We start from the raw sequence: 72,089 nt of genomic DNA, 5'->3' as shown, positions 1-72,089 counted from the left end.
TACAGGCAATATGTTTTAAACACAGTCAGAATGACACAATCACTTTGTTTTTATCTTCATTCTCTCTCTCAGGATTCCTTTTAGGTTATAAATTTCAGAAGTGAAGACCTGGAGTTGAAGCACACTGTTGAAGGGCCTGCCTTGCATGTGTGAATCCCTGGATTCTACAGCCAGCTCCAAAAAGTTATTACTACTATAGTACTGTCCTCCCATTGTTCATCAATTTGCTCGAGTGGGCACCAGTAATGTCTCTATTGTGAGACTTCTTGTTACTGTTTTTAGCATATTGAATATGGCAAGGGTAGCTTGCCAGGCTCTGCCGTGCAGGCGCGAGATTCTCAGTAGCTTGCCGGGCTCTCTGAGAGGGGCGGAGGAATCGAACTGGGGTCGGCATGGGTTTGGCCACATTTAAGGCAAATGCCCTACCCACTGTGCTATCGCTTCAGCCCTACTATGTCACTGTCCCCCCGTTGATCATCGATTTGCTAGAGCGGGCCCAGTAAATCTCCATTTTGGGATTTGTTGTTACTGAGTTTGGCATATCGAATAAGTCAAGGGTAGCTTGCCAGGCTTTGCCGTACAGGTGAGATACTTTCGGTAGCTTGCTGGACTCTCCAAGAGGGGCAGAGGAATTGAACTCAGGTTGGCCATGTCAGCCACGTGCAAGGCAAACACCCTACCTGCTGTGCTATCGCTCCAGCCCAGTCCTACTATACTAAAATAAAATTTACATGTGAATCTATGCATGTAGCATCTTTTTATATCATAAACTCTCTCTTAAAATCAGCTTCCATGTTATATTCAAATTAAATTTGGTTGTTTTTAGTTTGAATAATGGTTGCTATTTAAGAACCTTATTGAAATATTATTGTTGATACTTATTTTAAGCATTATTATGCAAACAGATGACCAACCTTAAGGAAATACTGAAGTGCTAATATCAGGTACTGCTTTAGAACTAGGAATATTCTCACTTAAAACTAAAATCTGCAAATCAACATGATCTACAAGGTTCAAGCCAACAGGCAGAGGGGATGTAAAACTTTAACTTTTTGTTGAAAACATATAATACTGAGGTTGTTTGGATATTCTTCCTGCTTCCACACCGATTCATTCTCTGCACAGCCTCAGGAGTCAGACCTGCTTATGTAAATTGCAAAGAGAGGTACAAAGCGATAAAACAGACCCCTCACTCCAAAGCAGGAAAATACGGGTGCTTTAATATATTAAGCAATGAAAATGTTCCTTTGAATAAAATGACATAATTTATAAAACTTAATAGAGGCAATAGGGGCAGATGAAAGACAATGTAAGCTTAGACATCCCCTCTGTCCTTGGCTGTGTTTTTCCAGCTCACTGTCTTCTTACTTGAAACCCCTGGCAGTCTTCTCTCTGCTCCTGGGCCTTAAGCAACCTACCTTCCAAATTGTTCTCTAAAAGTCATTATGTCAGATAACTCAAGTGTTTCTTTTTTTAATTTCACATTGGCATCTTCATTTTTAATCCAGAAACAGGGGTTTGTAATGATTAGATTTGTACCCACTGGATTATAATCTTTATACAGACTATGTGCTCCGTTATTGTTCTTCACTCTCCTCATTGTTTCATGTCTGTACATAATAAATAGTACTAAATTATAGCTTCATAAATGGCCCTGATAGACTGATGAAGACAATTGCTCTTTATTAGGAGACTACTGATTAAGAAATCAATAGCTCTACAATAATTAGTTCTACATTTGAATGCCCCCATTCCCTATATCTGTTCAGACCAAGTGTTTAACACCAGAGAAAATGAAAAAAAGATTCTGGGACTCAAAGTTTGCTTTTTTTTGATTGTATGAAGAAATAGAGCTAAAATTAAAGCCGGAAAGATTCAGGTATGCATAGGCACCTGGTAATATTTTGCTTAAAAGTATTTAGTTACCTCTAACAACTCTAACTTAAAAAAAAATAATCACTGGTATTATAAGGTTAGCAAGCACTGAGAATAGAGTCAAGAAGTGTTAGTGGTAGCATTTACTATAAAAGGAAAGAAGTACCATCGAAGAATTTGCTAATCACTTAGAGTGGGAATTTTCAGTTGACTTCATTAATAAAGTCTGAGATCCTATGCTACAGATAAAACTGAGGAAATCACATGACTAGGATACATGAAAGATATAAAATTAAATTTTATAGTCTATATTAAATTTTAGAGTTCATTTATTTAGAGGCATAGCGGGAAGGGCATTTGCCTTGCACGCAGCCAACCTGGGTTCGATTCCTCTGCCCCTCTCCAAGAGGCCAGCAAGCTACCGAGAGTATTCTACCCCCACTGCAGAGCCTGGCAAGATATCCGTTACATATTCGATATGCCAAAAACAATAACAACTAGTCTCACAACGAAGACATTACTGGTGCCCACTCGAGCATATGGATGAACAACAGGGGACAGTGCTACCAGTGCTACTTATTTAGAGGATAGGAGAGATAGTACATAGGTCACGTAGTGACCTAGCATGTGAATCCTGGTTTGAATCCTGGCTCTCCAAGGTGTAATTCTTAAGCACAGAGCCAGGATTGGCTCCAGAATACCTTGAGATGTTGTCCTCAATGAAATAAATAAATAAAAATAGAATTTAATTAGTGTTATCAGTATTTTGTATATCCACTACAGAGTGAATATACACTGTCAAGAATGCTTACAAAAAGTCGCATATATTTGAGATCCTCATAATTATTTCATATGAAATTGATTTAACTCAATTATTAAGTTTTTGATGCCATAATCACATTTATCACTAAATTTTTAGGAAAAAAAATCTCAAAAATGTTGAAGATTTTCAAATGATTTCAAGTTATATAATCTAAAAATAAAACTAGTGAACTTTTGTTGTTTGATACATAGGTATATAAAACTAGAAAACAAAGACCTTGATTTTTATCCATACAAAAGAAAGTTTTTTTTAACACGCATCACTTCTTTTTGATTTGTTTCCATTTCTGACTCTACTCTGACCTTAGGTAATTTAAAGTAACTTCAATAAGGGTAAGCATTCTTGTTGGATGTTTTCTTAAAAGTAGCACAGCTCTGGGACTAGACTAAAAGAAACTCAGGCTGTATTTTCTTGCCAAGTGATGAGAAAAATAAGCAGAAATTACTTCCTGAGGTCAATTAATCAAGAAGAAACAGGGATAGCCTATAGCTTTCACTCTAGCTGACAGCACAAAGAAATTTACCCTGAATAATTAGAATCTTCTGATTCTTTGTATTTATCTATTTTCTTATTTCCTCAATTGCATTCATGTACAAATTATACATGTCTCTTATTTACACAGGTTTTATTTGCTACATATATGTAAAAGGATTACCTACCATAATACTGTTTTTATCATTTAATTTGCATTGAAATGTCATGAAATAGCACTCGGAGATAGTTCCTATTTTAATATTTCAACAGAGATATTTTTAATTCAGTCATTTTCTAACATCAAATTTTCAGTCTAATGTAATGTAATCTAATAGCAAAAAGAGATTCAACACTGATCATTAGATTTGACCATTTGATTTAATTTTGTTTGGTTGTTTTGGGGGCCTCATTCAGCAATGCTCAGGGCTTACTATTGGCTTTGTACCTAGAGATTACTCCTGAAGGGTTGGGGGGAGGGCATATATGGTGCCCAGGATCAAATTTGGGTCAGCCACATGCAAGGCAAGCTCTCAATCCACTGTACTATCTCTTTGGTCCCTTTTTGGACTTAAGTTTGGCTACCTGGGTAATGACTTGTGTTCTCTCTAGAGGAGAAAAAATTGTATCTAATATAGGTATAACCTAAAATTTTCTGACTGAGTGCTTATATATTGCCATGTCTAATCTCTATGTAATAAGATTAAAAGGAATTTAAGTTTAGGTAACCATCTGTCATGTTTTGTGTGAAGTAGTCCAGATTTAGAAGTTTTCTTCCATCATAATACCTATAAATCATTTACTCTCTTTCACTCTTTCAAATTTTGATGATAGATTATTTGGTCATTGCACTTGATTTCATTTTTCCCTCCTTATATTGAAAAATCTCTTCTATACGATAAATTAACTTTTGAAGGAAGCTTGAAAAAATTGCTAGAAAAAATTGCTGATTTCTTATTTTTTGCTTATATTAACTAGCCTGGCTTATATATAGATATACATTACCTGTTATCTCATACTGAGTTTCATCAAGATAATGTCTGAATTTTTGTTTTTAAAACAGGTAATTATTTTAGAGAGTGAATGGGTGTTTCTGATTGTGCGGTTATGGAGCTGGAAGTTAAAGTAGGAAGTTAAACGTTTCAACAGATTGCAACAATTCTACTTAGTCTCATGTGGGAAATGAGGCCAGGAAGGAAACCTCTGTCCCCAAGACAGCTGTGAGGACAGAGTCACAGTTTATCAGAGCAAAGACTTGAGACTAAAAATGACCTTGGGAACCAGGGCTTGGATTGTAAAACCTGAATGAGACTATACTGAAACTAATGACTGCTAATGACTCAATACAGACAACAGTGAGAATTAAAAACTCCAAGGAATTTAGTTGTAGAGTTCTACAATATTGTGGAAAAAAAAAACACCATTTGATTTGCAGAATTTAAAAAAATAAATAAATAAAATGTTTACTTGTTGCAGGGAGCAGGGGATGGCACTATTTTCAAAAGCTAATTAGAATATAAGATATTAGGGTCTTATCAGAGCCTAAGTGTTTCGGAAAGAGAATTATCAACTCTAGCCTATGCTACTCATACTTCTACTGAAGAAAGAGGAAAATACAAAGAAGCATTTGTGAAGCTCCAGAAAAACTAGACTTAGCACTTAAATGTAATTATAGAATATTGAATGAGCACTTTTCCAACAACACTACATCGCCAACGTATTAATAAAGGCTTATTTGTAACAATTTTTTTTTACCTAGAATAGCATAACCATATATTAAGGAAAAACTCCAAAATATACCAACATGATATGGTAAGGGGTACGGTACCAGCACACTAACAGAAATAAAGAAAACCTTTTAAACCTTTATCGGCTGGAGCGATAGCACAGTGGTAGGGCATTTAGCTTGCAAGCTCCTGGCCCGGCCGAGCCGGGTTCAATTCCTCCACCCCTCTCGAAGAGCCTGGCAAGCTACCGAGAGTATTTCACCTACACGGCAAAGCCTGGCAAGCAAAGACTGGCAAGCTACCCGTGACATATTCGATATGCCAAACACAGTAACAAGTCTAAGAATGGAGACGTTACTGGGCCCACTCGAGCAAATCGATGAACAACAGAACAGTGCTATTAGTTAAAGGATTATTAGAAATCTGATTTGTGGGTGCTTTGGCCATAAAGTAAATATATAAAGGAGGGACTGTAAGTTTAGAATCTGTAAACCAGAGGACAAATAGAATTAAGGCATAAAAAATTCAAAACAGAATAAACTATCTATAATCTATGAGTCAATACATAAAATCTAACATCTACAATGGGAATACTCAGAAAGGAACAAATATGTGGTTATATTATAGAAGTTGTTAATTTAATTTTTTTTAAACTTTATCCTTGTCAGGGAAAAAAAAATTAAGCCACCAGTACTTTAAGTTCCTGTCAAATAGAAATGCTAGTAGAAGATACTTCAAAGCATATTTGGGATAGTAAGTGGTTCAATATTTTTCTATCCCGGATTCAATAATCAAAGCTGGCATATAAACTATAGGGAACTTATTATCAAGGAGCTTCCACAAACGTGATGAATCAGACTCTGCATTTCTTCAAAATTTCCTTTTAATTTGAATACACATTCAACTCTGAAAAGTATTAACTTGAGTAAAACCTGATGGCATTTACATACATCATTAATTACTATTCTACTTAAATATAGGTAAGGTTTGAACAATAAAAATAAATTTGGTCAAAATTATTCCTGTATCTATTACTTATTTATGTTTAAAATTATCTAGCTTAGGATTTTGTGGAATGGAGAGAAAATGGGAAAGAGATGAGAAAAAGGAAAGAGAAGTAGAACAAAGAAATTATACTTTAAGATTTTATGGAGCGATAGCACAGTGGTAGGACCTTGCACGCAGCCAACATGGCCGACCCGAGTTCAATTCCTCCGCCCCTCTCGGAGAGCCCAGCAAGCTACCAAGAGTACCTCGCCAGCACGGCAGAGCCTGGCAAGCTCCCCGTGACGTATTCGATATGCCAGACACAGTAACAACAAAGTCTCCAATGGAGACGTTACTGGGCCAGCTCGAGCAAATTCTAAACATTCTCTTTAGAAAAGAAATTTGTGTATGAAAGTCTTTTAAAATACTGCTGAAGACTTCATCCATGGTGCTTTAAAAACAACCATCTTATCTTTTCTCTATGTGATCAGAGATATGCGAACCAAAGATTTCTCTGAATGACTGATATGAATGAATTAATTAAAGCAAATTTGTATGGAGTAAGAATTACAAAAAACGTAATTTTATTCTGAAAGTCTTTAACATTGAAAATAGTCTCAGAGTTGTGTAGAACTTAATGGAAAACAGGTTGATTCCCTTCACTATAAAGATGTGTTTATATTCTTTTTATTAAAACTACATTATCTTTATATATGAATTAAAAACACATTTTAATAAATCATTTACTATGCTCATGTACTATCTACCATGGACTATGAAAAGAAGAAAAGCATTAATTTCATTTTTTTAAAAATTTTATTGAATCACCGTGAGATACAAGCTTTCATGTTTGGGTTACAATCACACAATGCTCAAATACCCATCCCTCCACCAGTGCACATTCCCCACCACTAATATCCCTGGTATAGCCCCCTTTCCCACCCTTCCCCTGCCTCCATGGCAGACATGATTCCCCATAATCTCTCTCTACTTTTGGTCATTTTGGTTTGCAATACAGACCCTGAGAGGTTATCGTGTTTGTTCCTTTATCTACTTTCTGCACACATCTCCCATCCCGACAGGTTCCTCAAGCCATCATTTTCTTAGTGATCCCTTCTCTATTCCAGCTGCCTTCTCCCCTTTGCTCATGAGGCAGGCTTCCAGCTATGGAGCAATCTTCCCATCCCGTGTATCTACTTGGGTGTGAGCCTCATGTTATGTTGTTTTATACTCCACATAAACGAGTGCAGTCCTTCTATATCTGTCCCTGGAAAACATAAATTTTTATAACAAATATTTTCAGACATAATGCTCACATAGGTTTCAACATGGGTTCACAGCCTTTTCAAACTTCTTGATTTGAAAAAAGTAAGGATAATAAATATTCATCTTCTACTTTTTCACTAATACCAAGATGTAAATATAGCTAATCATGCCCTCCTAAATACAATTATTAATCAGTTTTGCAGCAGCAAGCTATTTGTGCCCAGATGTATGCAAATGTTCAGGTTTTTCTTCCACCAGATGGTGTTCATTAAGTTAAAGTAATCATATAAGCCCAGGCAAGTACTCTGCCATGTTACTCCCTCCGTTCACAGGAAAGGAAAACCAAAACAATCTCAGCACCCAACAGCTCTGAACTGTTTGATGCTCTTGGTACACTAGAAAGTTGGAGAGAACATCAAAAACTGGAGAACTGTCTGCAAGTTCTAATAGGTTGTAAAATGATACAATCATATTATAATAGTACTTATTCAATAAAATTCCATTCTTCTAAATTACCAGATTGAAAACCATACGAGCAATGATAAGCAGTCATACTTACGTATCTGGGGTACAACATTGCATATTTTTTCATATTTTAGTTTGTTTTATTTTCTTTGGATTCAAGTATTCAAAGATAATTTCATTACCATTCATTTTTGGGAAAGGAAAAAATTAGTCTTGTCACGTATTTTAGATGAAATGTAAAACAAATATGTGGAGGCCCTGCATTCATAAAGCACTCAGATTTTTATAATAAAAGAAAATTAGCTACAGTATACAGGAAATTTTCTCATGGAGATAATTATGTTTTGTTTTACTCTTTTAAATAATCTCTTTTCCTCCTCTTCAAAAGTAACTGAAGCCAAAACTATTTAAAATTTTTGTAAAGGGCAAAGAGAAAATAGCATATTTTGAAGTGGTGTGTGTGGGTGTGTGTGTGTGTATACATATATATTTTCACTGTGTCTTTTATAAATCTAATAGAGAAAATTAATCTCAAAATCCAATTAAAACATTTTCCATTCTATTTAAATTGTGTAGACTTTTAAGTATTTAATTTATGAGAGAAAGAACCATACCACTTCTATAATTTAGGGGCTAGGTGTTATAGTCTCTCAAACACTTGGGGGCCTGCAGTCTATGCTGGGGAATATTTTGTGAATTAGAGAACATCATTTAACAGTAGTGCCCAGAGATACAATGGTGTTCCAGTCCACCAGGGATGAACCTTGTAGTGCTTAGGGCCACACAATGCCAGCAATTGAACTCAAGAACTTAAGTTTGACGTTAATCCTAATCACTGATATATCTTACCATCTCTAAAATGATTTTGCTATTTAATTTTTGTTTAGGGGCCATGTTCAGTGGAGCTTAGGGGTTCTCCTACTCAGTGTTCTGTTATCACCTCCAAAGGATCAGGCTGTACCTGGGGACTCCTGCATGCAAAGCCTGTGCTCGGTTTATAGAATCATCTCCTGGTCCCATTAAACTGTAATTATTTCTGCATTCTATACCCTTAACCTTTTAATAACAATGGGGAAAGTAAATAATAGTAATGTTATTTTAAATCAACTTTTCAACTAGCTACCATAAATAATAACTGTTACTTCCCTTTCCATTTTTATTGTTATAAAACTTATACTTTATATAATTTAAATACTTGAAGTAAATTAAAACTTAACAAAAGACTGAGACTTTAAATGTTAATATAATTTAGGTTTTTTGTAGGTTTCCTTTATGTATCTATTCTAAAAATCCTGTCATTTTGATGTTGCAGTAATATTTGGTGATGCACTATAATATCAGTGAATGCTAAAATAGGGATAGTTTTTCTTACACTGGAAAATCACTGAATAAGCTACATTAATATTTAGTGTCTAACTTTTCTCACTCATTCATTGCCTTTAAAAGTGTGCTCAGAAAATTCTATCTACTGATAATGGAAAGAAAATATGGCTAATAAAAATGTCATTAAAAGAAAGCACAGATTTGTAAGTGGGGGTGGGTGGGGCAGGACTCCCAAGAAGTACTCAGAGGTCTAGAGTCCTCTTGGGTAATTCTCCTCTAACCTGGTTGGGGGGTTTTGCAGAGGTTTAAAGGTATTTATGGTGCTGGTTCTGTAGTACAGAGCTTAAGAGAGTCATGCACTGCAGAGGCCTCTAGGACCACACCAGGATGGGTTAGGTACCACCAGGACTGTACCAGGCCATCATCGGGGTCCCTTTGTGCTGGTAATTGAACAAGTTCTGATGCATGCTAGGTAAGTACCCTAATTGCTATACTATCTCCTGGCCCTCAGGTATCATGGGATTGTAAAACAAATACCCCCAAGACTTTGATCTATTTGTCAATATTTCATGCATTCTCTTTAGTCTGCAGGAATATAACCTTTTTTTCTAGAAGGTATAACTAGATTGGTATAAAATTTTGCTTGAGCAATGATTAGCTTAAAATTTTGCTGTTTGTTATCCATGTATGAAAATAAAAATAGTCACATACCATCTAACAGTAGTATGCCCTAATCTGTATGAATCTTTGTAAATTGTCTTTCTCAATAGAGGTTGAATACCGATTTTGACTTTTGTTTAAATAAATTATTTAAATCAAAAACTGTAAGGTTTAACAATAAGATATTACCATACAAACATCTTTGTTTGCTATTAAGCTTATCAATGGACAAGGCAACTCATTTGTATAATTTTTGGTTTCTAGTAACTAAGGGATCTTAAAAAATAATATTTTTGGCTTACAATTTTAAAAGCCCTCTTGAAGAGAAAAACCAAATTAGCTCTATTCTTTAAGTCACTATTTTCTATCTTTCCTGATCTATTTATTAATCTCCACTATTAGTGACTTGCATTTTAATCTCTACACCACTCAGTAACATTTTGAGGACAGTAACTCTTAGAAATCTGTATACTTAAGTACTTATTAAGGTAATAGTTACGTCCATAATTCTGTGGCACTGTAGCACTGTCCTCCTGTTGTGCAGTCATTTGCTTGAGCGGGCCCAGTAATGCCTCCATTGTGATGCTTGTTACTGTGTTTGGCATATTGAATACGTCATGGGAGCTTGCCAGGCTTTGCAGTATGGGTGAGATACTTTTGGTAGTTAGTGGGGCTCTCTGAGAGGGGCGGAGGAATCAAACCCAAACCCGGGTCGTCCAGGTCAACTGGTTGCAAGCAAACACCCTACCCTGTGGCTATTGCTCCAGCCCGTACATAATTCTAATATTAAAAAACACATGCAGTAAATAATAAATGGTGACTAGCTCACATATACAGCTCATATATATATAAAATAAAATATAAATATAACCAACTAAAGATGAATTAAATACATAATTTCATGACTACATTATATAGGGCTGGAGTGATAGCCCAATGGGTAGGGTATTTGCCTTGCATGAAGCCGACCCAGCCTACCCAAGTTCGATTCCTCTGCCCCTCTCAGAGAGCCCACAAGCTACTGAGAGTATCTTGCCGGCATGTCAAAGCCTGGCAAGCTACCTGTGATGTATTTTATATGCTAAGTCAAATAAATTGAAAAGCACAGTAACAACAAGTTTCACAATGGAGACGTTACTACAAATCCATGAACAAATAGATGAACAATGGGAGGACAGTGCTACAGTGCTACAATATGTCATCATATATGCCACAAACAAGTTCATAACTCTTTCCTTGCTATTAAATTTTATTGAAGATTAGACTCTGTATTTTTTGTTTTTTCCTTGCTGTGCTCAGGGCTCACTCTTGGCTCTGCCTTTGGGGATCACTACTGGCAGCCTCAGGGGACCCTATGGGATGCTAGGATGAAACCCAAGTCATTCATGAGCAAGGCAAAAACTGCACCTGTAGTACTATCTCTCCAGCTCCAAGATTAGTTTATCCTCCCTTGCTTTCCTGTTTTAGGTTGCTTTAATGTATTCAGAGTTCCTTTATATATTTTTCAAAGTCCAGATATTAAATTACAATATTTTTCTGCCCTTGCTATAAATGGCTATTTTAATTATTTCCTCTTAGTTATTGACAATCTTTATTTATCAAATAATTTATAATGCATTAGGCTCCTCTTTGTGGCTCGGCTAAACCTTTGTCCTCAAATTTGAATTTTCTTTGTTAGCTTTCTTAAAAATGGCAGCACCAGGAAAGCTACCCATGATGTATTCGATATGCCAAAACAGTAACAATAACGGGTCTCTTTCCCCTGACCCTGAAAGAGCCTCCAAAAGAGCAATGTTGGGAAAGATGAGTAAGAAGAGGCTGCTAAAATTTCAGGGCGGGTATGAATGGAGATGTTACTGGCGCTTTCTTGAGTAAATTGATGAACAATGGGATGACAGTGATACAGTGATAGCTTTTATTAAATAATTAAGACTCAAATGATGCAGCTAAGAGATGGTGACTGAAATGCTCAAATTTTTGAGTGGTTTTAATAAAACCATTTAGTAGTACCATGTAGCTCCCTTTCTAGGATCAAAACAGAGATGACAATGCATCACACTGTCCTGATGTCTTCTATTCTGGACTCTTCTCTGAGTTCTACTATTTGTCTTTTCTAACCCCTATCTCACCACAACATATTTTCCCCATGTGTGCAATACCTGTGATTTGCAATTGCAGCCAATTAGACTATTATGAGAATGGGGACAGTGTTTGGGCCACCCTGATGATCCACAGACTACTGGCTCTGATTGTATATCATTCCACTGGTGCTCAGAGGATCACTTGGCACTGGATATTGAGTGTAGGCCTTTCATATACAAAGCATTTACTTATCCCTTTGAACAGTATCTCCAGACTAAAATTATTATCTTTATATGCTCTGTTTATTCTGAGCATAAAAAGATAATAATCTGACCAATTTTATTCAACATAAATTGGTCCACCCACAAATATGTTAGATCCCTAACTTTCAGACCTTGGAAGAGTAATCATTGCTAAAGAAGGAGAGGGGCAGATGGAGAATGATTGCACTCATTTTTGGAGATGTACAAATACATAGTGTGAGACCAATACCCAAGGACAGTAGAAACAAGGGCCAGGAGGACTTCTCCTCAGTTGGAAGCCTTTGTGAAGTGCTGGGGGGAAAGGCAGTTGGGACCTTTCACAATGATAGTTGGAAATGATCACTCTGGATAAAACTGTGCATAAAGTACGTAAAGGATCAGACATGATAAGTTCTCAGTACCTGTATTGCAAAGTATAATGCACAAATGGAAAGAGAGAGACAGAGGGACAGAGATTTACAGAGACAGAGACAGAAGGGGGAGAGAGACAGAGACAGAGACAGAGGGGAGGAGAAAGAGAGAGAGAGAGAGAGAGAGAGAGAGAGAGAGAGAGAGAGAGAGAGAGAGAGAGAGAGAGAAATTGCCAGCCATAGAGACCTGCTAGAGGGGAATGGCAGGAGGGATACTGGGAACATTGGTGGTGGGAAATATACACTGGTGGAGGGATGGGTGATAGTATATGGTATTTCTGAAGCTGGATCATGAAGAGATGTGTAACTGCATCTCACGGTGATTCAATTTTTATTTTATTTTATTTTATTTTATAAAGGTAAAGGCCCTCCCGTTGATCGTCGATTTGCTCGAGCGGGCCCAGTAACGTCTCCATTGGAGACTCTGTTGTTACTGTGTCTGGCATATCGAATACTCTCGGTAGCTTGCTGGGCTCTCCAAGAGGGGTGGAGGAATCGAACTCGGGTCGGCCATGTTGGCTGCTTGTAAGGCGAATGCCCTACCCGCTGTGCTATCGCTACACAGAGGTTACTCCTGGCTCTGCACTATATTAGTACTCTATTACTCTATTGTTAGCATTATATAATATAGCTCTGCATTTTAAAATATTTCTGTATTTTATTTTTGCACAAAATATTAAAGTACAATTAATTAAATGTGAAATCCGAAGTTTGAAATTTTTGACATTATTTTAGAAAATCTGTTCAGTTCAGTTTATTCAATCCTTTCATATAACTGGTTCTATAGCAACTTTTACCTTTTTTTAAAAAATTTAGAATGAAATATATTACAAAGTGAGGTCTCACACTTCAAACATGTTGTATTGTTGGGTAAATTTTTATGGCTTTCATTTTCCTTTTTCTATTTTTCCAGACTTTACCCTAGATGGGTGTTTATTCAGTGTTGGTTGATCTGGAAAGTTTGATGTAAATGTTGGTTTATTAAGGAAGAAATGAGTACTTGGCATTCTAAATTACTCTCAAAATATTTTCTCATACATATTAATACGTAAAACTTTATCTCCACTGCTAATATGTCATGGCTAAGTAGTCTATAATATTAGATATCTAAGGAAATGAAAATAGCTCATCTGAAAGAAATATGTTATAATGAAGTTACTTGAAATCTAATTTAGGAATATCATTTGCTAAATTGTTATAGTTTTTACTTAAGATATGACTACTGTGGTCTGTGATAAGTACAAGAAATTCTTATTTTATCATTCTCTGAAACTGGAAAGTAGAAACAGATTATAAATATATCATTTTCCCTGTTTCCATTCCACAATCCTAAAGTTCAAAACATTTATTGTTAAAAACTGGAATGTAGATATTTTTCAACTGTTTTCCAAAGATTCTCTGAGTTTCATAATTCAAAAAATGGAAAATTTAGATTTTTTCAGTTATAATACCCAAGCATATTTAACAGGGCAGTTCAGTTTTGTGTATTATTTTCATTTTTATTTTATTATCAGATTTCAACTGACTTTATATTTGTGGAGGTCTAGAAATTAACATAAGCAATAGAATTAATAACAATTCATACATTGCCTATTAATGAAGGAAATAAAAACTTAAGAATTTAGCTTTTTACAAATTTCAGGGACCTGCCTATTATCCCCCTATGCAGGTACAGATCCGGTGGGGGTGCTGCCTGAGCCATGTGACTGACCAGGCTTGGGAAGAGCCAGTTTTTAAGTTCAGATCTGCGGGCGATGGGAACCAAGACAGACAGTGCCAATAGCATCCAACTTTCAGGTACCTGCCTATTCTCCCCCTATCCAGATACAGGCCCAGTGGGGGCGCTTTCTGGAGCCACGAAAGGCAGATGAAAAATGCACATCTCAAATCATCATGGAGATGCAAATCAAAACAACAATGAAATATCATCTCACACCACAGAGACTGGCACACATTCAAAAGAACAAAAGCAACCAGTGCTGTCGTGGATGTGGGGAAAAAGGGATGCTCCATCACTGTTGGTGGGAATGCCCACTAGTCCAGCCTCTCTGGAAAACAATATTGTCATTCCTTCAAAAACTAGAAGTTGAGCATCCATATGACCCTGCAATACCACTTCTGGGGATATATCCAGAAGTTTCAAAGAAGCACAGTAGAAATGACATCTGTATCTATATGTTCATTGCAGCACTGTTCACAATTGACAGAATCTGGAAACAACACAAGAACAGAACCCAAGAACAGAAGACTGGTTAAAGAAACTTTGGTACATCTATACAATTGAATACTACGCAGCTGTTAGGAGAGATGAAGTCATGAAATTTGTTTATAAGTGGATGGACATGGAGAGTATCATGCTAAATAAAATGATTCATAAAGAGAGGGACAGATATAGAAGAATTGCACTCATTTGTGGAATATAAAGTACCATAGTATGATATTGATACCCAGGGACAGTAGACACAAAGATCAAAGACACAAAGCCTGTCTCATGAGCTGGAGGAGAAGGCAGCTGAAACAGAGAAAGATTACTAAGACAACGATATTTGGAGGAATCATTGGGAATGGGATATGTGTGCAGAAAGTAGTTAAGGGACCAAACACGATAACCTCTCAGTATCAGTACTGCAAACCATAATGCCTGAAAGTAGAGAGACAGTATGGGGGAAATTGTTTGTCCTGGAGGCAGGGCGGAGGGGGATAGAAACGGAGGGTATACTGGGGACATTGGTGGTGGAGAACGTGCACTGGTGGAGAAATAGATGATTCATCATTGTATGATTGAAACTAAAACATGAAAACTTGTAACTGTGAAAAAAAGAGAAGAATTTAGATTTTTAGATCATGGTCCCAGAGTTAACTAAAGAAAAACAGAATGAACAGAATGAATGAATGAAAAACAGAATGAATCTCCAATTTTTTCCTATTACATCCTTTTTTGAATATATGCTTTCTATGTGCTTTCTGCAACAGGAATCATATGATCTTACGTAGTCAATTGGTTATTGGTAAGTATCAAATTTATTACTTCCTATACTTACTTTAAAAAATTCATCATTATTTATTTTATTTAGGTATTATTATTATCAGTATTATTATTACTGCTATTATTACTACTATTTTAGTTTGAGGGACATATCTGCCAATGCTCGCAGCTTATTCCTAGTTCTGTGCTTAGGGATCACTTCTGGTGGTACTCAAGGGACCATATGTGGTGCTGGGAATTGAACTTGAGTTAACAACTAACAAGACAAGTTCCTTAACCCCTTTACGATCTCTTAAGCCTGAAAGAAAAAATATTTTTGTTTGTTTGTGGGTCATACCTGGTGTTACTCAGGACTTACTTCTGGTTAAGCGTTAAGGCATCACTTCTTGCAGTGCTAGGGGGCTGTATATGGTATCAGAGCTTGAACCTGGATTGGCTTCATGAACAAAGGGAAAGGGTTGGAATGAGAAGTTATATAACAAGCATAGTATGTTAAGAGAAAAACAATAGGGAACTTAGAAAATGTATTGTGTACATAACTAATGATAAAAGAAACTCTGGGGGACTTCATTATTTGTTTAATATTTAAATAATATAGTTCAAATATAACAATAGTCTGTAGAATACACTTTAATTTTTAAAAAGTTTTTTCCCTGAATATCTGTTAGTTTTTGCCATATGGCATTTTACTTGGAATCATAGTTTTTCTTGAAGAATAGAAAATTTAACATGTTAAATTATGGTTAAGATAGGGTAAAATCTAATAACATATGTGCACATGAAAATTTATATTTAGTTGCTTTAATTCTTGGAATTCTAATGGTAATTTCTAAATCCTACCAGTTTTTTTTGGTTAAAATAACATTTGTTTTTCTAAGGAAAACACAATTTTCTCATTCATATTCTCTAATGCAAATAAAGTGCATGCAGTTGACTAAAGATTAATTTTGAAAAGTTTCTTCTAATTTTGCAAGTTCTTTTCATCTTAAATTTGAGAATAGATAGTATTAATAGCTTTGTGTACTCATTATATAACATTGAGTATTTTCACATGGCCATAGCATAAAAAACTGTGACATTCTCTCTACCCCTAAAATTACATGTTTAAAATTTAGATTTACTATCTAGTAATTACTAATCAGCATTACTTTTAAACACATTTATATGACAAAACACAAAGCACATACCTTGACATATACTTACAAAATGAAAACCCATTGTTAAGAAATGCAACTTTTGGGGTTGGAGCAATAGTAAAATAGGTAGGGCTCTGGCCTTGCATGTCACTGATGTAGGTTCACTTTCCAGTGTCCCATATGGCTCCCCAGTCCTCCCAGGAGTGATTGCTGAGTGTAGAGCCAGGAGTGAGCCCTACGCTCTGTTCTCTTTCTGGACTTTAACACTGTACAATCTTATTCATGGGTTAGAGTTCTGTATAAATAAAACTATAAATTAGGTATCATCTTTAATGTGTGTCTGGCCTTGTTGATCTCACGCATCCTTTATATTCCTTAGAGCAAGCCAAGAGTGATTTCTGAACACAGAGCCAGTGCTAAGTCCTGAGCACTGCTGATTGTGGCCCCCAAATAAAAACAAACAGAAAAGAAGTGAGAGTGAGAGAGAGTGATGAAGTACAATGTTAATATGGAGTCATTCTTACACTGCTATATTCAACTATATGAACATCTTATAGTAAAGATGAAATACATAGCAATCTCCCCTCTGTAGTCATAGTCTGAGTTAGAGGTACAGCATGATTTCATGAATTGATGAGAGAACCTACCAGATGTAGGGCTAAAATTGTTAAACTCATCACCAGATAATATTAACAGTCTACATTAGAATCAGTTGAGAAATTTTGAGAAAAAGTTTCCTGATGTATATTTCTCCTCTTTATTTTATGCTCTGAAACGTTCAACAGCTCCAAGTGAATATTCCTTTGTCATAAAAGCTGGCATTGCACATCTTTTTATTTTTTATTTTTTTGCTTTACTCTTTACAATATTACTATAATTTCTTCCCAAGGAAATCTCATTTACTTGATAGAAATCTCTTTAATGGTATGATATCATGATATCTATCCTGTCTTTATTTTCTAATTAAAAATTCCTCCAGTATTGAATAATATGAAGGAAAAAATCCTAACCTGCCTTGACAAATGATTAGGGAATACGTGAATGCTACCCATTCTGCTATTAAACCAGTCTGAAAAGAATTAAAATTTGGACTCAAAATTAAATAAATCCCTCTGGCAAACTTCTCAGGGTTTAGGCTGATAAGAATGTAAAGAATGTTCCCCTTATCTTGACCTTTTCCCAAAAGCCTATAGATTTACAGGTAGATTGGAGTTTGCCTTAGGTCTCAGCCCACAGGGTATTCATTGATCACTCTGGCATTCACCAGTCCACAACCTGCCCTATCTGAAAAGTAGACTTTTTAAATTTTCTACAAAAACCCTTGTGACTGCAGGCAATATTGTTCTTTAGATGTTAGTGTCCTATCTATCAATCTTTGGTTATGCTGCTTAGTAAAACTCTGCTTTGTCTCTAAATTTCTCATCTTATCTCTCAATTGATTGAGGTTTTAAGTATTAATGAAACCAGACATTCATGGTGATACTACTGATAAGCCAGAAATAAAAGAGAAATTTACAATCATGTTCATTTTGCAATGTCAGGCTATGGTAATATTGAATACTACTTCCTGAATTTCTTTATAGTCTTATTTCTTTATACAATTCCATATATAAAAATAATTGTGCCTTCTTATATTCTTTGTTTCTCTGCTCTATACATTGCTAATACACCATTGTATATCAAAAATCTATAAAAGTTCCTAGCTATCACCATCTGAAGTGAATAAACTCTGTACTCAGAAATGCTTCACAAATATTTGTCTTTACTAAAGACCTCTTCATTGAACTCCTGATTAAAATCAAATTGCCTAACTTGCACAGATAATGAGATGCCCCTTGGGTAATTCAAAAATCAACATGCACACATTGAACTAATTTTTAAATATGCCCTTTAATATATCTTTGAATTGATCCTACTTCAGAAGTCCAAAATTTTTTAACAAGAAATTCAGGGTGTTCTTCAACTATTTTAAAAGGCACTGTAAAAGCACAGATTTTTTTTATTCCTTTAAATTTTTTTGATGTTTGTTTATCATTTATCCTGCGCCAAATTCTGTTCAAAGCAAAGCATCTACCAATTAATTCAGTTCTAGTAACAATCAAGTGTTCTTATCCCTTATCACCTCCATGTTATAATAAGAGGGAATAAAAGATATTACCCAAGTCACACTGGACTATAACATAGACAAAATAAGATTAGACATCTTGGTTTTAAAATAAATAATAATGGTGTACTAATATCCCTTTAATGCACACTATTTCACTCCTGAAATACTCCTTTGCTTTTTTTCACCAGACTTTTTCTTATTTCTTTCACTTGCTCATCTCTCCCTTTATCTACCTGAAAATAGACTCTTCCTTTATTGCAACTCAAATACTACACATTAACTGAACTATTAGCAAATAGTTGAAAAATCAAATTTAACTAGTAGCAAATCTTAGTTGTTTTCTTTTTATGCCCTTCAGTATGATACCTCCCATACTTTCACAACACCTTTAATATAAGAAACATTTTTCATACAATAAAAGATTTCCTAGATTTCATCCTGTTTCTATTACTATATAATTTGCCATTAATTTTTGTTGCTAATAAATCCCTTAATGATTCATACCTATTCCAATTTTTCATGTCAAGTAACAGTTTCTTTATACTATTATCTGCAGGGGCTCTGCTCAGGGCAGGGAGGGAAACTCGACCCGCTCCCCTCCTAGGGGCCCCTGTGAGGACAGCCAGGCACAAGGACAGAAGACTCTGAGCTGTTCCCTTCTGGGAGCTTGGTTTTATAGTCTCTGAGTCTTGGCCATTGATAGGATAACCTGGCCCCTGAGACAGTTGGTGGGTGTAATGCCTACCTACTGGAAAATGGGGGATTTGGGTGGAGGAGGCTCAATCCCAATATGAGCAGGTTTGGAGATCTCAGCCCCGGGTCCTGCATGCCTGGGCTCCTCTGCCAGTTCCTTCATGCTTGAGGCTCATCTGGACATGTGGAGAGTAGTATTAAGCAAGGCTGTGTCTCATTCCAGAGGTCTTTGGCTGCCAGAGCTCTGCTTGGGGCGGGGAAGAAAACTCAACCCGCTTCCCCTCCAAGGGGCCCTTGTGAGGACAGCCATTCGTGGGGGCAGGAGACTCTGCCCCAGCAGCCGAAGATCTCCAGAACCAGCCACAGCCATACTTAAGACCACTCTCCACACATTCGGACGAGCCTCAAGCAGGAAGGAACCGGCAGAGGAGTCCAGGCATGTAGGACCCGGGGCTGAGATCTCCAAGCCTGCTTGGGACTGAGCCTCCTCCACCCAGATACTCCATCTTCCAGTAGCTAGGCATTACACCCACCAACTGCCCCCAGCGCCGTGTTATCCTATCAAGAGTCAAGAAACTAAAACCCAACTTCGGGAAGCGTGTGTGGCCACATTTGCGGCTGCACAACCTCTTTTTATCTAGTTCTTACTCTTGGAGAACCCGGCAGGCTACCAAGAGTATCCTTCCTACACGGCAGAGTCTGGAAAACTCCCTGTGGCACATTCAATATGCCAGAACCCAGTAACAATGATGGATCTCATTTCCCTGACCCTGAAAGAGCCTCAAATATGGCACTTTCTAAAATCTCAGGGCTAGGACGAAGGAGACATTACTGGTACCTGCTCGAGGAAATCAATGAACAATGGGATGACAGTGATGCTATTATCTCTAGATCTGTATTCCAGTAGGATCTCCGTTGGGGAGGATCTCCTGAGAGGCACTGGAATGACCAGAGTGGCAGAATCTGAGTCAGGCAGTGCAATTGTTGGCATGCTGTTCAATTGTTTGCTCAAAGAAAGCAGATTTCAAGGGTGAGCTGAATGGTTTATTTCTTCTGAAAAGTGACAGTGACAGTAGCCAAGTAAGTTCCAAAAACTTCCATAACTGATATATTGAGAGCTTTTCACAGTCCATTTAAATGAAATATAAGATACTGGAGCACAAGGAAGATACCTTACTCATTATTCTATAGCCAGTATGTAAAACATGTCTAAGTAAATGGATATTGCTCAATGGGTACTTGTTAAGTGGGTAGCACTATAGCACTGTCCTCCTATTGTTCATGAATTTGCTTGACTGGGCACCAGTAACTCACAACAAATTGTGAGACTTGTTGTTATTGTTTTTTGCATATCGAATACATCACAATAGCTTGCTAGACTTTGCTGTGCGGGTGGAATACTCTCAGTAGCTTGCCGGGCTCTCTGACAGGGGTGGAGGAATCGAACCCGGGTTGGCCGCATGCAAGGCAAACGCCCTACCCGCTGTGCTATCACTCCAGCCCGTTAAATGTGTAAGTAGTCAGAAATCAACTGAGAGTATAGGACACCTCACTTCTTAGTATCAAGATTGAAATATGTAGCTTCCCCAAGTGAGAGTTACCTCCTGCAAAGCCACTTTATCTATTTCTCTTTTATTTGTTAGCAGTTTTTATTTAGTTACCATGATTTACTATACTGTAAATGATAGATTTTTGTACATACAATGTTCTCCACGACAGAGATCACCAGAGTGTCTACATTACTCCAGCATTGTCCAAAGATACTCCCTTTCCATCCATCCTCTGATTTTCACCCTTGATAAGCTCAGTGCTATAGGTCAACTCTCAGGTTCTGCTGCCTTTAGCCATTTGTTATTCCCTTGATATGTTTCTTAATATTCCACATAAGATCTTTCAACTGACTTTACTAAGCATGATAAGCTTTAGTATAATCCACATAACAGAAAATTACATAATATATACATATATGCAAATATACATACATACATACATATATATATCCTAATATAGTCATCTACCCTTGGGCACTTGTGTTTTCAGATCTAGAGTATTGTGAAGAGTTCTGCAATGGACGTAGGAGCACTAAAGTCTAAAAGCAAGGTCTTGGGGTTTTTGAGTTTAATGGCAAAAAAATTGGGATTTCTGGGTTATACTGAAGTTCAATTCTTAGCCTTTTGAGAAGTTCCCATACTATTTTCTAAAAGATTGAAACAGTGGACAACCTCATCAGCAATTAATTAGGTTTTCTTTATCTTCTCGTTCACACAGTTCTGAAAGATTTTGTTCTTATTTTAATGTGTGCAAGACTCATAGGTGTGAGGTAATATCTTAGACTTGTTTTAATTTGCATTTCCCTGATGAATCATAAAGGGATTTTTCTTCATATATATATTATCAGTGGGCTGGAGCAATAGCACAGAGGGTAGTGTGTTTACTTTGCATGCAGCCAACCCAGGTTCGATTCCTCCACCCCTTGCCCGCACAGCAGAGCCTGGCAAGCTCCCTGTGGCATATTCGATATGCCAAAAATAGTAATAACAAGTCTCACAATTTGTTGTGTGACATTACTGGTGCCTGCTTGAGCAAATCAATGAACAACAGGAGAACAGTGCTACAGTGCTAAGTGCTACCTATATCTGTATATCCTCTTTAGAAGTATCTGTTATTTTTCTCTCTAATTTTTGATAGGGGGAATTTTTGATGTCAAATTTTACAGGGAATTCAATTATCTTTGTTCAAATATTTAAGTTGTTTAATTTTTAGTAATTTGTTTAACTCTAGGTAATTTGTTAAATTTTGTGTAATTTTAATGAAATTGCCCATTCATTAAAAGCACAATACTTTCTATTCTTTTAAATATTCTAAAAACCACTTAACATTGTTTTGATTCACACAGTAAATAACTGCTACATGTTATTTTCCTATCAAAATAAACATTTCAAATTATCCCTACTCTTCTTTCGTTTCTTTTCCTTACTTCTCTTAACTCAGACACAGTGAAAGAGACAAAGTATCTGGGATCCATTGTACTGAATCTGCTATCACATATCACAGGAACACATGTCCTCAGACCTTGACTACCTATCTGTTATCTGGATGGTCTATATATTGATCTCTGGTTCTTTTCCTCTTCCCTCATATTCTCTTTACCCTACAATTTTGATTTTTATCCTTATTTATGGACTCTTGTCTTCTTTGTATGTATTCCCTTTAACTTACAAACATTCTCTAAAAGTTCTTCTCTTGACCACTAATTTTTTCAAAACCTTCACTTCCATAGTAAAACTACTTGACATAACTAACAGAAATGACCATTTTCACTTCTTCACTTCACATTCTCTATTTAATTGCTATTATTTCATTTTTTAACCATTATTCGGATATGTTCTTGTAATGGACACCATTACTATTTATCTTACATTATTTCTATACCTGATTAATATCTTTGTTTTATCTTAAATTACCAAATCCACAGCAGTTTGATGACCAAAATCCCATATTTTTTAAAAAATGCATACGTGATCATATTATTCAATACAGTATTTTTCAGAATTTTCTAAATTTATGCACAATATTCTAAAAACCTATAATTATGAAACAGTACAATTCAAAAAATGTTTAAACACTCATTTATGTCTTGACCAAAATGAAGAAATAAGAGTGCCACTGGTTGAGGATAGTTGGATACGATTGCTAGTTTGGTTTTCTGCCAAAGTGAAACTCTAGAATGAGTTACTTGCTTATATAGTTTGGTCAAACTTCTTAGACTATTTTCAATACAGTACAATAGGCAGAGCTATATACTGGCTAACCTGTTTGAGTGGGACAGCTAGATGGATCCCTAAACCAGCATAGCTTATTGTTCATAAAAGCCATCAGTGCAAGACTACCCAAATTTCCTGGACAGATGGACTACTTGTTGAGCTTCATAGAATGAGAAAGCCACTAGCTATGTTCACCATTCAACTGTTACTATAAACAATGCTATTGGATATGATATTCAGTTTCCTATGTGCTCTGATTAGATTTTATAACTGGGAGTTTTGAAAGTTGTACTCATCAATGTTATGGTTATGCTTTCGTTTTCCCATATAGGTTGAGATACCATGTGAATCCCAAGACTGGTAATGTTCGGTTTTAGAAATCACATTAGGAAAAATTAAGCTTCAAGTTCCCTGACCTTCTAGGCCACTGTCCTGATTTGTATAGAGCCAGGAAAGCTGAGTAGGCTCTCTACTGTGATTTCAGAAAGAACAATACAGCTTTCCATAGCTACAGTAGAATTTCCTGGTTGTCCTCAGCTTTTGGTAAGAATAAAAATTAGCTTCCCTATGCAAATGGGGCAAAAGGACTTAGGCCGGCCAAATTATGTTTGGTGATTAACTCTGGTAGAACTGTACTTCTCGCCAAATGAGTAACTACCCTAGCTCTGCAATTGGAAAAATCGGTTGCCAAAGTTTCAGCTTGAATGTCCGTTGGCTTAACTAATTCCCCAGGAGCTCCAGCTAAGATTCCTTGTCATGTGTGTCTTGGAACTACATTCTGAAGTGAACAGAGTTATAAAGTAACACCCCTGTCCGTCCTCCTTTCTATTCCCCCAGCCCCGACACACACATGCACACCTTTTTACCTTTTTGCCTTTTTGGAGAGACAAACTTCAAACTTGGAGATCACCAAAACCTGACCCAAAAGAAATGCCCTAGAGGAATGCGACCAAGAGGTCTGAAGATGAGCAATTCTGCTGGTTGGTCTCATTTCTTCTGGCTGAGTTTAGCAAATTGCCTGATGATTATAGCCAGGCATGGTAGGAGATAAACTCAACAGTGAGCATAAGCTATTTATTAAACAGTAACTATCATCTGATAGTTTGGCTCTTTTAGTCCATTATTTTAAGATTAATTCATACAGTATCTATAACAGTTTATCTACATTATGTGTGATATTCTATTATATAAAATATACAATCATTTACTAATTCACTGTTAATAAAAATGTTTCATGTTGGTAGCAAATATACTGAACAATTTTATCATTTATATAATATACACACATTTAAATATACAAATAGGAACAAGATTTCTGAGTCAGATTATGCTATGCATATCTTTTGAATTAGTGGAGGAATTAAATAGATTTTCAAATTGTATAAATAGCTTTTTCAGCAGAGTATGAATTACAGTTTCTCCAGACATTGTGAAAAACTTCATTTAAAAAGTATTTAGCATTTTTATGATTTTATTATGGAGATTTAATGTTTCATTTACTTTTTTTAGTTTTCTTTCGTATATTTTCCCTCTGTATCTTATATCCCATTACTTCTCCTGGGTTAATGAATTTTATAATATTTTTTGTTTTTGTTTTATTTATTCATTTAGTTTTGTCATCACAGGTGTAAAATTTGAACACCTGAAGAACTTGCCATCAGTACTCATCAATACACTGTCTCGGCTCCTCACACACTACCTGTCTGAATGCAAGGTTCCATCCCAATGGAAAACCAGCAAGACTGTAATACTATACAAGAAGGGAGACATCCATGACATTGGCAACTATCTCCCAATCTGCCTATTGTCTGTCATCTACAAACTGTTAACTTGAGTCATCCTGATTAGGAATGGCAGAGTACTAGATGAAGGACAACCATGTGAACAATCCAGGTTCCAAAAAGGATTCAGTACCATATCCCCACGATAACTAAGCTTATTGAGGTTTCTCAGGAGTACAAGATGCCGCTCTGTCTAACGTTCATTGATTTAAAGAAGGCCTTTGATTCTCTTGAGACAGAAGTGGTTATAGAAGCCCTAGCCAATCAGGGCATATAAACTCAATACATCAGGATCCTCTGTGAGCACTATTACGGATTCACTACCAGGATCTCACCATTCTACAAGGAAGTAATCATCCATGTCAAGAGAAGGGTTCAGCAGGGTGATACCATTTCACCAAAACTCTTCAGTGCCATCCTCGAGAATATCATGCGACAACTGGAATGGGAAGGAATGGGAGTGAAGATAGATGGTCGACAACTACACCACCTCCACTTTGCTGATGACATCGTTCTAATAACACCAAACATCAGCCAAGAGGCACAAATGCTGGCCGACTTCGACCGTGAGTGTGGCAAGGTCGGATTACAACTGAATCTCAAAAAGATAATGTTCATGAGAAACAGTCTTGTTCCTGATGCTCCATTCACTCTCAACGGAACCACCATCTCTTCAAATGCAACAGTTATATATACCTAGGTTGAGAAATCAACATCATGAATGACCTGGAACCTGAGTTACACAGGAGGAAGAGAGCAGCTTGGAATGCCTTCAAGAGCGTTGAAGAAATACATAAGAGGACAAAGAACCTCCAGCTTTGAGCACATCTCTTCGATTCCACTGTTCTTCCTGCATTAACATATGCCTCAGAGACCTGGGCCCTATGAAAACAAGAGGAGAATTCTATTCGGTCTCTCAAAGAGGAATCGAAAGAGCTATGCTTGGAGTATCACACTTCACTCAAATGAGAGATAGAATCCGGAGTTCTGATCTCCGTCAACGATAAAGAATCAGGGATGCTATCTCATTTGCCAAGGCATCAAAAATCAGATGGGCTGGACACGTAATGAGGTTTACAGATGACCGCTGGACTAGAGCCATTACTGACTGGATTACATGGAACGGCAAATGATAGTGTGCATGTCCACCTACAAGATGGTCAAACTTCTTAGTCAAGACACTGAATAATCGGTTTGAGGCTCTTCATGTTCCTAGAATTAGCAGATGCCACTGGGCTACGCTAGCATGCAACAGGGATGAATGGAGACATTACTGGCACCTGCTCGAGTAAATCGATGAATAACAGGGTATCAAGTGATCAAGTGATCAACTAGAAGTCCTTGTGAACCGTTTTTGTTTTTAAAATTGTAATAAAAATGCCCTTTTAAAAATTTAAATATCATTCTCAAATGGAATTCTTTCTTTTTTAAAAAACAATACTTAAAACTAAAGACATTCTTCATTTATTTAAAAAAGTCAAATATATTTTGTACGAATGGAATGAATTTCTATATATTGAATACTCTATGCTCGAGCGGGCCCAGTAACGTCTCCATTGGAGACTTTGTTGTTACTGTGTCTGGCATATCAAATACTCTTGGTAGCTTACTGGGCTCTCCGAGAGGGGTGGAGGAATCGAACTCGGGTTGGCCATGTTGGCCGGTTGTAAGGTGAACGCCGTACCACTGTGCTATCGCTCCGGAGGGCCTTTCAGGGCTAGAGCAATAGCACAGCGGTAGGGTGTTTGCCTTGCACGCAGCCAACATGGCTGACCCGGGATACTCTACATTATTTAAAAATTATTTTATTTTTTATTTATTTTTATTTATTTTTTATTCATTTATTGAATCACTGTGGGAAAAGTTACAATGCTTTCAGGTTTAAGTCTCAGTCATGCAAATATCAAACACATTTTCCTTTACCAATACTTATTTTTCACCACGGAGAACCCCAATAAACCCCCCTCCAACCCTCCCAATGCCTGTGAGGCAGATGAATTCTAGTTAACACTATCTACTTTGACTCGATTCATTGTTTCGAGAAAAGATGCGCCCTTATTATTTAGAGTTTACACCCCCATATCTGACATGCTGAAAAGGCGTTGTGAAATAATTTGTTTTCTACAACTGGTCACAAGAATTAAATGATATCTCGCAGCCGTATTGCAGCCCCGTGATTTTGGATTTCTGGTATTTTACTTATTAACTCTGTAAGTATTTCTGCTGAGAGTAAGATAATTATGAGATTTATTTTTGTGCTCTGGAGCCATGGCCGTGCCAGAGAGCCGCTCGTGGGGGGCAACTCGTGACCTCGGTAGGGCGTGAAGGACAAGCCGGGAACGCCCCCCTTCCCATGAGATTTTAGTCGCTCCATCACGACCAGCTCATAACTGGCTTTCCACAAAGCTCCCAAACAGCTGCCATCTTTCTTTCCAGAGGGAAAAAGGCAGAAGGGACCAACACCTTCCCCCCCCCCCCCCCCCGGACAGGCATGTTGGTGTAGCGTAGATTAACGCATAGTCCATTCACTTTTCTGCTGCAAGCTGCCGGGCTCTGCATTAAGTCCTTGTGCTTCTGGAGCCATGGCCGTGCTGAAGAGCTACTCGTGAGGGGCAACTCGTGACCTTGGTAGGGTGTGAAGGACAAGCCGGGAACACCCCCCTTCCCATGAGGTTTTAGTCGCCCCATCACGACCAGCTCATACCTGGCTTTCCACAAAGCAATTTTAGTATCATGAGATATTTTTTCCCCACATAGGATCATTACAAAAGTAACAAGTGTTTTAAATGTAGGAACATTAAAAATTATGTTTTTTCTATAGGCAATTTATAAGTCATATCCAGAGTTTACATTAGAATGCAATAAAATTTTTTTAGGTTAACATATCTGTAAACATTCAAATATAGCATAATGATAGATCATTTAAAATAAAAAATCTCTTAGTCTATGGAGTTCCAATTTAACCATTACTAATCGAAGACTACAATGTATAATAATTTGGGGTTATTTAAAGTAAAAATGTTAGACAACTATGTAAAATTTCTGGTAAGTAAGCAAAGAAATGAGACAATACTAAATACTGAAAACATATCTCCAGACATTTAAATAAAACTGAATTTAAGCACTTCCAATTTATATGTTTTAATAATAAAAGTAAATTCTGTGTACCTGACCAGTTTTTTAATGGAAAATAGATGTACTGTAGAATATAAACTATTTAGCAGATAACTTTAATAAGAAATATGCTTATTTTATAGAGCTGAGGTAAATAGCTCAGATATTAAAGCCCAAATTCTGCTGTGATTTCTTCTCTCACAAATCAATTAAGTCAATAGACAAAGTAAATTATACTTTTATAGATAATCAAGGAAGTTCCCACTAGCCAATATAACAAGTGAAAAGTTCCATTAATCCTGCCCCATATTAGAGAATAAATTTCAGATAAGAAGTATAAATACAGATTTATAATTTATTGTTTAAGGAAAAATGCATTTAAGTGATACATTCGAGTTCATTTTTTTGAGCTACAGAATGAATAAATATTTTAATTGTCTTAAGGAATCAGACTTTTATGATTATAGGAGATTTGTGGAAGTGGGTTGGGTTTGAGGAGTACATAAAACTTTAAGTACTATGACTAAAATTATATGACTTACTAGCAACACGTGGACTAATGAGTATTCTGAATTTATTATTTTCTCAGGGATAATGATGAATAGAGCGCAATATTTCCTTAGATATTTTCTTAAATAGGTAGAGGAAACATTACTTTGCCAGAAGGGCCATAACGAAATGCTATCACCTGAGTTTGGTGGTGTCGTTTTTGTGGGTTGAGCCACAGCCAGAAGTGCTCAGGGGCAATACCTGACTCTGTGTTTAGTGATCACTTCTGGTGATACTCTAAGGACAATTTGTGGTGCTTACTCCTGGCTTTGTATTCAGGGATCATTCCTGGCATGTTAAGAGGCCAACATGGGGGCCAAGGATCTAATATAGGTCAGCCATATGCAAGGCAAATGTTCTACTCACAACAGTATCACTCCAGGCCTGATAATATCTGTTTTTCTGGTTGATTATAAAGAAGGGAAAAAGATATAAAAACCAAGTAGTAAAAATATTTATTTTACTTAAAAATCTATGCTTAGAATCATCATTTTTCCATCTGTATTATAGTTGCTTCCTTTTTAAGTACAATTATATGGAGAATAGCCTCACAATAACATCCTTCACATCTGATATAAACCACTGTAAATTTCTCATGCTTACAATTACATTTACCAAGTATACCTCAATTATTTTTCATGCTGTGGTGCTGTGGCTGGAGAGAGAGTACAGCACTTTAGGAACTTGTCTTGCATGTAGCTAACCCAGGTTTGAGAATAGGTATCACATATGGTCCCACAAGGACCACCATAAGGGATTCTTGAGCACAGAGCAAGGATAAAGACCTGAGCACTTCCAGGTGCAGCCTAAAGGATACTAAAAGAAATTATCACATATATATGATAACATATATGGGTATATATATGTATACACATATACAGACACACACACATTACTTCTCCATACTCAATGTCACTGTTTGAGGGTGTATGTGTATGTACTTATAACTACATATATATATATATAATGTATCTATAACTTTCTATACCTTTCTATATACTTACTTTTCTGCATTAATTATAATAATCTGGTTGATATATGAACATCCCTCTCTTCTAATTTTGCACAATTTCCAAATTTGTTCTAGTAAAATGTTTTTAAAATATAAGTCTGATAAAACTAAGAAACATGAATAAATATTTTCAGCTGGTAGGGCATTTGCCTTGCATGAGGCAGACCTGGGTTCGATTTCTCTGTCCCTCTCGGAGAGCCTGGCAAGTACCAAGAGTATCCCTCCTGCACAGCAGTTCCTGGCAAGCTCCCCGTGGCGTATCCATATGCCAAACACAGTGACAACAAATCTCACAATGGAGACGTTACTGTTGCCTGCTCCAGCAAATTGATGAACAACAGGAGGATAGTGCTACAGTGCTACAGTACTTAAAAAATTATGTATTTTGGAAAATACAATTGTTCAATAATTATCACTTCTATGTATTATCTTAGGACTATAAATTTGTTCAACAGTATTTTCAGAGACACTAAATAATTTGAAAATGTGCCCATTAGAATAAATGGGAAGAAAATATTCTCAGATGTATTGTATGTATTCAGCCAACATCTTTTAGTTTATGGTTTCAGTGGTTACCTTTTGACTCCTTCCTTCTTGTTACCTTTTTTATTTTAGAACAAAAACACATACTCTCTTTCAGAATGGATAATAAAATTTTGCTTGAATAACTAGACTGTATAGAGCTCCAGGCCTGTTTTTCCTTCAAAGCTCTTTACACTACACAAAATGCAAATCTTAAAGATCTAATGTAGCTGTAACAACAGGCTTTTTTATTTAAATCATAAAGGAAAACTACTGAAGGAAAAAAATAGACTTTTGATTTTTTCTTTTAGTAACTAAAATTTTGATGATCAATGCAAAGGTTGGCAATAAGAGCCCTCCAAGCCATTTACAGACCAATTTTCAGCAGTGCTTTCTCAAGAATGTCAATATAATAGCCTAGTCTGTTTGTAGGAGGAGAAAAACCTTTTCTAGTATTCCATATAATATCTACCTCGAAGTCAGATTTTGATTACAATATCAGTAGCAAACCTCAGAAAAACCTTTTCTAGTATTCCATGTAATATCTACCTTGAAGTCAGATTTTGATTACAATATCAGTAGCAAACCTCAGAATGAAAATTAAACACTATGACTCATTAATAATATGTATCAACAGAGAATGTAAAATCACTACAATGAGTAATAAAGATGTAATTGAGCTAAGCAGTCTAGTATGGGACCCCCTTGTATTAAAATGACAGGAAGCTGTACAATCAAGATATATTTGGAGAGACCAAAAAAAAAGGTAAATAAAAGTAAAGTCTTAAAATAGACAAATATTTATAGACACAAAACTTATTCTCAAAAGAAATTATTCTGCTTCAGGACTATAAGGAAGATCAGGTCACTTCCAGAAATCATTTACAGGCGGGAATGATACCCTGATACGACTATAAAAAAATTAAGCGACCGCCTAAAATAACATTTTTTTCTCTGTGATAATTCCCTAGCAAAGAATGGTATAGCTCAAGATGAGGGATATTGGAAAGGGATCCTATAATTATCAGCTTCTCAATGTAGGTCAGGAACTTCCATTCTAGAGTGACTAGCATCTCTACTCAGGGTGTATAAGGTCTCTATCTTATTTGCTCCTCTTCCATTCTGAGATTGCCTGTGCATTTAAGGACATGAAACATACTTCACTTCTTTTAAAGTTCCATATTCTCTCTAGAGAAGCCTGATATTATCCTTAGAATTAATTTCCTCCCTTATAAAAATCATTTTACCTCACTAGTTTGTGCTGCTTCTCTATTTAAAAAAAAGACCAGAAATATTAAAGCCAAATTCTCCATTTTCTAAGTAAATATTTTTTATATATATGAAAAATCACATCTCAAATGGAATTAAGTGGATCTAAGCACAGTTTGACAATTGTCTTAGTGTAAGACTGGCAGGATACTCACACCCATGCTATGAAGGGGTTTATGTAGACGACATCAATCCTGACCCTGGGCATAAACCCCAAGGACAGTAAAATTTAAGGAAAAAATTCTATGTAAGCAAAAACCTATCAACATCTTTTCTTTTTTAATTTTTTTGTTTCTTTTTTTTTAACAGTTGTAGATTTACAATTTTTTGTGCTTGGTTTTCGATTATACAATGATCAGATACCCATCCCTCCACCAGTGCCCATTTTCCACCACCATGAATAATATCCCTCCACCCCCATCCCCCCATCCCCCCGTCTCTGTGGCAGGGCAATCCCCTGTGTTCTCTCTCTCCTTTTGGGTGTTGTGGTCTGCAAAAGAGGCATTGAGTGGCAAACATGTTCAGTCCAAAGTCTACTTTTGACATGCATCTCCCCTCCTGGGAGGATCCTCCAAACACCCTTTATTTGGTGCTCCCTTCTCTATCTGAACTGCCCTTTCCTCTAGGATATCCAGCTGGCCTCTAAGTTATGGAGTAATCCTCCTGGTGCTGATCTCAGCTATTCTTGGGTATTAATCTCATACTTTGTTACTTTATCCCCCAGATGAATGCAATATTTCTCTGTCTATCCCTCTCTTTCTGACTCATTTCGCTTAGCATGATACTTTCCATATTGTACCACTTGTATGTAAATTTCATGACTTCATCTTTTCTAACAGCTACATAGTACTCCATTGTGTAGATGTACCAAAGTTTCTTTAACCAGTCATCTGTTCTTGGGCATTCAGGTTTCTTCCAGTTTCTGGCTATTGTAAAGAGTGCTACAATGAACAAACAAGTGCAGATGTCACTTCGACTATACATTTTTGCCTCTCTGGGATATATTCCCAGGAGTGGTATTGCTGGGTCAAATGGGAGCTCAATTTCTAATTTTTTGAGAATCGTCCATACTGTTTTCCAGAAGAGCTGAACCAGTCGACATTCCCACCGACAGTGAAGGAGTGTCCCTTTCTCGCAACATCCATGCCAGCATCGGTTGCATTTGCTTTTTTGTATGTGGGCCAGTCTCTGAGGTGTGAGATGGTATCTCATTGTGGTTTTGATCTGCATCTCCCTGATGATTAATGATGTAGAGCATTTTCTCATGTGCTTTTTTGCCATTCGGATTTCTTCTTTGAGAAAGTTTCTGTTCATTTCATTGCCCCATTTTTGGATGGGGTTCGATGTTTTCTTCTTGTGGAGTTTAACCAGTATTTTGTATATCCTGGATATCAACCCCTTGTCAGATGTGTATTCGGTGAATATACTTTCCCATTCTGTAGACTGTCTTTGTATTTTGGTCACTGTTTCTTTGGAGGTGCAGAAGTTTCTTAGTTTAAGATAGTCCCATTTATCTATCTCTGTTTTCACTTGCTCGGCCAGTGGCATGGCATCTTTGAAGATACCATTAGCTTCAAAGTCATGGAGGGTTTTGCCAACTTTATCTTCAATGTACCTTATGGTTTCTGGTCTGATGTTGAGGTCTTTAATCCATTTTGATCTTACTTTTGTACATGGTGTTAGGCAAAGTTCTGAGCCTATTTTTTTGCATGTAGCCGTCCAGTGATGCCAACACAATTTATTAAAGAGGTTTTCCTTACTCCACTTCACATTACTTGCACCTTTATCAAAGATTAGATGATCATATGATTGAGGGGAGATGTCAGTTTATTCAACCCTGTTCCTTTGGTCTGCAGTTCTGCCTTTGTTCCAGTACCATGCTGTTTTAATTATTACTGCTTTGTAGTACAGTTTGAAGTTAGGGAGGTTGATTCCTCCCATTTTCTTTTTCCCAAGAATTGCTTTAGCTATTCGTGGGGGCTTATTGTTCCATATAAATTTCAGGAGTGTTTGCTCCATTTCTTTGAAGAATGTCATGGGTATCCTTGTAGGGATTGCATTGAATTTATACAATGCTTTCGGTAGTATTGCCATCTTGACAATGTTAAGTCTCCCGACCCATGAGCAGGGGATATCTTTCCATTTCCTCATGTCCTCCTTTATTTCCTGAAGTAGCGTTTTGTAGTTTTCTTTGCACAGGTCCTTTACTTCCTTAGTTAAGCTGATTCCTAGGTACTTGATTTTCTGGGGCACAATTGTGAACGGGATTTTTTTTCATGTTGCTTTCTTCTCTCTCACGGTTTGCGTATAGGAAAGCCATGGACTTTTGGGTATTGATTTTATAACCTGCAACTTTACTATACGAGTCTATTGTTTCTAGGAGTTTTTGGTGAAGGTTATTGGGTTCTCTAAGTAGAGTATCATATCATCTGCGAATAGTGAGAGCTTGATTTCTTCCTTTCCTACCTGAATGCCCTTAATATCTTTTTCTTGCCTAATCGGTATTGCAAGTACTTCCAGTACTATATTGAACAGCAGTGGAGAGAGTGGGCATCCCTGTCTCATCCCTGATCTTAGAGGGAAGGCTCTCAGTTTTTCCCCATTGGGGATGATGCTTGTTGTAGGCTTGTGGTAGATGGCTTTAATTATGTTGAGGAAGATCCCCTCTATACCCATTTTGGCTAGGGTTTTCATCATAAAGGGGTGTTGGATCTTGTCAAATGCTTTCTCTGCATCTATTGATATAATCATATGCTTTTTATCTTTTCTTTTGTTGATATGATGGATTATGTTGACTGATTTTCGAATGTTAAACCATCCTTGCATCCCTGGGATGAATCCTACTTGGTCATGGTGTATGATCTTTTTGATGAGTAGTTGGATTCTATTTGCTAGTAGTTTGTTGAGGATCTTTGCATCTGTGTTCATCAGGGATATCGGCCTGTAATTCTCTTTCTTTGTGGTATCTCTGTCTGCTTTTGGTATCAGTGTGATATTTGCTTCGTAGAAACTGTTCGGAAGTGTTTTTGATATTTCAATTTCGTGGAAAAGCTTAAAGAGCATTGGGTGTAAGTCCTCTTTAAAGATTTGGAAGAATTCACTAGTGAATCCACCCGGGCCAGGGCTTTTGTGCTTGGGGAGACTTTTTATTACCATTTCAATTTCCTTGATGGTGATAGGTCTGTTCAGGTGTTCCAGGTCTTCTTGGTTCAGCCTTGGGAGTCTGTAGGAGTCTAGGAATTTTTCCATTTCCTCGAGGTTTTGATGTTCCATGGCATAAAGCTTCTCAAAGTACTCCCTGAGGATACTCTGAATTTCTGTAGTTTCTGTTGTAATGACCCCCTTTTCATTTCTGATTCGGTTTATTAGGGTTTTCTCTCTCCCTTTCTTTGTGAGTTTTGCTAGAGGCTTATCGATCTTGTTAATTTTCTCGAAGAACCAGCTCTTGGATTCATTGATCTTTCGGATTGTTTTTTGGGTTTCTATCTCGTTAATCTCTGCTCTGAGTTTTATTATTTCCTTTCTCCTGTTCGGGTTGTGCTTCTTTTTTTTGGTCCTTCTCCAAGCTCTTAAGCTCTGAGGTTAGGTTTCTTATGTGTGCTCGCTCCTCCTTCCTGAGGAATGCTTGTAGAGCTATAAACTTTCCTCTTAACACAGCCTTTGCTGTGTCCCATAAGTTTTGGTAACTCGTGTTCTCATTTTCATTCGTTTCTAGGAATCTTTTGATTTCCTCTTTGATTTCCTGTCTAATCCACTCGTTGTTCAATAGTGCACTGCTTAATTTCCAGGTGTTTGATTTAGTTTTCTGTTTTTGTGTGTGATTTACTTCTAATTTCAGCGCATTATGGTCTGAGAAGATTGTTGATACAATCTCTACCTTCTTAATTTTATGGAGGCATGTGTTGTGGCTCAGCATGTGGTCTATCTTGGAGAATGTTCCATGTACGCTTGAGAAGAATGTGTATTCAGCTTTTTGTGGATGAAGTGTCCTGTATATATCTACTAAGTCCCTTTCTTCCATTGTTTCCCTCAAATGAAGTATGTCCTTGCTAAGCTTGAGTCTGGTTGATCTATCAAGAGGTGACAAAGCGGTGTTGAAGTCTCCCACTAGTATTGTGTTGCTATTAATGTCTTTTTCCAAATCTATGAGTAGTTGTTTTAAGTACTTTGCTGGTCTCTCATTAGGTGCATATACATTTATTATTGTAAGTTCTTCCTGTTGTACAGATCCTTTGATCAATAAGAAATGGCATTCACTGTCTCTTATGACCTTCCTCACTCTGAAATTGATGTGGTCTGATATAAGGATGGCTACCCCAGCTTTTATATGGGAGCTGTTTGCCTGTAGGATTGTTTTCCAGCCTTTGACTCTGAGTCTGTGTTTGCTTTGACTATTGAGATGTGTTTCTTGCAGGCAGCAGAATGTTGGGTTCAATTTTCTAATCCATCCTGCCTCTCTATGTCTTTTAATTGGTGCGTTTATCCCATTGCCATTGAGAGACATTATTGTTATGGGATTTTATCCCATTGTTTTGTTAAAATTTGGTGTATTTGAGGGGCCTTTCTTGCCTTAAAGTAGCCCATTTAGTTGTTCTTGTAACCATGGTTTTGAGTCTATGAAGTTCCTGAGCTGTTGTTTGTCTGTGAAACTGTGTGTTGTTCCTTTTGTTATGAATGAGAGTCTTGCTGGGAAAAGTATTTTTGGGGAGGCATTTATTTCATTGAGTTTTTTCACTATGCCCCACCACTGTTTTCGGGCCATGAGGGTTTCATCAGAAAAATCAGCTGTGAATTTTAAGGATGCTCCTTTGTAAGAGATTTCTTTCTTCGATCTTGCTGCTTTCAGAATTTTGTCTCTGTCTAAGGTTTTGGTCATTTTGATCAGAATGTGTCTTGGGGTATTTTTATTCGGATTTCTTCTAGCTGGTACCCTTCGGGTCTCCTGAATGTGGTCACAAGTTTTCTTCAGCTCTGGAAACGTTGTAGCAATGATGTCTTTGACAGTTTCTTCTTCATCAAGGTTTTCTTCCTGTCCCTCTGGGACTTCAATAATTCTTATGTTACCCCTTCTTGGCTTCATCACGATCTTCTCTTGCCATCTGCTCCCGAATTGTGAGTCTCTTTTCCATTTTCTGCTCTTTTCTGGAGAGTCTCTGAACTTCATCTTCGAGCTCACTGATTCTGTTCTCAGCAGCTCTTACTCTGCTGCTGAGACCTTCCACTGAGCTTTTCAATTCGCCTACGAGATTTTTCAGGTCTGACATTTCTGATTGCATTTTCTTCATTTCTACCTTCAGATCCTCTTGTCTTCTATTGGCATTGCTTTCCATTGTTTCTTTTAATTCCCTAAGCATCCTAAGTAGCTCCCTTCTGAATTCCTTGTCAGAGAGTTTGTCTAACACTACAGTACTGTTGGTGTCATCTGGGCTAGACTCTTCAAATGAAAGTTTGGTGGGCTTTTGCGTTGCTTTACCATTGTGAGAGGTGTAGTTTAGTCCTTCACGTTCACTGTTACTATTCTGCTTGATATGCAGTGTGAGTTAAGATTGGCTTATGAGTTATTGGCTACTGTGTTTCTAGTGGCTGAGCTAAAATAGAGAAGTTTCCATCTAAGAAGGTAGCTTATGGTTCATATGGCATATGTAGTGGGAAAATATTTCGCGGCCACGGCTCCGGAAAGAGTCCCTGGCACTGGGCGAGGAGTTGGGAACATCTCCTGTTTGGAATTGGAGCCGTTCAGCTTTGTTGCCCAGAGCTGGGCCTCTGTGCCCGTCCCGCGCAGATCAGGGGTTGAAAACCGGCTTTCCAGGAGCTGGATCTAGCTGGGCATGCCCAGAGAGGGTCCCAGGCCCTTGGGGGCGGGTTGTACCTGTTTGGAATTGGAGCCGTTCAGCTTTGTTGCCCAGAGCTGGGCCTCCATGCCCGTCCCGCGCAGATCAGGAGTTGAAAACCGGCTTTCTAGGAGCTGGATCTCTATCAACATCTTTTGAAGTGATATATACATTTGCAATTTCTTTAATAATGTGCATCTATATGCATCATTTCATGAATAAATTTTTGTAGCAACCTCTGAAATTACAGAAAATAAAGAACATAATATTTCCTCTATTATCCTATTAGTAAAGTTCTGCAAATACTCAGATTTTATTTGGGGTAGGGGCTTGGGTAACAGGTGGTGGTGCTCATGGCTTACTCCTGGCTGTATGCTCAAAGATCATTCCTGATAGGCTTATGGGATCATATCTGGTGCTAGGGACTGAACCCAGTCAGCCCCACAAAAGGCAAGCACCTTGCACTCTATAGTGTCTCCAGTCCTATTTTATGAGCGTTTATTATATAAATTAAGTATGACATGTCATATGCAATATGAGATCTGCATGTATGTACATGCTTATAAAATTCACATTAGGGTACAGAAGGCTATCTCAGGAGCAAGAGATACATTACTTGCAGACACACAGTCCTGGCTCTAGTCTCCAGTACTACATGCTTCTTTAGTATCATTTCACATTGCCCTGGGTGTCCACCAGCACTAGAGAGTGACCCTCATTTTTCAGTGTTCCAACAGCATTATATCATTAGGTCCTAGAATTGAACTGTCTGGTCATCTGGAAAAACTTCAGTCCTAATAACTGAAGTAGCTAAGATGCAAAATCCTTCTTTAATAATATAAAATTTTAGATTTTTTCTTATCTTTCAATTTATATTAATTGTATTATGTTTAAGGCCTAGAGGAGCAGTAATAGACCATAGTCACTGATTCCTGAAGCCAAAGGATCTTATTAGACTATTGTTTTCCAAACTGAAAAATACTGGTACTTCACTTCCACTGTCTACATTGTAATTTAATTCATATGGAGTATAAATGATATCACCATATTCCCTAAATACCCAGGTGTTTCTAATAACTTGGAAAACTATCAGAGTAACCCATATTTAAAAAAAAATTATGGCTAATAGAGTACATTCACTTTATCTTTTGAGAGCTAAATGTCACTGGAATTTTAACCTTTTGAGATCCCTCTTTTCCTTTTGAGATAAGGGAAGTCAATCAATTCAAGTTTCCTATTGCTGTCACAGAACTATAGAAGCAGCATGAAGCTCTGTAAATATCTTTGACATATGACTCCTCATCCTCTCATTCTCCCCCTCCCCTGCCCTCCAGTTAGATCATTCAATAATGTTTCAGAAAGGAAGGATTTGTGGATCTTCTTAGATTAGAAAGAGCAGGGAAACACTATAAAGCCCAAATCATTGTTGAGTTCATTTATCCCTTTAGTGAATTCAGTCTGATAAAGTGATGTGCAGAATATGATCAAGTCACATATCTCCCACATAGTCTGAAACTTAGATTGCACCCCATAATACTCCCTATTTTCTGCAGATGTAGGTCCTTCAATCTTAGCATATTTTTGCTGTAAAAGCTATCTATCTCTAAGTAGACACAATATCTGTTTAAGGTTGTACAAGTCAATAGAGAGTAGTTGAAAAAGAGAGTCGACTTACTTGAGTAAGTTCATAGAGAAAGTTGGAAAAAGTATTCTTAAAAGAGAAAATAAAATATTAATCTATAGATTAAATTACTTTGGGTTAACTGTAGAATGACTTTAATTCAGAGGACATATTATTCTTGGTGTCTCATAGCTTTCAGATTCTTCCACATATACCTAAATACTCCTAGCCCATGTTTAAGTGTCAATTGCTTTCTCATTGTTGCTCCTTCAACAGCGTTAGCTAATTGACTGGCATTTTAATTCTAATTCTAATTTAATTCTAATTATATTCGTAATTCTAATTGACTAGTGCCCACATAATCTAAACTAAACTTCACAGGATGACTGTTGGACTAGAGCTGTTACTGATTGGATTCCATGGGATGTCAAAAGACCGCGTGGCCGCCCACCTACCAGATGGTCAGACTTCTTCGTCAAGATCATGAACGATCGTTTTGAGGCCCTTCATGTTCCCAGAGCAAACAGATGCCATTGGGCTACACTAGCATGCAACAGAGACAAATGGAGACGTTACTGGTGCCCGCTCGAACAAATCGATGACTAACGGGAAGTTAAGTGATTAAGTGATTAAGTGAAATTTCACAGGAGGTTTCTTGAAATTTGCATGTAGGCTCTTTGTTTTCTCTTTGATATTCTTACTTCAAGACTACAGTTGATAGATTTCTTCTCCGTACATCAATTTTCTGGGCTGGAGCGATAGCACAGCGGTAGGGCGTTTGCCTTACAAGCAGCCAACATGACCGACCCGAGTTCGATTCCTCCAACCCTCTCGGAGAGCCCGGCAAGCTACCGAGAGTATCTCGCCCCCATGGCAGAGCCTGGCAAGCTACCCGTGATGCATTCGATATGCCAAACACAGTAACAACAAGTCTCATGTTGGAGACGTTACTGGGCCCATTCGAGCAAATCGATGAACAATGGGAGGACTGTGACTGTGACATCAATTTTCTAGACCATAAGAAATATTTGGTGGCTCAATAAACCTTAAGCTCCCTCTGAGAGGAGCAAGGACAACCCAATGTTATCCAACAGTCCATGATCTTTATAAGTTTTATATTTGTTGGTACAAGTCAAAATTTATTCTCCTAGCCCATATGCTTTTATCTCTTCCTCCACCCAGGACATAGAAGGTAATAATTTATTTAGGCCATATTCTACTTATTGTGATAAAATACCCATTATTCTATTCTCTCCCAGCTCTCCACTGGCAATTAATCTATTGTGATACTTAACTAATTAGTTAATTCTTAACTAGTGCGACACTAGAATTAATAATTATTTTCTGAAATCAGGTCAATATCCATTTCTCTTAATACTCAGTATATTTATAGGATGTTGGTGACACGTGCGATTAGGAAAATTTCTTAACAAAGAACTTTTAAAAGTCTACATGGAAGTAATTTTGGACAAATTCTGGACTAGTAGTTATGAACTAGCAATGTAAACAGGAATGTTTGTGTAGCTTATGGACCTAGAAGAAAATAATTTTCTGGCGTTAACACATGCATCCTTAATCGAAGTAAATAGCCAGCTCAAAATCTGCACGGGAGAAAATAAACAGTTCTCTTTATTTTGGTCCTTTTAGGAACTCAGTCTTATTAGTGAACCATATATTCTTATTGGCTGAATCCATGCTGAAATCCAAAACCATGGGAACATACTAAGCTTTTGTTTTTTCCAAGTTTGTCCCACAGTGCAGAGAACAGGGTTTAAATAAGTAGGGAAGAGATCTGAAAGATCGAATATATCATACACTATTAGTTTGGAATGGCAGCTTGGAACATATATATTTATGTGGCTAAGAAACATTTATTAAGATTATAGAGTCATATATACTATAATGTAGAATTATTTTTGAAGCAACTTTAATCAAACTTTTGCTATGTAGATTATGCATGATAGAAAGAGCTATAGTGTGTGTCCTATGTGTCAAGCAAACCAAATTTAATCCTAATTTGACTGTCAGCTCTAATGCTGTATATCTGTTGTTAGAAACTACTGTGCCAGTTTTGTGGTTCTGGAACTGAGGCTTGAAGACTTTGACTTGTATACGATGACATAGATTGTAAATAGGGATTTAGGATATGACTTGTTATTTCATTCCAGTGCCAGACCACAATACTACCAGGAATAATAACAGAGACTATTTTATAGTGATCGTATCTTTTATGCTTTTTTTCTAGTTGTTCACTGAATATCTTGCAAGGGGAAGAACATATAAGAAGGACCATGGTGAAAACTTAGAAACATAACACAGATAATATTCATCCGGTGACTATAGTCTTAGAATGTTGGTGTGCCTGGGAACACTAAAGAAGTACATGTCATAGAGGCATGGGTTGGAATGGCAAGGTCATTGCATGTTTTGCATTATTTATATCATAAAAGCTTTTAGTGATGGAAAAATAAAGTTGGCTTACTTAAAAATAAGCACATCAAGTCTCAGAAAGCCAGATGTGGTAATTAAATTGGTTCTTTTCCTACTATGAGAACTAGGATAAAATATAAAAATTAGTAGTACTTGAAGGGATTTTTAAGAAGGTATGTTTTATCAGTATTTTCCCCCATTTCAGCACTATCTGGGGCACCAAGTACACTCTGTAATGCTGGAGGACAGAGGGTGATGCTGAGAAGACATGTGGGCAGGGAATCAAACCCAGGGCCTCACATATGCAAAACATGATTTTATCTGCTTGTGTCAATGACACTAACACTTTTGATTTAAAAAAAGTGAGACTATAAATTTTCTAGCATTTGGAAAAATTTCAGACAGTTTACTGAGAATATTTATCTAGATTCCAGCCTAACTTATTACTCTGTTTTCTCTCCCTACCTTTCCAGACAAAGACATAGGTCAATATGGTGATAGAAATTCAATAATATGCAATAAAGGTCAACTTCTTTCACTTAGAATTTATTCTCCTAAAATGATTCTCATGGTATTATAATGAAACAGAGTGCTATAGTATATATTTGCTTGATTTTATAACATCCATTTATCAGCAATGTTTATTTGAAGTCCACGCTGATGTGACTCATTTATTGACAGCCAGTGGCACATGGCCCAGCCAGGTAGGGTGCATGATACTCAGCAATGAGAACTGAGTAAAAATATGTGAGTTGCTTTTAGAAAATGTTTACATTAACCTGAAAGGGAGAGACAGAGAATACATACACACTTTTTTATATAAACACTGATAAGCTTGGAAACTCTCAAGGCTAGCTCACTACCACATAGATAAAATAAAAGAGAAGTGTAGGAGGAGCACTGACAAGGGGTGAAAGTGCCCCAACAGACTCAGCCTAGAGCTGTATTTACTACCATTCTTTTTCTTTTTGAGTTCATGAATCGTTGCTGAAGGCTATTTCAGGAAGAGGTCTGTGTGACAGCAAACATACCTACCCAAAGATGTACCCATAAATCAAAGATTTATGGGTGAGACTGCATTACTGGGTGTACCTTATAAAAAATAAATCCACTATTTACTAACTTTACTCAGAAAACACATCATGGTGTCTTTGCTTGATTGTTGCACCTTTCTGTCTACACTTATTGTAAAATCAAAACTGTTTTTATGAGACCAATATCTACCACAGTTTTTCTATAAAACCAACTAAGTAGCTTCCTTATTTTTACATAGCTTCTAGAAATGTGGGCCACTCTTTGGACAGCAACTTTTATTTGGAGAATATACCAGTTCCCACATACAGTATTTGATCACTATCCCCTAAGAAAATGGACTTATATAGGGAGCTTGGAATGTAACAATTTAATGTTCTTTGGGACAGCTTGGCATATGAGAAAATGCTCTACATCATTAATCATCAGGGAGATGCAGATCAAAACCACAATGAGATACCATCTCACACCTCAGAGACTGGCCCACATTCAAAAGAACAAAAGCAACCGATGCTGGCGTGGATGTGGCGAGAAAGGGACACTCCTTCACTGTTGGGGGGAATGTCCACTGGTTCAGCCCTTCTGGAAAACAGTATGGACGATTCTCAAAAAATTAGAAATTGAGCTCCCATTTGACCCAGCAATACCACTCCTGGGAATATATCCCAGAGAGGCAAAAATGTATAGTCGAAGTGACATCTGCACTTGTTTGTTCATTGCAGCCCTCTTCCAGAAACTGGAAGAAACCTGAATGCCCAAGAACAGATGACTGGTTAAAGAAACTTTGGTACATCTACACAATGGAGTACTATGTAGCTCTTAGAAAAGATGAAGTCATGAAATTTACATACAAGTGGTACAATATGGAAAGTATCATGCTAAGCGAAATGAGTCAGAAAGAGAGGGATAGACATAGAAAGATTGCATTCATCTGGGGGATATAAAGTAACAAAGTATGAGATTAATACCCAAGAATAGCTGAGATCAGCACCAGGAGGATTACTCCATAACTTAGAGGCCAGCCGGGTATCCTAGAGGAAAGGGCTATTCAGATAGAGAAGGGAGCACCAAATAAAGGATGTTTGGAGGATCCTCCCAGGAGGGGAGATGCATGTCGAAAGTAGACTATGGACTGAACATGTTTGCCACTCAATGCCTCTTTTGCAGACCACAACACCCAAAAGGAGAGAGAGAACACAGGGGATTGCCCTGCCACAGAGACGGGGGGATGGGGGGATGGGGGTGGGAGGGATATTATCCATGGTGGTGGAAAATGGGCACTGGTGGAGGGATGGGTATCTGATCATTGTATAATTGAAACCAAAGCACAAAAAATTGTAAATCTACAACTTAAAAAAAAATAAAATAAAATAAAGGGAAAAAAAAAATGAGCAAGAGGAAGAAATAAAATCCTGTGAAACACAGCAATTAATATGTCTCTAAGTCTGTATAAAGAGGCAGATGTATTTTTTTTGTATTTTTAAAAATGATCTGTTACTAAATCTGATAAAGAAACAAAAATTCTAATCTCAGTTACTGTTTATTGTTTGAACCATTAGATTTTACTTTCTATTAAAATATCTCCTAAGGCTCTGAGTAGACATTACTTAATTATTGAAAAATATTACTATATTAACTCTACTATATTATATTTCAATACCATCTGTGTTATTGCTTTCTAAAGTGATTAAAATTGAGTAGCTATTTCATTAGTCTATTGGATTACTCAGAAAATTATTGCAATGTTACATAGATTAAAACTATGATTTCATTCAAAATATTATAAAGAAGTAAAGGGAGATAAATTTTCATAATGCTAAATATGCAATAAAAGAGACATTTGCTTCCCTTAAGATTTCATTTAATTTTCTTAACTTTCAAATAGCCCATCATCCCTTTTCTATTAATAAAGTACATTTTGCAGAGATGTTGCAATCTGCTAATTAAACAACACAGCTTGCTCAGGACAATTTTTGTATTAGTTTTGTTTATATTAAAGTTAGCAAAGAGATAAAACTTCAGGTAATTTCTAAACCTAACATTTATTTTTAAATAGTATGAGGATAATATTTTTATTAAACACACATACATTACAATGGTCATTCATAAAAGTCAGAATATATATGTTGATGCTGCTAAGGAAACCATTGAATTATATTGGATCTTATTAAATAAATTTGGATTTCCTCTAGTTCATTTTATTAAACTTGGAATTATTTTCCCTTTGGTATAATAACTATTTTTTTTCTGTATGAAGCAGAGAGTTACATAAATATTAAACTGGAATTTGCATTTACTTAGGATTCACTTTTTGAGAATAAAATATGGACTAAAGGGAATCTTGATCTCTATCTCTGTCATCATTTGATGAAATAATAATCATTTTATGAAGATTTCTAAACACAGTACACAAAACAACCAAAAAACTTTACATGCATGTATAGCACTGTACTGCACTGTTCTCCCATTGTTCATCGATTTGCTCAAGGAGTCCCAGTAACGTCTCCATCGTGAGACCTGTTGTTACTGTGTTTGGCATATTGAATACGTCATGGGTAGCTTTGCCGTTCGGGCGATATACTCTCGGTAGCTTGCCAGGCTCTCCGAGAGGGGCGGAGGAATTGAATCCGGCTCAGCAAGGCTGGCTGCATGCAAGGCAATCGCCCTACCACTGTTCTCTTGCTCCAGCACATCAGTCTCATGCATATATATATATAGTGTTTTAAAAGACTATACATATATTTATATTACATAAAAACTGGGCCAGATCTTTAGTAGAATAATTGTTATAGAAACAAAAGTAGCAAAATACTAATATAAACTAAATCTTTGGTGATCTGATTAAAATAATTTTACCAATTTTGCAACTCCTATATTCATACATTTTGCACTTTGCAGGTTTTTAATAATGAGCTGTCCTTAAATCTAAGCCATGATATTGCCAGGGAAAATTGTGGCATGAGTGCCAGTGGACCACTTTAGAGTTCTTTTACTTTTCCTATTGCTCTTATTTTATTGTGGAAATAACTCTGGTTTATTCTGCTGGAGGATGAGGGAGTATATAGAAGGAAGTTGATTTGTCATGCCACTTTGGTCTTATTCTACATATATGAGTCCAGAAAAATTTGTGCAGTTGAAAATCTGACCCACAAATAACATCAAATGTACCAAATAGTTCAGAAAGAAACAAGACAAACTGCCAGTGATGTAGTTTTGTACGCAATAAGACAGAAATTTTTGTCACCAGGGTTTGGGTTGATGAAAACTGTTGACAGATAAGGCTAATACATTTCTCAAAATAGGGTGTTTGCCTTGCACGAGCCAGCCTGGCCGAGCCAGGTTCTATACCTCCGCCCCTCTCGGAGAGCCTGGCAAGCTACCGAGAGTATCTCACCCACACGGCAAAGACTGGAAAGCAACCCGTGGCATATTCAATATGCCAAACACAGTAACAAGTCTCAAAATGGAGACATTACTGGACCTGCTCGAGCAAATCAATGAACAACGGGAGGACAGTGACCATAAATATAGATGCGTTTATCACTAAGATGCTTGATGTTAATGTGACATTATAGGTTCCTTATTTTTTTGAGGATTCTTTTAGATTCTGTGAATCATAACTTTTTGCTTGTTTTTTTTTTCCTAAACATAACTTCATAATGAACTCACATTTTATTTTGATCACCAGCAAGATTTGATTTTCTGACAATTCAAATAAATTTTTGTGTATTTTAACAGTTATGTCCTTTGCCTTAACATTAGTGGGATAATACTAACATGTTTACAGACATTACTTTCAATTACAATCTTTACATCAACTACTAAGAGAAACATGTGCTTTGTCAAAACATTTTTTACATAATAGGCTCATAGACCTGCTTTTATTAATGTTCTTTTTGATGTTCTTCAAATGAAACCTAAAGGTGTTCTGATGAAAGTATTTGTGGCTAATACACTTATATCCTAGTTTTCCTTTTATTTTTCCCTTCTATTCTCTGTTAGAAGTTCTGCATATCCTATAGTATAGCAAGGTATCTATAGTTCACTTCTTTTAAGTACTTGTCTATATTTCTCATCAGAAATTTCCTTGGTGGGATCAAATATACTTCTAATTCTGATTTTTCAGATTTTTATTTATAGTCCAAAAATATTTTATGTTGTAAAAGTTATTATCTTTGTGTATCATGTATCTAGTCCTAAACCATAAAGTTTCATCTAATTAACTTTTAAGCTGTTTACTTTATACATTGATAAAGTATCTTTTATTTTAAAATTTTTTCTATTACTCTTCTTCATTTGCTTTTGTTTCTTTATAAAGAATAGTAAGTAATATATATTGAAGGGTAAAAACCACAAACATATCTTTTTCTTATACTACTGAAAAATCTAGCTTATATTTTTTTTCCTAATTAATTGCACTTACCAAATTTAAAGGTTTGTTATGTTTTATTTATCAAGTTACTCTGGTCAGGTTGTACACAAGAAGTAATATCTTGGTGTGAGTATTAAAAGATATAGAGGAAGGAGAAAGACTATAAGGAACTATCTAGAAGGTCATACTGAGGTTATTACAATGAGGGAAATGTTCCAAACTCCCAGATTCCCAAATGAATCTTGTTTGCAGATGTGTTTTGTTTGGCACACACAGCGTTGAAAACAAACTTGAATTAATTGCCACATTTAAAATTGGGGGATTTTTAAAAAATAAAAACAATATTCATCTTCTTTTGAAAAAATCAGAAAATACGGCTATATTGGACCACATCTTGAATTACAGAAATCTGTTGTCATCTAATAACAGCTGTTCCTTTTAATGAAAGAGGGATCCTCCAGATTGGTCAGTGCAGATTGCTAAAGAAAACCTCAATGTTCTAAAAAATCAATTGTTACTTTTTTCTTGGTAGAGAAGAAGGCATTGGAAAATATGGAAGTTAAGGGTTGGATAACTATTTCCCCAACTTACTTAACTCATTTGCTTTCCCTGATCACTAGTTTCCTCAGTTACAACCACTGACTTCATGTTTTAGAAAGAATAAAGTAGATAATAACTTTGGAATTCATGTAGCAGGCACCAATTTAATTTCTTTAAACAAAGACACACAAATGAAGCCATTGGCTCACATTATTTGTTCTAGGGATACCAAATACTGTCAACAGATCATCTTTCTTCTTAATCTTCTAGTTGCATTGTTTGATATTGGCCAGATTTCTCTGTTTTGCTTTTCTTTTGTTTTTAGGACTCTCCCAGCTGTGTTTGGGGCTTGCACTCAGCTCTGTGCTCAAGGATCACTTCTGGAGTATACAGAGGACCACCTGTGGTACAGGAGATTGAACACGATTCCTGATGGCCAAAAAATGCTGGAGTCATGCAATGACAATTGCTATTGGCAACTCCAGCCTTACCAGTCCTTAACGACCATAACCATAAAGAGTAACCAATGTGACCAATGTAATACTTGGAGGACTTTCATTAGTTTCAGGACAAGTGTGCTTCCCAACTACTCATTATTGATTTGGGAGTATGTGAAATATTTTCATTTTTTTGTTTCTTTAAAAATCATTTTTATTAAAGACACTGTGATTTATAAATTTGTTCATAATAGAGTTGATTCAGATATATAATGTTCTATCACCTATATTCTCTCTTACCCACCAGCCTGCCCCTTGGAGGCATATAAAAAATTTATTTCACATCACTTTCTCCAGTAAAACTTAAGATAATGACAAATAGAATTATCAGAAAATAAATAAAAGTCAATTTGTTGATGATTAATTGCTGTATGATTTTAACCTTTCTTTATCTAGTAGAGGACACCATAAGCAACATTAGTGAGTGCCATACTCAATACCACAAGTTGGGAAGTTTCTCCTGTTTATTAAATGTGCTCTTTTATTACTTCTGCAAAACTGGTTGTCAAAACTATGAATTTTGTAAGCTATTGCTTGTCCATAAGGTCTGTACCATTCCTTCAAATCTTAATGATAATCTGTTGGATAGAGTATTCTTGTTAAGGCAGGCATTTCATTGGATTTTTTTATTACATCCTTCCATATTCTTCTGGTTTATTTGATAAATCTACTGTACATCTTGCATATTTTCCTTTAAAAGTGACTTTTCTGAGCTTGCTGCTTTCAGTGTTTTTTCTCCAACTATAGATTTTATCAATTTGAGTATAATAAGTCTTATTTTCCTAATTGGATCTATTTTTGCTTGAACCCTTTGGGTTTCTTGAATATCTGTGACTATATTCTTCAACTGAAGGAAATTCTTATCAGTGATTTAATTATTTCTTTATTATTTATTCATTACTTTTGCCTTAATGTTCTTCATGGCCTCTGATGAATATTATACTATTTCTCATGAACCTATCCCGTAGTTCTCTGGTATGCTTTTCATTTCTGTTAAGACTATTTTACACCTTCTACTATATCCTAGCAGTTTCTTTTTTCTCATTTGAGTGCTCCTGCTCTTATCCTGCCATTCAGAGATTCTGCCAGGCTTTTAATACCACCGGCCATGCTCTCTGTTTTTGTCATTTCTTACTGTAGTAATTTAATGAGCTTTTTTCCTTCTCATGTATACTCATACTCTCCTGTACTTTGATAACTACCATTTGAGCTCATCTATACTCTAATACTCCTCATTATACTATCACTAAAGAAAGGCATTGAGTAGCCAGAAACTGGAAGAAACCTGAGTGCCCAAGAACAGAGGACTGCTTAAAGAAACCTTGGTACATCTACACAATGGAGTACTATGTAGCTGTTAGAAAAGATGAAGTCATGAAATTTACATACAAGTGGTACAATATGGAAAGTATCATGCTAAGCGAAATGAGTCAGAAAGAGAGGGATAGACATAGAAAGATTGCATTCATCTGGGGGATATAAAGTAATAAAATATGAGATTAATACCCAAGAATAGCTGAGATCAGCACCAGGAGGGTTACTCCATAGCTTAGAGGCCAGCTGAGCATTCTAGGGGAAAGGGCAGCTCAGATAGAAAAGGGAGCACCAAATAAAGGGTGTTTGGAGGATCCTCCCAGGAGGGGAGATGCATTGTTGAAAGTAGACTATGGAATGAACATGTTTGCCACTCAATGCCTCTTTTTCAGACCACAACACCCAAAAGGAGAGAGAGAACAAAAGGGAATGCCCTGCCACAGAGGCAGGGTGGGATGGGGAGGGTGGGGGTGGGAGAGATATTATCCATGGTGGTGGAAAATGGGCACTGATGGAGGGATGGGTATTTGATAATTGTATAATCGAAACCCAAGCACTAAAAATTGTAAATCTATCTACAACTGTACCTCATGGTGTTTCACTAATAAAAAGAAAAAAAAAGAAAAAAAAAGAAAGGCATTGAGGATTTACTGAGCTGGTGGATGTTGTTTATGTCTTTGGTGGTACTAGTTTTGCTCATTGAACAGGTGAGCTACTATATGTCTTTCTCATTGGTTTCTAGTGTTCTGCTATGTTGAGGTTGAGATTTTGTCAGTAATACCCCTAAAATATACTGAGAAATTAGTCTGGAGGTTGCAGACTATCTTTTCTCCCTGTCCTCAGAATAAAAGGAGGCATACTTGTGAGCAGCACTTGATTTGTGGAGTAGATGTGTTGCTTCAGGATCTATGATGTGGGTCCTTAATATGGGGAGTTTGGGTGTTAAGACTGCTGGGAAACTCAAGTTAGGGAAGGAATCTGCCGGGCCAGTGATGTCAGCCAAAGGTAGGCCTCACCTGGGATGAGCAGCAAGCAGAATGTCCATGCAGGAGATACTTTTAGATTAAACCTAGGTCTTGTTTTTGGGGGTTTTTTTTTTTGTATAAGGAGCCAAAATAGTTAACTCTGTCTAAAATGAATGAGGAAATTTTCTTATGGTAAAACTGAATTATATTAATGAGATGAGGGGAGAAAGACTTAAGGCAGAACATAGGTGTTCAAGACAATTACATACCAAGAAAAATATTCTGTATAATAATATGTAACGGGGTAGTTAAACAACAACAATATATGAATTGATAAATAAAAATTAAAATACTAAATGAAGCTTTCAAGAAACTTGTGATGAATATTAAACATGCATGTATTTTATATAAATAGATTGGTGAAGAGTCTAGAGACTAAATATCATTATAGTTAAATTGTTAAAAAGAAAAGTATGTTATAGTTATTATTGTGATGCTTTGCTTAATTTTTAAATGGATATACAAATAACACAAAGAAATATGTGTGCAAATATACATTCCATCTTTGAAAAAAATAAAGCATAAATTCTTGGAATACCACTCAATTAGAATATTGCCAAGCACTAACTCACCCCAAGAGCTTCTCTTTTATTACTTCTGTTTCATTTCTTCCAGAAAAACCTCCATTCTGAATCTTTGATGTTTTTATTTTATAAAAACAATTTCTCCTAAAATTATTGTTTTCATTTTTCCTATTTAAAAACTGAAGCCTCATGGGCGAGACAGATAGTACAGCAGGTAGAGTGCTTGCCTTTCATTTGATCTTGTGGTTACTTAAAACATAAGAAAAAAGGAAATACAAAATAGTATTATTTAATGCTTTACTTAATGATGTTCTGTTCAAATAATTCTCTAACAGAATTAAACAACACTATTTTTTATTTTAGATTTCATTTTGCATTAGTACTTATACTGTATTTGTTTTTTGGGGATACAACTTGCAGTGTCAGGTCTTACTCCTGACTCTGCACAAATGAATCACTCCTGGTGGGCTTGTGAAATCATGCGGGATGACATGTATCAAAGACAGGCCAGCTGCATGCAAGGCAAGTACCCTAACCACTGAACTACTGCTCAGACCCTCATTATAATTTTGCGTGTGTTTCCCTAATAATAAATAACAAATTTATATGTTTTCTTTTCATGGAAGTGTCTGTTTACATTCAAACTCTGATTTCTGATGGGGTTACATCTTTTTTGTTGCTGAGTTTTATGAAAATTTAGATAAATTTGAATATCTGTCCCCTATCTGACAAAACAAATTATTTTCTTTCATCCTTCTCTTGAAGGATATTATAAAGTGCAAACATACTTAAAAATCTTCTCTTGAATCCTACAAGTTTTTACTTTAAATATATTCTTATGTATATATTATAGAATTTTAATTTTCTGTTTAACAAACTAATTAAGAAGTTATTCTGTATTATTCCAAGTTTGGGGGTATATTTTTAATATATTTTAATTGTTCATTTCCCTTGAATTACATCAAGATATCCAGACAATAAAAACTTTGTAGATCTATTTTTTGGAACTGTGAATTCATTGATTTAATTTGCATGTTTGTGTCTATGGGAAAGTCTCTTCTCACTGAAGGATACTTTTTTCTTTACTTCAGCAGGAAGGGATCAAACCCACTTTTCATGATTAAGACTGGGTGAAAACTCATATTCTATGATCACTTAATCACTTAACTTCCGGTTAGTAGTCAATTTGCTCAAGCGGGCACCAGTAATGTCTTTATTTATCCCTGTGGAGTGCTAGTGTAGCCTAATGGCATCTGTTCATTCTGGGAACATGAAGAGCCTCAAACCGATCGTTCATGATCTTGATGAAGAAGTCTGGCCTTCTGGTAGGTGGGTGGCCACGCGGTCTTTTGACATCCCGTGGAATCCAATCGGTAACAGCTCTAGTCCAGCGGTTGTCTTTAAATCTCATTACATGACCAACCCATTTGATTTTTGACACCTTGGCAAATGAGACAGCATCCCTGATTCTTGATCGTTGACAGATGTCGGAACTCCGGATTCTTTCTCTCATTTGAGTGAAACGTGATATTCCAAGCATAGCTCTTTCAATTCTTCTTTGGGAGACCTGAATAGCGTTCTCATCCTGTTTGAGTAGGGCCCAGGTCTCTGAGGCATATGTTAATGCAGGAAGAACAGTGGAATCAAAGAGATGTGCCCGGAGCTGGAGGTTCTTTGTCCTCTTAGCTATTTCTTCGACGTTCTTGAAGGTGTTCCAAGCCACTCTCTTCCTCCTACGCAGCTCAGGTGCCAGGTCATTTGTCAGGTTGACTTCTCGACCTAGGTAGACATAGCTGTTGCATTCGGAGATGGTCGTTCCGTTGAGAGCGAATGGGGCATCAGGAACGAGGCTGTTTCTCATAAACATTGTCTTCATAAGATTCAGCTGTAGTCCTACCTTTACACACTCACGGTCAAAGTCAGCCAGCATTTGTGCCGCTTGGCTGATGTTTGGTGTTATTAAAACAATGTCATCAGCAAAGTGGAGGCAGTGTAGTTGCCGTCCACCTATCTTCACTCCCATTCCTTCCCATTCCAGTCATCACATGATGTTCTCGAGGGTGGCACTGAAGAGTTTCGGTGAAATGGTATCACCCTGCCGAACCCCTCTCTTGACATCAACGATCACTTCTTTGTAGAATGGTGAGATTCTGGTAGTGAATCCGCAATACAGCTCACGGAGGATCTTGATGTATTGGGCTTGAATGCCCTGATTGGCTAAGGCTTCAATGACCGCTTCCGTCTCAACAGAATCAAAGGCCTTCTTTAAATCAATGAACGTTAAACAGAGCAGCATCTTGAACTCCTGAGAAACCTCAATGAGCTTGGTTATCGTGTGGATATGGTTGAATGTGCTGAATCCTTTGCGGAACCCGGCTTGCTCGCATGTTTGTCCTTCATCTAGTGTTCTGCCAATCCTATTTAGGATGACTCGAGTGAACAACTTGTAGATGACCGACAATAGGCAGATCGGGCGATAGTTGCCAATGTCATGGATGTCTTCCTTCTTGAACAGTAGTACGGTCCTGCTGGTTTTCCATTGGGACAGAACCTTGCATTCAGACAGGTAGCATGTGAAGAGCCGAGCCAGTGTATTGATGAGTACTGACGGCAGGTTCTTCAGATGTTCAGGTCTGACCTTGTCTGGGCCGGGTGCTGTTCGTTTCTGTGATATGTTCAGATTTCTGTGGTTACTTTATTCTTCTAGGAATAGATCCAGCAGGTTGTAACAGTTATCTTAATCTTTGTTTTTACGGTGTTTTTATTTGTTCTTATGGTCTTTTTAATGTTAAGTGAAAATATAATTTAAATATTTCTAATGCCAGATATGTTTATTTTCCGTTCTATTTATTTATGTTTCATTGTACATTTCTACATGTCTAGAGCTATTTATGACTATAGTTTACTGTAGTTTACATCCTTTTGTAGAAATTCATCCCATCCTCAAGATATACAATCTTAAGAATCACACCATGACTGATATTACATAGAAAATTACTTTCCAACAAAAATAAATCACCACTGTCATATTTCGAAACACTTATTTTAAATGCCTAACTCAAATGTAGTCTTTTCTTAGAGAACTTAAGTTATTATTGAAAAGTTAAAGGGAAAGAATTTCTATAAAATATATACCACAATATATAGAGGTAAAATTTACATTTAGGATAGAAGATGCTTCTGGTCTTCTAAAATTAGAGAAAGTCAGTGTAAGTAAGTTTTGTAGGCGGACTTATCAAAGAAACAACTGAAGTCAACTCGATGGTTATGGGGTTTGAATGCATGTGTGTGTGTGTGTGTGCATGTGTGTGTGTGTGTGTGTGTAAGAGAGAGGCTGACACACATAGTAGGTCAGACATACAAGCATACTAGGTGACTATTTTTAAGAATAAGGCAACATAAAAACTTATCAACATTATTTAATTTATTATGTTTTTGGACCACATCTCTCTGTGCTCAGGGCTTATGCCTGACTATGCTCAGGGATCACTTCTATAATAAGTAACTTTATCTTTTTTATGGGAGAACACATTACTATGGGTCTAGGTACATTTCCAGTGGTACTCGGGCACCAACAGAATTGCATCTAATGATGTATCTGGGGCCCTACAATACCCAATGTTTAAATAAAGCTGGAGTTGTAATTGCCACATATGCTTGAAATTAAGTGCTTTAGAGAGGTATGGATTCTAAGAAAATATGAGAAAATTCATGGTTGGGGTATTCCAACATCCAGGATTGTTTGCAATTCTGTAATTTTATTCAAAAGCCCTGATTTAGTAATGAAAGAAATAGAATTGTCTATACTGGAAATTGTAGAAATTTTGTTGGACAGAAATGCAAGAAGACTACATATAATAAGACTTATATAAACTTATATAATACTATATATGTATATATGTGTGTGTAGTATATGTACGTATACATATATATATATACACACACTAAAACATTCTTGCATTAGTATCTAGTGTACATAGAAAAGAAACGGTTAGACATTTTCATTTCTATTTAATGTGCTATATTTGAGTTTATCAGTTCCGAGTTTATATTTTCATTTGCTTCGTGTCCACAATACTTTTCTGACACAGTAAAATATAATCAGTAGATATTGAATTGATTTTGCCCAAATAAATATACTTTGATTCAAAAGTTGACAAATGAGAACTTTAAAACTTGACAAAAGGTATCTCATTGAGTAAAGAAACATGTTTAAACTTCACAGTGCAGATTATCTTTCACCACGATATATTTGCAAGACAATGGCAACTGCTTTCTGAAATGAACCAATGTGCTATTTATTTTTAGGCAGACACCCATTGACAGTCTAGAGTATCTCTCTTGGGTGTCCAAAACCATCTATTTTCAATGGCTTTTTGGAGATTTTGAATAAAGACATCAAAAGTGTAAAGCTACAATACAAAGGAATGGCAAGATACATTGTGTTAATCTCTTTTATGTGTAAAATGTATCAAAGGTAGAAGGAAAGAATAGTTGGTGGTATTAAAAAAAAAGGAGAAACCTCAGTGTATGTACATTTAAACTTCTGAAACATAAAATCAAAGTAATGACCTATCAGAAAGTACAGATTTCTTTGTTCTGTTTCTGCTCTCAAATATGAAATATGACATGTTATTCTGAAAAAACATGAGGTTTTAATGAAATATAGTGCTTGAAGCAAAGCTTTAAACTTTGCACAGACAAGAGATCTTACTGGGCATTGATTGATTTTTCCCCCCTTAGGATGTATTGCAATAGAGCTAAGTTAAAGATTTTTCTAATGCACTAATAAATTCATTTACTTATCATAAGGTAATTTTATAATACTAATAGAAAAAAATTAAAGTAAATCATTTTATTGTATCATCTCACTGTATTCTGGTGTTTATGTTAAAAGAATATAGGTCCTGCTTTTTATGTGATTAATATTATTTCATAGTCAAAGGGTCTTATTTTTATTTTATTTATATTTAGGTAGCACTGTCCTCCCATTGTTCATCGATTTGCTCGAGTGGACCCAGTAATGTTTCCATTGTGAGTCTTGTTGTTACTGTGTTTGGCATATCAAATATGTCATGGTAACTTGCCAGGCTTTTCCATGCAGGTGAGATACTCTCAGTAGCTTGTCGGGCTCTCTGAGAGAGGCAGAGGAATCGAACCCGGGTTGGCCGGGTTGACTGGTATTTAGAAACCATGGTTTATATAAACTATACATGGTAGTATTTCAGACATACAATGTTCCAATACTAAACCCAAGGCCAGTGCCAGGATCCCTCTTCCATGACCAAGGTTTTACCCTGCCACATAAAGTTACATTTGTAGCTAATGAAAACGATGAACACACACACAAAAAATACACCAAATAAAATAACTGAAAATTTTCTTTTAATAATGGTCTATATTCTTCCTTCACTTATCTATCCAAATATATACTGATGTATATTATTTTATGGAATACATTTTAAATAAATAAAATACTTCGACTGCAAAATTAAGACAAAATAACATTAAACTATCACTGCTAGCACAGTGTGTAGGGCATTTGCCTTGCATGTGGCTGACCCGGGTTCGATTCCCAGAATCCCATATGGTGCCCCACCCACCACCAGGAATAATTCCTGATTGCAGAGCCAGGAGTAACCCCTATGCATCACTGGGTGTGACTCAAAAAGCAAAAAATGAATAAAATAAAATAAAATAAAACAAACTATCTTTGCAACAAAAGACCCTATTGCTGTAAATTAGACCTATTAGTTTTTTCTATCTTTGATGTTTTTAATGAATTAAATTAGCTTTGAAATGTTGACTTGAATGTCAGATAATCATGTTATTTTAATCATTATTGAATCACCTCATCATTTGGAAAAAAATTTTTTCACCTTATCAAAGACAGTATTGACAATAACTGAACTTGGTTTCAATCACTTTTTTCCACTTACTTGACATGTCATTTTCAGGAAGCCAATTTATCTAAATTTTAATCTCCAAGTCACAACCACATCGCAGATCCTGCTATGCTCATAAAACTTTCCAGGTAAGGTTATCATTTTGTCTCATTTCCCTGTGACCTGTTTGGAACTGGAAGTAGCCTCTTAGGATGAGCTGCTTTCAATTCTAACTGCATTGTTGACCATTTTCCTGCACACAAAATCTCATAAAAGACCAACACAAAGAAAGAACTTGAACTTATACACAATAGAGCTCTCAGATGACTTGCAGCACTTGTGTCAAGTGAAACTCTACAAATCTGAAGAGAATGGTATAATATCGTTTAAAACAAAACAAAACCACTTCAATGAAATAATCACCTGACCACGAAATTTCTACCCAGCTAAATTACCAATCACAGTTGAAGAAAAGATACGTTTCATGGAGAAGCATCAACTCAAAGGAGCTCACAGCCCTGAAACCAGTTTTGAAAGAAATATTCAAGGAGTTTTTTAAAAAGACAAAATAAAATGTACAGACATGCATAACTTCTATAAAATGATGGCAATCAATTCATTTATTTTAATAGTACCACTCAATGTCAATGACCTGAACTCACCAATCAAGTGATACAGAGTGTTGTTATGGATCAGAAATCTGAGCCTGTTTGCCACCAAGAAGAGACACATCTGAACAATAGGCTAAATACCAGCTCAAAGTCAAATGCTCGGAAAAAATCATACCTGCAAACAATTTCGTTCAAAAAGTTAATCTGGCCATCTTACATAGATTTCAAATTTTAAAAAGCCTTATGGGACAGGGATGATCTTTTCTTAATGATCAAGAGATCAATTCATCAGGAAGAACACACACTCTCAAACATACATGAACCTAATGATGAAGCATCAAAGTATTTAAAACAACAGCAGATATCTGAAGGAAGTTATTTGCAGAAACCATATAGTAGTAGGAAACTAAAATTACTCTCACTCTTAGGTAAATCAAATAGAAAACAAACAAACAAACAAACCACAGAGAATACTAGCCTTGAAAGAAGAAATGAAAGCTAAGAGCTTAGCCTACATATAGGACCCTTCATCTCCTCAAATTTGAGTACACATTCTCCAATGCAAAGACAGGCACATTTTCCAAGACAGAGCACATGCTAAGTCGCAAAATACACTTCTACAAAACAGAAAAGACAGAAATCATATCAACCATCCTGAGACCATGATGCTTTAAAAATGGAAATAGATTGCTTATAAGTGGATGGGACATGAAGAGTACATGCTACATGAAATAAGTCAGAAAGAGAGGGACAGACATATAAGGACTGCACTCATTTGTGGAATATAAAATAACATAATATGAAACTAATACCCCAGGACAGTAGACACAAGGGCCAGAAATATTGCCCCATAGTTGGAAGCCTGGCTCATGAGCTGGGGAAGGCAGCTGTAATACAGAAGGGATCACTAAGACAATGATGGTTAGAAGAATCGTTCAGGATGGGAGATGTGTGCTGAAAGACACATGACGAAACGTGATAACCTCTTAGCATCTGTATTACAAACCATAATTCCCAAAAGTAGAAAGAGTATGGGGCTGGAGCGATAGCACAGTGCGTAGAGCATTTGCTTTGCAAGCGGCCAACATGGCTGACTCGAGTTCAATTCCTCCGCCCCTCTCGGAGAGCCTGGAAAGCTACTGAGAGTATTTCGCTCACACAGCAAAGCCTGGCAAGCTACCCGTGATGTGTTCGATATGCCAAACACAGTAACAATTGTCACAATGGAGACGTTACTGGGACTGCTTGAGCAAATTGATGAACAACGGGAGGACAGTGACAGTGACAGTGACAGAAAGAGTATGGGGGAAATTGTCTGCCATGTAGGCAGAGGGAGGGCTGGAAAGGGAGGCTATACTGGGGACATTGGTGGTAAAGAATGTGCAGTGGTAGAGGAAAGGTGTTTGATCATTGTATGATGGAAACTCGAACATGAAAGCTTGTAACTGTATCTCATGGTGATTCAATAAAATAAATAAATTTTTAAAAAATGGAAACCGATTACAAACAGAAATGGGGAAATTGCAAATACTTGAATATTAAACAATAAATAGGATTTTCTGAAAAAAATACCAGTTTAAAATATCTGAAAAATTAAATAAAATAAATCAAAGAGTCCCAGAATGAGAGCCAAAATGACAAAAGGCAGCAGAATTGCACAGTTAGTCTACAAAATTAAGTTCATAAATTGAGAGTTGGGAGGGGCTTGGGGGAAATTGATTGAGGGAAAGAGGGCACTCTGGTCCTGGTTGTAGTTTTAGAAGAATATATGACAAAAGGATCATTAACAATACTGTAAATTAAGGTACCTCAATAAAAATGGAAGGAAAAGAATAGAAAGTTAAAAGCATATTTTTCTGACTAAAAATATAATGGGTCTCAATCTATATGTTATATTCTAATATTTGAGAAATACCTGATTGTCAAAAAACTTTCTTTCCCACAGTGTCTCCTTTGCTCAATTAATTTTTTGAGCTTTTATTTTGGGTTTGAATTTTAAGGAAAAGATGTGTCAAGACAGGAATTGGATTGATGTGGGAGAAGAGGAACAGTAATCCAATTTGTTGGGTAGAACTTCTTATAGTCACGAGTGATAATTTTCGTTGTTTTGTTATTGTTATTCTTAGACCAAGTAAGTTAAAATTAGGTGCATTTTAAGGCCAAGCTACTACAGCACTCTATTCAGATTTGAGCACCATAAAACTTGAAACACATGAGGCCCATGGGCATAGTGTATCTTTGTCTCTACGTTTTTCCTATTATGGTATGTGGAAGAAAAAACTGCAGCAGCTCTCAATCGAAACATCAAAAGTTTAAATGTCAGAATTTACCTCTGAAGCAGCAGATGTGTTTAAACTGAGACCAGAGAAAGATGAGCTGCATCAAGGAAAACTATGAGTTGTGACAATCGGTAGCAAGGGAAATTTGTACATCCATGTGTGTGGCATAGATTGCATCTTCTCAAATCAATTTTGATTCTTCAAATTCAGAGGAATCTTTCTCTGCTCCAAGTCCTGATTGCATGTATGGTCAGAAGTCTGCTTTTCAGCGTGTCATACATCCTAATGTTCTCCTATCAGCAAGTATGTTAGCATCTGGATGGCAGATTGACTTCATTTTTACCCCATAATTTCCTATTCCCTAATATACAGCACAAATAGATACAAAATTATGTAACTGATGCATAAGCATGGATATATTTATTTATTTTCATAATTTATTTTCATAGAGTGTAGTATTAAGTTATGACTATTTTACTAACCTAAAAGGAAAATTCAACAAAGAGAATGTAAGAATGTGTTTGTGAAAAAGACTGTTACATTTTTTTGCCACAAGTTAAAATCTAAAAATAATGACATGTCTGTCTTAATCTAGTGAGAATGCATGTTTTCCTTAAATTGATTTTGTAAATTATAAAGAACCTAAGAGATATTTGGTATGAAATTGGAAATATTTCTGAGAAGTAATTTACAATTTTAGCAATGCATTTATTGTTCCTTTTTTTCTATAATAAATCATAATTTTAATAATGTTTTGTCATGAGTGGTGGGCACTAGTTTATAAATCAAAACATCTATTTTGACTGTGATCTGAACTTTCTATCTATTATTAGGAGAGCTCAAATACACCATTTATCCTATTCAAATTGCCCAACTATGTCTCAGGAAGTGATTAAAGAATAGAGCTCTATGGGGTCAGAGGGGCTGCTCAAAAAAAGGGAACACTTGCTTTGCATTCAGAAAGCTTGGGTTTGATCATCAGCTTGACCTGATCCCCTAATCAGTTCCCAGAAGTGACTTCTGAATACTAAGTAGCACATAGTACCTGAGTACTGCAAGATTGTGGTAGTCCCCAAACAAAAATAATAATAACATTAAAATTGACCCTATGACACAAAAAATTATACTAACTCCTTACTTTATAGAAGTAAAAGTTAGGAAAAGCAAAATATATTGTTACAAATTCCTCAAAGCTGCTGTTTTTCAAATACTTCGATTATATTGTGTTTATATTTATGCTTTTGAAGCATGAATATTTGGTATTCTTGCATATATTAATGAATATGGTTATTATTTTTATAAAGAAAAATGATACCACTCAAGCTTATATTCACTTCCATGTTGCCTACCATTGTAATTGATGTTAATATTTGTAAATAGAGTAAATGTTAAAACATAAATTCTTTTTTATTATTGTTTATTTATTTTTTAGTTTTTGTTAGTGAGACACCATGAGGTACAGTTGTAGACTTACAAATTTTGTGTTTGGATTTCAATTATACAATGATTCCTCCACCAGTGCCCATTTTCCACCACCACGGATTCCAGTATCCTTCCCACCCCCCATGTCCCCCATCCCACCCTGCCTCTGTGGCAGGGCATTCTCTTTTAAAACATAAATTCTTAAATCTTTTCCACTCACAACCTTTTTTTGTTTGTTTTGTTTAGGGACCATTCCCAGAATGTTCTGGCTCTGCACTCAGGAATCATTTCTGGTAGTGTTTGGGACCATATGGCAATCTAGGGATTGAGGCCAGGTCACCTGTGTGCAAGGCAAGCTACCTACTCACCGTAAATATTTACATGGCCTCCTTTTTTTTGCTTAATAAATTTTTTTTTACTTTTTTGGTCATCACTTTTTGTTGATGCTCAGGAGTTACTCCTGGCTCTGCACTCAGCAACTACTCCTTGCCTCTCATACTTGGGCCCAAAGATCATTCCAGGAATTTGACTAACTGTGTTAGAGATGTACTGTGAAAGCCTGTGGATGCAGAGCTGCTCATGTCCTCTGGCACTCAAACTACCACGACCAACTGTACCAAGTGGTCCTGGTAGTCTGGTGCTCAAGGGGGTCCAGTGCTAACTCTAGTGATGCTCAAAAATCTCTCTAGCAAAGTATGTGCCCTAAACTCATTATATAAGCTGGGTCCCATCTACAAGAAACTTATACAATACTGGTCTTATAGACATATAGGAATATGTATACAAATCAAACATTCACTGATAATAGATCATAAAGTAATATACTTTAAGAAAAAATGCTAATAGGGCTGAAGTAAGTGATAGTAAAGCCAGTAGGACACTTGCCTTTATGAAGCTGACATGGGTTTTATCCCCAGCATTCCATATGGTACCCTGCGCCCCAACAGAAATGATACCTGAATGCAGAGCCAAAAGTAAGCCTTGAGCACCATCAGGTATAGCCTAAGCCCTTTCCCCCATAAAATAGCACTGTCCTCCCATTGTTCATGGATTTGTTTGAGCAGGCACCAATAACATCTCACAACGAGGCCCTGTACAAGGCAAACGCCCTACCCGCTGTGCTATTGCTCCAGCCTCATAGATAAACAGAAAACTTACTTCAAAGTTATGGATTATGATACAGTTTAAGAATCTAGGTGTTAGAAGATAGAAAGATGAGCTGGCTGGTATATTTTATATAGTTTTTATGTAGCTATATATCCAACAGCAATCATCTTTCAAAAGTTTAAGCAAGTTAAGGTATTTCTGAGCCAATGTGTTCAGAAACTAATAATTATCATTAGCTAAGCATTCATGACCGATTCTTAGTTTACTTTTAATGCTGAGGCGAATAAAAGGTCTTTTTTCTTCTGAAAGCTGAGAAACTCTGATACTCTACTTCAGTACACCATTTTACAGTCAATACCAATACTAATATGAAACTTATCTGACAGTTATGAGCAGTGTAGATACAGGGAGCTTTTATTTCTTTTTTTTTTTGGCTGTGTTTCTTTGAACCATACCTGGCAATGTTCCTGGGTTAAAGGCCCTCCCATTGATCGTCGATTTGCTCGAGCGGGCCCAGTAACGTCTCCATTGGAGACTTTGTTGTTACTGTGTCTGGCATATCGAATACTCTCGGTAGCTTGCCGGGCTCTCCGAGAGGGGTGGAGGAATCGAACTCGGGTCGACCATGTTGGCCGCTTGTAAGGTGAACTCCCTACACGCTGTGCTATTGCTCCAGCCCTGGTAATTATTCCTGGTGATTATTCAGGGGACTGCATGGGGTACCCAGGATGAAACCAGGGTGGGCTGTGTGCAAGTACCATACCCGCTGTACTATCTCCCCAGTTTGAGACTGGAAGCTTTTGAGCCACATTGCCTTTACTAATCAACAACATAGACTAAACTAAAGTCTAAACTAAAGGTGGTTCCTATTTTTTTCTCTGATTCTAGCTTATTTTCTGAAGTCTCATTCCCTTTTTTTATATAAAATGGAACCACAAATATTTTTGAAAAAATGGCTCTCAACTATCTAAAATTCATTTAGGTGATGAAGTTATTGTAGATAATAGCACTGTCCCCCCATTGTTCATCGATTAGCTCGAGCAGGCACCAGTAACATCTCACAACAAATTGTGAGACTTGTTACTGTTTTTGGCATATTGAATATGTCACGGGTAACTTAGGCTTAGCCGTGCAGGTGAGATACTCTCAGTAGCTTGCCGGGCACTCAGAGAGGGGCAAAGGAAATGAACCCGGGTCAGCCATGGTTGTAGATAATATTAAATAAAGTATATATTTATATATAGATGTTATTTTATTAAACACTGTAGCACTGTGCTCCTGTTGTTCATTGATTTGCTCGAGCGGGCCCAGTAATGAATGGCATACAACTTTATACCATTATATGTTCACTTATATCACCATTACAGCCTGTAATCTGTTCAAAATTAATACCTCTTTATAAGATAAAAATAGTGACTATATTTAGTAGTGCAGATTATTTAAAGCCATAGATCATGAATGGAAGAGCAGAATATGGTTTTTAGAGACAGCTACTACCAAAAGAGTTTGATCAGTGTTTTTTGTGTGGCCAGCTTGGACATCAAGCCAAAGACCAGATGCTTCACACTCTTGATTGAGCTCAACTGACTCCTCCAACTCTGTCTTAGTTCAAATTCATAGTTTTAGCACTATGAATGTTGTCAAATATCATATTTTGAGAAAAATTTATAATTACTATTTTAAACAAAATATGCTTACCTAATTCAATGAAAAGGAAGTTTAAAACACTTTATAAGCTTGTTATTGGCTTATTGGACCTCACAGAAATCTAACAAAATACCACTGAAATATACTAAGTGTAAATATAGTGGAAACATATGAATTAAATTTTCTTTGAAATGCACTGGGTTTTAAAATTGTGAGCAAGTGTTTGGCCAAGGTATTTTATGTTTTGCCAAACTCCAAATGTTAAAAATAATAGTTTTAAAACATTTTATTGAATCAAAATGCTACTGAGTGTATACAATCCTTAAAAATATGTGTTTACTTATTGAATCATAAGCCATATTATGTTGTTAAAAATTAAGTGACTCTGGGCAATGTGTCATGCTATTAAAAATATTATTATATATTGCCTGAAAATTTAGTAGCCCTCAAAGATTTACTACGTAAAGTAAAATATCTTCTTTGCAAACTAATAGGCATAAAACAGTAAAATTATTTTTTTCTGAGAGACAAATAGCACAGGAAAGATGATTATTTTATAAAGCAAACACTGATCCCAAATAATTAATTACATTTCACTTTAATAATTATAATAATAGCTTGAATTGGCAAAATGAGAAAGAAATAATTTTAAGACTGATCATAGCAGAGCATTGATCATTGTGCGAATTGCTGCTTCACTGAAAATAAGAACTACAAATTGGTGGGTCTTGATGAAGTCTACTTTCCATAAGTTCTGATTATTTTTCAGACTTATAATATCTATTTGACATGCAAGCAACTATCTTTAACAATATACCCAGGATTCTTTTTCCTCTAATTGCCCTATTTAACCTCTGTCTTCTGATTCTATTTTTATTTTTCACCCCAAATTTATACCAGTGATTTACTTCCTTTCTTTGTCTCATCAGTATCATTTTAGCATAGATCCCACAGTTTAAAAATTGGAAATTCAATAGTAGGTCTAAAAGATCCTTTTTTTTTTAATTCATAGAGTGTATACCCCTTTCTGTGAGCCTCATGGGTATTCATGGGTAGAAAATTTAAAGTTTCAAAACTGTTTCAAAATTTTATGGGGGTGGGAAACACCTACCTGAGTTCCGCCGGACTTCCACCCACCTTTTCTGGGCCAGCCCTTCACTAACGCACTCTCGACTCACATCTCAGCCTTTATCACCTAATTCTGTGGAAAAAATTCTGGCCACCTCAACTATAATACAACAATCATCCACTGGCCTACTCCAATTCTAACAAAAGACCAGTATGCAAGAAGCTGTACAAGACCAATATTAAAGAGAATCTCCCCCAAAGCTTCACTACATGCCTGTCATAAGCCACAGAATAATGCCTGAGAGGAAGGTTCAGATTCTAGAAAGAGAGAAGGGTGACCACCATAGACTGACCTAATTCATTGACCCACCATAAGAGGGAACAGTGCTAGTGAATTCCAAGGTTTTACCTATACACAACCACAACAGCATGAAGAAACAGCGCAAATATCCACTACCAGGAGAGGACAAAGAAAAGAATACCGAATTCTCAACCGGGGTTATCTACAAATAAATTCTACAAATCTTTATTTACAAATTCTTTATCTCTCTCCGATAAAGAATTCTGAGATAAAATGCTGAGGATGTTCAAGGAATTACTCAAAGAATCAATGGATGAGACATCCAGAAAATTAAAGGAAGAAATGAGAGCAAAAATTAAAAAAGCTACAAAAAGAAATGTCAAAAATAAAGAATTCGGTAGAAAAAAATAAAAATTAATATGGCTGCCCTCAGCAGTAGAATGAATAGAGCTGAAGGCAGGATAAGAGAGCTTGAAGATGAGCAACATAAATCACATAGGGAACAACAAACAATGAGAAAAGACCTCAAAATAGCTCTAAGGAGAATCAGACCTAGGGTATGATGGCAAGAGAAACGACATTAGAATCATCTGAGTACCAGAAGGACAGGGAGGCAAGCCCAATGAAAAAGCCACAGTGGAAGAAATCATTGCTGAAAAGTTCCCAGAGTTAAAGAATGCAGACATCCAGATCCAAGGAGCCAGAAGGGTGCCAGCTAAAAGAGATCCTAATAAAAACACTCCAAAGCATATAATAGTCAGAATGATCGATGTCGTGGTTAGAGACACAATACTGCAAGCAGCAAGGTCAAAGAAGGTAATCACATCCAAAGGAGCACCCCTTAGATTTATAGTATACCTCCAAGCCCAAAGACAATGGTGGGATATAGTGAAAAAAACTCAATGAAATGAACACCTCACCAAGAATACTTTATCTAGCTAAACGCTCACTCAAACTCAATGGAATGATACACCATTTTGCAGATAAACAGCTCAGGAACTTCATAGACTCAAAACCAAACCTGAAAGAAGGATTAAAGGGGCTCCTGTAAGAGAAGGAAAACACTTATAAACCAAACCAACCCCTACAGAAAGATGGCACAAAACCCTATGAAAATAATCTCTCCCAGTGTCAATGGTTTAAATGCAACAAACAAGAGACACAGAGTGGCAAAACAGATCCAGAAACAGAAACCAACATTCTGCTGTCTTCAAGAAAATCAACTGAACAGTCAGAGCAAACACAGACTCAGAGTTAAAGGATGGAAAACAATCCTGCAAGCAAACAGCTCCCTCAAAAAATCTGGAGTGGCCATACTAGTATCCGACAACATAGATTTCAGGTTGAAAGGGATTAGAAGGGACAGCAAAGGCCATTTTCTATTTTTTAAGGGATACGTACAACAGGAAGAAATCACACTCTTAAATTTATATGTACCTAATGAGGGACCTGCTAAATACTTAAAACAACTGCTAACAGATTTTAAGGAGGACATTGCTTGCAACACAATAGTAGCTGGAGACTTCAACATCGCCTTATCACTTTTGGATAGATCAACAGAACAAAAGTAAGCAAGAAAACATTGGCTTTGAAGGAAGAAATAGAAGACAGAGGGCTAATAGACCTATACAGGGCTTTGTACCCCCCAAAAAAGAATACACATTCTTCTCCAGTGCATACGGAACATTTTCCAAAACAGATCATGTGATAGGCCACAAAACATACCTCAATAGAATCAGGAAGGTAGAAGTAATATCAACAATCTTTTCAGAACACGATGCACTAAAGATAGAAGTGAGTCACAAAAAGACACTGAGAAATAAAACAAACACCTGGAAACTAAACAAGTCAATGTTGAACAAAGAGTGGGTCAGGAAGGAAGTCAAGGATGAAATCAAAAGATACCTGGAAACAAATGAGTATGAAGACACGAGCTACCAGAACCTATGGGATGCAGCTAAAGCCGTGTTAAGAGGAAAATTTATAGCATTGCAAGCATTCTTAAGGAGGGAAGAAAAGACCTATATAGATAACCTAACCTCACAGCTCAAGATCTTAGAAAAAGACCAACAAAAGGAAACCAAATTTGGCTGAAGGAAAGAAATAACAAAACTTAGAGCAGAAATTAACGACATGGAAACCCAAAAAACAATCAGAAAGGTCAATGAAACCAAGAGCTGGTACTTTGAGAAAATAAACAAGATTGCAAAACCAGTAGCAAGACTCACAAACAAAGAGAAAGAAAGAATGCTAATAAACCAAATCAGAAATGAAAAATGGGACATCACAACAGAAACCAATGAAATTCAAAAGATCATCAGAGACTACTTTGAGAATCTGTATGCCGTGAAACAATAGAACCTCAAAGAAATGGATAAATTTCTGGATTCCTATAATCTACCAAGATTGAACAAGGAAGACTAGGAATACCTGAATAGACCTATTAATATCAAGGAAATTGAAGCAGTAATCAAAAATCTTCCCCCAAACAAAAGCCCAGTTCCAGACATATTCACAAGTGAATTCTTCCAAACATTTAAAGAAGACATTCTGCCAGTTCTTCTCAAGCTTTTCCAGGAAATTGAAAAAAAGCAGGAACTCTCCCAAACAGCTACTATGAGGCACATGTCTCCCTAATACCAAAAGCAAACAAAGACATCACAAAAAAAGAAAACTATAGGCCAATATCCCTGATGAACACAGATGCAAAGATCCTCAACAAAATATTAGCAAATAGAATCTAACAACTCATCAAAAAGATCATACACCACGACCAAGTGGGATTCATGCCAGGGATGCAAGGATAGTTTAACATTCAGAAATCAATCAACATAATCCATCATATCAACAAAGGTAAAGATAAAAACCATATGATCATATCAAGATGCAGAGAAATCTGTTGACAAGATCCAGCACCCATTTATGATAAAAGCTCTCACAAAAATGAGTTTTTTTTAAATAATGTCTATTGATTTTTTTAACATTGATTTTTTAAAGTTTTTTTTTTGGTTTTTTTTTGTTTTTATTAGTGAAACACCATGAGGTACAGTTGTAGACTTACAAGTTGTTGTGCTTGGGTTTCAGTTTTGTAATGATCGAGTACCCATCCCATCACCAGTGCCCATTCTCCACCCCCACCAATCCCAGTATCCCTCCCACCCACCCCCATCCCCCATCCCACCCTGCTTCTGTGGCAGGGCACTCTCTTTTGTTCTCTCTCTCCTTTTGGGTGCTGTGGTCTGCAGAAGAGACATTGGGTGGCAATCATGTTCGGTCTACAGCCTACTTTCAGCATGCATCTCCCATCTTGGGAGGATCTTCCCAGCACCCTTTATTTGGTGCTCCCTTCTCTATCTGAGCTGCCTTTACCCCTAGAGTGTGCGGTTGGCCTCTAAGCCATGGAGTGAACAATCTGGTATTTATCACAGCTGATCTTGGGTGTTAGTCTCTTATTTTGTTATTTTATGTTACCCAGATGAATGCAATCTTTCTATGTCTGTCCCTCTCTTTCTGACTCATTTCGCTTAGCATGATATTTTCCATGTAGTACCACTTGTATGTAAATTTTTTTTTTTATTTATTGAATCACTGTGGGAAAGGTTACAAAGCTTTCAGGTTTATGTCTCAGTCATGCAAATATCAAACACATTTCCCTTTACCAATACTTATTTTTTACCATGAAGAACCCCAATAAAACCCCACCCCCCACCCCTCCCCGTCCCTGTGAGGCAGATGAATTCTAGTTAACACTCTATCTGCTTTGATTAGATTCATTGTTTCAATAAAAGATTCACCACTTTATTTAGAGTTTACCCCCCCCCCCCAAATCAGACATGCTGAAAAAGCATTGTGAAGTGATTTGCTTTCTACAGCTGGGTTCAAGAATTAAATGTTGGTTTTGGATTTCTGCTATTTTACCTATTGACCCTGGAAGTATTTCTACTGAAAGTCAGATAGTTAAGAAATTGGTTTCTGTGTTCTGGAGTCGTGGCCGTGCTGGAGAGCCGCTCGCGGGGGGCAACTGGTGGCCTCGGTAGGGCGTGAAGGGCGGAGCGAAACGCCCCCCTTCCCATGAGGTTTTAGTCGCCCCCACACTCCCGGCTCATACCTGCTGTCCACAAGGCTCCCATGTGGCCGCCATCTTTCTCTCCAGAGAGGAGAGGGCGAAGGGGGCAACACCCTTTCCCCTCCGGCAGACTTGATGGCCTGGATCAACGCATAGTCCGTTCACTTTTCTGCTCCAAGCTGCTGGGTTCTGCATTAAGTCCTTGTGCTTCTGGGGCCGTGGCTGTGCTGGAGAGCCGCTCGTGGGGGGTGACTGGTGACCTCGGTAGGGCGTGAAGGACGGACTGGAACGCCCCCCTTCCCATGAGGCCTTAGTCGCCCCCACACCCCTGGCTCATACCAGCTGTCCACAAGGCTCCCATGTGGCCGCCATCTTTCTTTCCAGAGGGAGGAGGGCGGAAGGGAGCGACACCCTTTCCCCTCTGGGCAGAAATGATTGCCTGGATTAACGCATAGTCCTTTCACTTTTCTGCTCCAAGCTGCTGGGTTCTGCATTAAGCCCTTGTGCTTCTGGGGCTGTGGCCGTGCTGGAGAGCCGCTCATGGGGGGCAACTGGTGACCTCGGTAGGGCGTGAAGGGCGGACCGGAACGCCCCCCTTCCCATGAGGTTTTAGTCGCCCCCACACCCCCGGCTCATACCTGCTGTCCACAAGGCTCCCATGCGGCCGCCATCCTTCTTTCCAGAGAAGAGAGGGCGAATGGGGCAACACCCTTTCCCCTCTGGGCAGAAAGGATGGCCTGGGTTAACTCATCGTCCGTTCACTTTTCTGCTCTAAGCTGCTGGGTTCTGCATTAAGTCCTTGTGTTTCTGGGGCTCTGGCCGTGCTCCAAACTTAACTCTGATATTCAGGGAGAAAGATTGGGTCGTTTATTTCTCATTGATCACTTTGTATATAGAAAGATGTCGCGCGGGCGCTTATGCGGCCGCGCGGTTTTGAGAAAAAGTCCTCGTTCCCGCATACTCAAGCTGTGTTTGTAGAGGCTTCTGGACACCGGGATTCCATCTGGGGGAGGCGGGATGCGGCACCTACTCCATCTGGAACTTGCCGGTGCTCTTGGCTCTTTTTGGAACCTGTTTTTTCTTTTTTTTTTTTTTTCTCCTGGATCCCGCACCCTCCATGTGTTCCTTCTCTTATGCTGAACGCTTCAAAGATGGCGCTGGGGGGCGGGCTGTGGGCGTGACTTCCGGAATCAGAGGTTACCTGGGAGGTGTAGTCCGGCAGATTTGAGAAAAAGTCCTCGTTCCCGCATACTCGAGCTGTGTTTGTAGAGGCTTCTGGACCCCGGGGTTCCATCTGGGGGAGGCGGGATGCGGCACCTACTCCATCTGGAACTTGCCGGTGCTCTCGGCTCTTTTTGGAACCTGTTTTTTCTTTTTTTTTTTTCCTCCGGGATCCCGCACCCTCCATGTGTTCCTTCTCTTATGCTGAACGCTTCAAAGATGGCGCTGGGGGGCGGGCTGTGGGCGTGACTTCCGGAATCAGAGGTTACCTGGGAGGTGTAGTCCGGCAGATTTGAGAAAAAGTCCTCGTTCCCGCATACTCAAGCTGTGTTTGTAGAGGCTTCTGGACACCGGGATTCCATCTGGGGGAGGCGGGATGCGGCACCTACTCCATCTGGAACTTGCCGGTGCTCTTGGCTCTTTTTGGAACCTGTTTTTTCTTTTTTTTTTTTTTCTCCTGGATCCGCACCCTCCTTGTGTTCCTTCTCTTATGCTGAACGCTTCAAAGATGGCGCTGGGGGGCGGGCTGTGGGCGTGACTTCCGGAATCAGAGGTTACCTGGGAGGTGTAGTCCGGCAGATTTGAGAAAAAGTCCTCGTTCCCGCATACTCGAGCTGTGTTTGTAGAGGCTTCTGGACCCCGGGGTTCCATCTGGGGGAGGCGGGATGCGGCACCTACTCCATCTGGAACTTGCCGGTGCTCTCGGCTCTTTTTGGAACCTGTTTTTTCTTTTTTTTTTTTTTTCCTCCGGGATCCCGCACCCTCCATGTGTTCCTTCTCTTATGCTGAACCTTGTATGTAAATTTTAAAATGGGTTTTGAAGGAACTTTCCTCAAGATAGTCACAGCCATCTATGACTAACCCATCACAAGCATTATCCTCAATGGGGAAAAATTAAGGGCCTTCCCTCTAAGATCAGGAACAAGATAAGGATGCCCACTATGACCACTTCTGTTTAATATAGTACTGGAAGTACTTGCAATAGTGATTAGGCAAGAAAAAGACATTAAAGATATTAAGATTGGAAAGGAAATAATCATCTCTCGCAGATGATTTAATACTATATCTCGAGAATCCTAAATCTTCTACCACGAAACTCCTAGAAACAATAGAATCGTACAGTAAAGTCTCAGACTATAAAATGAATGCCCAAAAATCCATGGCCTTTCTATACGCAAATAATGAGGCAGATAAAAGTGACCCCCAAAAAATCCCATTCACAATTGTGCCCCAGAAATTCAAATACTTCAGAATCGGCCTAATCAGTAAAGGACCACTGCAAGGAAAACTACAAAACGTTACTCCTTGACGACAAAAGAGGACAAGAGGAAATAGAAACATATCTACTGCTCATGGATAGAAAGAATTAACATTATCAAAATGACAATACTCCCCAAAGCATTATACAGATTCAGCACAATCCCTATAAGGATAACCATGAAGGGCTGGAGAGATAGCACAGCAGGTAGGGTGTTTGCCTTGCACGTGGCCAACTCGGGTTCGATTCCCAGCATCTCATATGGTCCCCGCCAGAAGTAACTACTGAGTGCGGAGCCAGGAGTAAACCCTGTGCATCACCAGGTATGACCCAAAAAGAAATAAAAATAGGATAACCATGAAGTTCTTCAAATAAATAGATCAAGCACTTCTGAAATTCATATGGAAAAACAAATGTCCACGAATAGCTAAAGCAATTCTTGGGAAAAAGACGTGGGGAGGCATTACCTTCTCCAACCTCAAATTCTACTACAAAGCAGTAATAATTAAAACAGCATGGTACTGAAACAAAGCCAGGGCCACAGACCAATGGAACAGGGTGGAATATCCCTACACACAACCTCAAATGTTTGAACACCTAACCTTTGAAAAGGGATCAAGAAATGTGAAATGGATCAAGGAAACCTCTTCAACAAAAGGTGCTGGCATAACTGGAGGACCACATGCAAAAATATGAGCTTAGACCTTGACTTAACACCATGCACAAAAGTCAGATAAAAATGGATTAAAGATC

The sequence above is a fragment of the Sorex fumeus genome, unplaced genomic scaffold (genome assembly GCF_029834395.1).
Source record: "Sorex fumeus unplaced genomic scaffold, SorFum_2.1 ptg000003l, whole genome shotgun sequence".
Classification (NCBI taxonomy): Eukaryota; Metazoa; Chordata; class Mammalia; order Eulipotyphla; family Soricidae; genus Sorex; species Sorex fumeus.
The sequence above is the reverse complement of the archived record's forward strand: the minus strand, read 5'-3'. Positions refer to the sequence as shown.